Source organism: Brugia malayi (genome assembly GCF_000002995.4).
Source record: "Brugia malayi strain FR3 genome assembly, contig: Bm_v4_Chr1_scaffold_001, whole genome shotgun sequence".
In the NCBI taxonomy this organism is placed as follows: domain Eukaryota; kingdom Metazoa; phylum Nematoda; class Chromadorea; order Rhabditida; family Onchocercidae; genus Brugia; species Brugia malayi.
Window position 1 is genome coordinate 1,199,114 of NW_025062475.1, and position 60,321 is coordinate 1,259,434.

The 60,321-nt window shown below is 23.0% G+C and overlaps 5 protein-coding genes across 6 annotated transcripts; 1 reads left to right on the top strand and 4 right to left on the bottom strand.

The window, feature by feature from the left end:
- Positions 1–2,840: 2,840 nt before the first annotated feature.
- On the top strand, positions 2,841–12,565 carry Bm8690 (Uncharacterized protein; the record flags this gene model as incomplete). Its single annotated transcript, XM_043076175.1, has 6 exons — positions 2,841–2,903; positions 8,156–8,238; positions 10,707–10,916; positions 11,165–11,300; positions 11,822–11,986; positions 12,422–12,565. The coding sequence occupies 6 exons, from the start codon at positions 2,841–2,843 to the stop codon at positions 12,563–12,565; spliced, it is 801 nt and encodes a 266-aa protein (XP_042932109.1).
- A 1,122-nt stretch (positions 12,566–13,687) lies between these two features.
- Bma-mml-1 (uncharacterized protein) lies at positions 13,688–22,923 on the bottom strand (the record flags this gene model as incomplete). Its single annotated transcript, XM_043076176.1, has 15 exons — positions 13,688–13,915; positions 14,195–14,324; positions 14,685–14,885; positions 15,135–15,221; positions 15,851–16,047; positions 16,267–16,698; positions 16,805–17,037; positions 17,639–17,719; positions 18,138–18,312; positions 18,539–18,643; positions 18,864–18,952; positions 19,279–19,382; positions 20,906–21,012; positions 21,845–21,919; positions 22,822–22,923. 15 exons carry the CDS (start codon positions 22,921–22,923, stop codon positions 13,688–13,690), a joined length of 2,346 nt encoding a protein of 781 aa, XP_042932110.1.
- An 8,022-nt stretch (positions 22,924–30,945) lies between these two features.
- Positions 30,946–32,497, bottom strand: Bm13849 (the record flags this gene model as incomplete). 2 transcript variants are annotated; one of them, XM_043076177.1, is made up of 4 exons in its annotated part: positions 30,946–31,365; positions 31,838–32,047; positions 32,178–32,298; positions 32,484–32,497. In XM_043076177.1, the coding sequence occupies 4 exons, from the start codon at positions 32,495–32,497 to the stop codon at positions 30,946–30,948; spliced, it is 765 nt and encodes a 254-aa protein (XP_042932111.1). The 2 variants fall into 2 exon arrangements, with proteins under 2 accessions (XP_042932111.1, XP_001894019.1); XM_001893984.1 differs by lacking the exon at positions 32,484–32,497 and having other exon boundaries at positions 32,178–32,324.
- Positions 32,498–33,501: 1,004 nt separating this feature from the next.
- On the bottom strand, positions 33,502–34,751 carry Bm18193 (Uncharacterized protein; the record flags this gene model as incomplete). The annotated part of the gene is made up of 4 exons (XM_043076178.1): positions 33,502–33,741; positions 34,050–34,165; positions 34,335–34,450; positions 34,657–34,751. The coding sequence occupies 4 exons, from the start codon at positions 34,749–34,751 to the stop codon at positions 33,502–33,504; spliced, it is 567 nt and encodes a 188-aa protein (XP_042932112.1).
- Positions 34,752–36,064: 1,313 nt separating this feature from the next.
- On the bottom strand, positions 36,065–38,948 carry Bm18194 (Uncharacterized protein; the record flags this gene model as incomplete). The annotated part of the gene is made up of 9 exons (XM_001893985.2): positions 36,065–36,157; positions 36,698–36,857; positions 37,304–37,365; positions 37,468–37,579; positions 37,767–37,891; positions 38,023–38,127; positions 38,436–38,621; positions 38,695–38,793; positions 38,934–38,948. 9 exons carry the CDS (start codon positions 38,946–38,948, stop codon positions 36,065–36,067), a joined length of 957 nt encoding a protein of 318 aa, XP_001894020.2.
- Positions 38,949–60,321: the final 21,373 nt, after the last annotated feature.

Below are 60,321 nucleotides of genomic sequence, written 5' to 3' on the forward strand. Positions count from 1 at the left end.
TACAAGCATTTTTATGCCTAATTTATCTACCATCAATCAATAATTAGTTTTTATAAAATAAATTCTAATTATTACCATCAATGATTAGTTAATTCATTGCTATATTTATTCAAGCTTAAAAAATTATAGTCAAACTTTTTTCAAATTTAATTTAAAGTTAAAAACTGTTAAAAATCAGTTTCATCGAAACTCTACTCATTTTCAATTTTTATATATAACAATTTTTTGTTTTTTTTTTTTTTTTAATTTTATAGCGTTTTCAATTTTTGGAAGAATGATTAGGTTGAGAAAAAAAAAAAGAGAAATTTAAAATTTATATAAAAAATTACGCTTAATAGAAAATTAAATTGTGATCGTGGTAAATGCAATTAAATCTATTTACTTATATCTCTAGCGCAAACATCTTAGATATTTCAAGAATTTTAAATAATTTCAAGAAATGATATGCTAAATATTAACTTTATTATTTCAAAAAAATAAAAAATAAAATTTAACGAAGTCTTTTTTCCATTCTTTGATTTGTATTTTACTTAAATTACTTCCAGAAGTTGCTGATATTCTGTAAACTTTTTGGCTAAATTATTCATAAAGTTTTTATTACATTCTTAAGTAATTATTTGTGAAATGTAAATAAGTAATCATAGAAAGGGAGAGAGAGAGAGGGAGAGAGGGAAAGAGAGGGAAAAATAGAAAGAATAGAAAATACAAGCATATATCAAATATACTTTGTTCTTTTCTTTTATTATTATTATATGTTAAGAAATAAAAAAAAAAAATACTTCTACTTTTTTTCTCTTTCCCTTTCTCTCTCCCTTTTTTCCTTTTTTTTTTTTTTTTTTGAATTTCCCTAGGGTTAACAAAAAAGAAAAAAGAAAAGAAAAAAAAACGGAAACGGATATTTAGCTTGTTTATTAGAGTTTGCATTCAATTTTATTTATGTCTTTCTTATTGAAGTCCTACTTGATAAGCCTAAAGCCTAAGGCTAGTTTTGAACTATTTCATTTCAAGCATAGCAATACACTTTTTCTTTTCAAAATTTCTAAACGAGAAAAATAAGTTAGATGGAAGAGAGTGAAGCAAAAATTAGTAATATCTCTTTCTTTCTTTTTTTTTTTCCCATTCATTTTTAGAAAAAATTGAATATAAATATGCATAATAGTTGTAAAAGTATTTTCCATTTGCTATTATTTCCTTTTTTTTTTTTCTTTTTTTCTTTTTCCCTTTCTTTTATATATTTTTACTTAATAATTTATTTTATTATACTGATCATCATCGATTTAATTCTTTTCTTTTCAAAATGAAACAGTGCAATTATCATTTATGAAAAGAAATTATGATAGAATTTGAATGTGAAATAAGTAAACAATGGAAGGATATTATATAATCGTAAACACTTAATACTTTCTTCGTTTTCTTTTGTCTTTTTGTTTTGTTTAAAATTTAAATTTCATTTCTAATTTCTTTTACATTTAATGCTTTCTTCTTTTTTTTTGTTCTAATTTAAAATTTCATTTCTAATTTCTTTTACCAACATTTCATCAACTTTTCTATGATACTATTACTTATAGTTAATCATCTCTGCTAGGCTATTTACATACATAAATTTGTGTATGTATAGTAGATCAATCTTAAATTTGCTCAATTTTTATTGATTTTTATCAAATTTCTTTATCGATTGATTGATCAGTTCATTAATATAAATCATTTTAAATTATTCATTAAATAAAAATTATATATTTTTTCTATTAATTTTTAATTATTTCTATCGAAAAAATTCAAATGGATATGATAAAGAAAATAATAATTTAAAAGGAATAAATTTAAAAGAAAAAAAAGAAAACATTTATGAATGAATAAGAAATAGCGATGACAAATAAATGCTATTTATAATTTGAATTTATATTTTGTTGCAATTATATAATTATTATTTATAATTTATGAAACAGAAAAGGGAATGAAAGAAAGGTAAAAGTATTTAAAAAATAATTTTATTACTTTTTGTTTCAATAATTTTTGACTTCGTTTTATTAGTAATCATATTGTTTTCAGTAATTTTTTTATCTTTTTACTTTTTTTTTTTTGCATATTTATTTTAGAGAAAGTAAAAGTTATATTTTTAAATATTTATTAATGCTATATGAATAAATACATTACACACATTTATTAGTGAATGGTTTATGAAATGAAACGTAAAAAAGTGAAAAACGTGAACGAAATCGGATCATTCACCAGTTGGAGACACGTATGATTATTTGATTATTCCCATTTACTTACTATTACTATCACTGATAAATCTTATTACTACTACTATTACTATCACTGATAATCTTATTACTACTATTATTATTATCACTGATAATCTTATTACTACTACCATTACTATCACTAATAAACCTTCCATTGTTATATCACAATTATCATAATCAGTTCAGTGCACAATTATTGTTACAGAATAATTTCATAAAATCTAATTCAATTATCATGCTTTTCTCTCCTCGTACTTTTTATCATTTTTACCTTTTGATAAAGAAAGCATTGTTATCACTTTCCTTTCTAATTCCATTATCAGCACTATCTCTCTCTTTCTCTCTCTCTCTCTCTCCCTTAGAAATCATCCTATCATTAACAAACTTACCCACAACAAACTTTTTTCTCGCCTAACTCCGCCCTACTTCAAAGACACCAACCGACTTAAATTATTAGAAATAGTGGCCACACCTTCACGATAACCGCCCATATCAGTCGTATGAGTATACCTTGTCACCCATTGTTTATTTCATCACTCAATCAGTAACTTTAACACTATCAATACTTCAAGCTTATCATATCAGGATACTAGCATGAATAATCTATCAAATTTGGTTAAGGCCAAATCTTCCAGATCACAATCACAGCCACATCAGGTTGTCATTATTGCTTTATTTATGCATTTTTAATCCCTCTAATTATTCTTTTTTAATTCATAATTTATCATAAAAATTCATTTATAATCGTGCAAATTACTTTCTTTGAAAAAAAAATTTCTTTGTTTAAAAAATTAAAAAAAAAAAGTACTTTTATATTTCAAATTAACATTCAAATTAACGTTAAAAGAAGCAAATGGATAGGTAAAGAAGGAAAAAACTGTGAATTTATTTTCTTTTTTTCCCACTAATATAATTGAATAATAATATTTTATATCTAATAACTTAATTAATAATTTATTCTATTTTAATATTTGATAATGTATTTGGCTTTTTTATGCCAAATTTTACTCAAATAATTCTGTAAAATGCTTCTTCTAATTTGCATAATTATTTCCAGAAAATACTTAAAAGTAAGAGTAATTGGAGTAAATTCATTCATACTGTATTGTTGAGGTATATATAAAAGTTAATTTGATGAAATTCCGAATTAAAAAAAAAAAATTGAAACTTTTTATTTTCAAATTGTAAATCTTTTTTTTTTTGGTTTTTTTTAATATTTTAAATTTACCTTGCACATATTAAAACAAAAACAAGCAAAATGGAGTAAGAAAAAATTTTTTAAAAAAAGTTTTTTTTTTTTATTTATTCTATCTATTTCTCATAATAAAATGTTCAATTAAATATTATTAAACGAAGAATTTAAATGTTTTTAATCATTTTAAAACTTTTTTTTTTTACAATTTCCAGATAAGAATTACACAAAATAATCATTTTATTGTATTCTTAGTTAGTCATTTTTATAATTACTTTATTTTTTAATTTTTAAAAAGATTAATTTTTAATTTCTAACTAATTGCATTCATTGCAAAATAATTTATAAGTTGAAAAAAAAAGAAAAAAAAAAACAATTTTAGCATCAAAAATTTGATAGTATAAAAATATTTCATAAATATTTGGCAAATATCAAATGTGAAATAAATAAAATTTAAATATTAACCTAATAAGCTGTTTTTATTTTCAGCTATTTAAAGTAATTTAAAGATATTTGTTAGACTTTATTCAATATTCAGTTATGAATGTGTAATGCAAATGTATAAAACCTAAATTTTTTTATTTCTTGAAATATTATTAAATAAAAAGTAAATTTGAACTAATAATATAGATATTTCCTTTTAATCTTTTTAATCATGGTATTCTTATCATTATTTTATCACAATAATTCTATTAAATTACAATTTATTATTTTTAAAAATCAAAGTACAATTAACATTTTTATATGCATTTAATCCATTACGTTTCAATTAATTTAATTTCAATTCATTTTTGAAATTTCAATTGCATTTCATCCATTTTTTGATTAATTCGCATTTTACATTTTAGTCTGAGATAAACAATCAATATTGAAATTGTGAGTAATAAAAGTTATAAATTTTGTTGAAAAGTCTCGACAGTATTTATTTGTTGTTTATTTCTCGCAAAACAACTTTTAAATAAAAATCATATGGAAAATTTCCTAATTTTCATTCCTCATAACTACCAAACAAAATTTTGCAAAAAAAAAATATAATTACTATTTTATCAGTAATCATATAATATTAATTATTTCATTACTAATTATAATTTTTATTAGATTGCCAAATTAGTTAATTAATGATAATTAGTTTGTTGTAACTCTCAAAATTGTTTGTTTTTTTAATGGTACATTAAATGAAAAAAAAAGCAAACAATTATTTAGTAATTAATTTTTCCGATAAAAAATTTGTTACCTATTTTTTTTTTTTAAATTTAATATTATAGTATTTATTAATGCTTAGAAAAAAAAATTTTTTTCTTACTTTTTTTTTATTTTTTCTTTCTTCTAAAATTACATTCAGTGGGAATTTAAAATTCACAGTTAAAAATGAGGCATAAAAGAATTTATGATTTTGGTTTAATTTCTTCTTTAAAATAACAATGCAGGTTGTAAGTAAATAAATTTTTGTATGAATTTACTAATTGTAATTTAATCACTTTTTATTTACTTATTATCACGTAAGTATTTCACGTAAGTTAAATTCATTTTACAGTTCATTTCCACTAGTTATTTGACGAGAAAGACAAATGTGTGCAAAAATATGTCTAACTTCGTCACTTTTAAAAAAGTTTCAAGAATTGAGGAATTTGATTCCCTCTCTCTCTCTCTCTCCCTTCCTCCCTCTCTCTCTCTCTCTCTTTCTCTTCTCTTTTCTCTCTGAAAATTACGAGAAAGAAAATTCCCCAAAGATTTTTTTCCACATCATTAGATGAAATGATAATGTCAGTTAGTTAGTTAGTTAGTGCCATGAAAAATCAATAGTTTCATTTTTCATTTCATATTCAATTTCATTTTATCATTCCTTATTTGTTGATGAAAATACAAAATTGAAATAAATAAAATTTATGGTCAGAACTTTTAATTTTAATTGTAATTTTAATTAATATATCTCATTAATAAATTCACAAAAAAAAAAAATTACGAATGAAACTTAAATAAAGGTTAAAATTTATGTGAGATTTTAAAAAAAAGAAAGAAGAATTTAATAAAATGCTTTTTTCTTTTTTTTTTTTGAACAAACAATTAAAATTGAATAGCTAAAATTTATTCCATATCGTAATTCTGTCTTATAAAGATTTATTGGCTATTTATTTATATTGAAAAACTATTTTTACTTAATGATAGAATATTGATTTGACAGATAATATTTATATCAATGCTAAAATATTTCACAGAGAAAACTTTTGATCTTAAAAAAATTTTATTTTTACCTTTTTTTTTTTTTTTTTTTTTTTTTTTTTTTGTTGGTATGTAAGAATGATTGAATAATAATTTAATTAGTGACAAAAAAAAATTGTAATTGAATTTTACTTCTTTCAATTTTTTTTTTTTTTGATTTGAGGAAAAATGAAATAAAATAAAAATACAACAAAGAATTTTAAAAAATTTTTTCTTTTATTTATTTAACTTTAGACATTTACTATATAATATTAAGCGCAAATGTTTTAAGATAGAAAATGAAATTTTTGCTGTTGATTTTTTGAATGAAATTTTATTTCAGTTCAAATCAAAACAAACAAATATTTTCTTTTTGTTTATTATACTTGCAAATTAAATATGTAATCTGTACGAGAAATTGCAAAGTTTTTTGAAATTATTTGAAATTATTCTCGGAAGAGAATTAAATATTATTTGGATTTGTTGTTTTCTTCACTTATTTTTTTTTTTTGATAATTATTGAAAAAGAAAGCAATGTTATATTCTGCCACATAATTTTGTTTGAAAAAAAAAATGAATGTTTCGAGAAATAAGGTGAGATGAGAAATAAAACAAACCAAATGAAATTGACTGACTGATAATGATGGTAATGACTAGTAATAATAATAATAATAATAATAATAATAATAATAGCACATTAATAATGATAACAACAATAATAGTAATAATAATAATAACATAATAGAAATGATTAATAATAATGGTAATAATAATAATAATATAATAGCAATGAATAACAATAATAATAGCATATTAGCAATGATTAATAATGATAACAGTAATAATAGTAATAGTAATAATAATAACATAATAGCAATGATTAATAATGATAATAATAATAATGGCAATAATAAAAACTAATAATAATGGTAATAACAATAGCAATGACTAACAATAATAATAATAACATAATAGCAATGACTAATAATAATAGTAGTAAAATTAATAATAATAATAATAACAAATAAAAATGACTGAATAATATAAAATAATATAATAACGACTAATAATAGTGATAATAATGACAACAACAATGATAATAATAATAATAAGCATAAGCAAATTCCATTATAATTAGTTGTATAATTTAACAAATGCATAATTTGCACTTTGAATTTTGAAGTTTAATTACGAATATTATCTTTTTTAGCAGAAAAAAAATATTTTTTTTTTTGCTTTCAAATAAAAAATGATTAGTATAATTAATGTTTGATGGGTGAAAAATTTTTAACATAAAATGAAAATTGCATAGCTATGAAAAATTTTGCAAATCTTTTAAGTAAGGAAAGAAACAAAAGGAAGACCATATCAAAATATCGTGTAATGATGATGCATTTTAAAAAAAAGATGAAATTGTCGAAATAGAAAAGAGAAAAGATGAAAGAGAACGAGAAAGAAAGAGAAAAAGATAAAAAGTTTAGAAAAGAAAGTGGAACATTTTATTTTTTGATGTAGAATTAATTATTAACAAAACTTTAGAGCGAAACAAAATGGCAAATTTAATAAGCTTTAAAAATGCAACCATTGAAGCTATCAAATTGTTTGTTTAAGAAATGAAATTTTTGTTTTACTTTAAATTTGACTTCTAAAAGACAAAATTTAAAAATAAAATTTTAAGTGGAATCAATAAATGAATTATATGAGATAAAAAAAAGATATTTTAAAGTTTTACAAACAATCAAAAAATATTTTAAATGAAATTTTGATGCTAACATAAAAAAATATTCACATTACATTATAAATGCGCGCATCTTTTCGTCTTTTTTAGTTAATTTTTCATTAGTAAAATTTTATTTTAATTTTATTATATTATCAAAAATTAGCAAATGGAAGATTAATTGTATGTCAATGATAATTGAACAATTAAAAATTTAATAATTCATATTTGTTTAATGAAACATTCATGAATTAACAATTCATTTATCATATTCTTTTTAAATTTTTGAAAAATGTTCAAAATATATTTTCATTGAAAATGAATAATTCAAATGTTAAAATTAAATCGAAAAATTATGAATGAAAAAATGCTATGTTAATTATTAAACATAACAAATTTCCCAATTAAACCTTTTTTTTTTTTTTCAACATGTACAAATTAAATGATTTTAATAATATTTTATAGTTTAAATTTTTTTTTTCAACATACACAAATTAATTAAATTATAATAATGTTTAAATTTTATTTAATATTCAAAATTTCAAATTTTTTACCATTTTAATTTTTTTTTTTTTTTTTTTTTGCAAATAATATTTTGAACTTTTTTTTTTTTTGATTTATTGCATGGATAGTTCATTTTCTTCATTTCATGATTTATTATTTTAGATAGTTTTTCTTTTTTTTTTTTTTTTTTTCGATTCTTTGATTTATTACATGGATAGTCATTTTTGTTTGAATTTGAGTGCAATAGAATAAAAATGAGATTTATTTTATGCCATAGAGAGTTTCAAATATTTTCAGAATAACGATGAACGTGTACAAGTCAGACGTATATCATTGGCTGAATTTACGGGACTCGAAAGTTACGTTAGTGAAAAAAAAAAGTAAACAATATTTTCATTTTTTTGTTTTTTTTTTTTTTTTACCTTTAATTAATTTTTGAAAAGGTAAGCAAAATAATGAAAATTTTATGCAACACACCCACACACATACATGTGAGAATAATTTCTACAATTTTTTACAGTTTTTGAAATAATTTAAAATATTTGAATGATTTTTGAATACATTTTGTAAAATAAAATAGTAAAAAAATATATATATATACTGATACATTTTATTAAAAAAAAAAAACTTTTAGTACAGAAAGTATTGGTTAATTACTTACTTACTTATTTACTTTATTTGTTAAATGCTTTAAAAAAAAAAAAAAAAAAAAAAAAAAAAGGTTAAATAAATTTTTGAAAATGATGAAAATCAAATTTGTTACCAATCAAATTTCAAGTGTCTGAAGAAAAAAGGAAGAAATTTTAAATGATCAAAAGTAAGGAAATAATAAAATTGCAAACAATATGGACTAAAAAATAATAATTGTAACAATTGTGTCACTTTTAGTTATAATGAAAGATAAATTAAACTGAAATTATAATTTTAAACAAATTGAAAGAAATTAGTATTATTACTAAGTAATAAAAAAATTATAATAAATTTAAAAAATAATATTAAAGCATGCAAAAAAAGAAAAAAAAAAACAAGTAAAACTGAATTAGTGATTAATTATCAGTTTATTTTCTATAAGTTATCTTGTTAAAGTAAATTTTGATATGCAGATATATATACTTTTTAAATGATCGATTATTATCATTTATCAATTGATCAAATCATAAATAAACAAAATTGTTTACTAATGACTTATAATTTTAGTAACATTTTAACGAATTCGTTAATGAGTAAATGTATGCATGCATGCAAAGTGATGACTGCATTTTTGATTAACTTTTACTACTTTTCTTACTTTTTGTTTATCATTAATTATTAAGTTACTAATTGAACCTCAATTAGATAAATGATGAATTTACTCTGTAAAATTTTTAACATAATATCTGCATTGCATAATTCTTGAATTATTGTTAATTGATTCGATCTTTAATTTAAAATAAAAGATAAATTATAAAATTTTTTAAACAAAATTATAAAAAAAAAAAACGATTAACTTCTATTAGACAATCATATTATTATTTTATTACGATTATACAATTTATTTGATTACATTAATTATAATTTTCTTATTCCAAAATAAAATTTGGACTATTGATGGTTATCACTGTAAAATCATTTTCATCAAAAGAAATTTCTATTTTTTTTTTTAAAATTTCTTTTTTTTTTTCTTTATCGGAGTTTATCAGACTTATTTGATAATAAACAAAAGCTTCATATATTTATAGGAAAATGTTGAACTCAGTTGAACTGAAATAACAAAGTGTAAACATTCAGAACTTAATTGAACTGAAATAACAAAGAGTAAACATTCAGAACTTAATTGAACTGAAATAACAAAGAGTAAACATTCAGAACTTAATTGAACTGAAATAACAAAGAGAAAACAATCAGAACTAATTGGTTGTTATTATTGGAGATAATTTCATTTTTAATAGTTGGAGAATAATTATTTTTATTGATTTGTTATTTTTGCATTTTTGGTGTTTGGCTTTTTTATGATAGCTTATGAGTTTAACAATGATTGTTTACTTTGATGTATAAAACATTAACGTAAGTTCAAAAAATTATATGAGAATGACACTGAGACCATATGATAAAATTACTTGCAGCATATTTTTTAAATTATCTATGTAATATCAGTAAAATTTAAAAGAAAAAAATAAATATCTTAATTACTTTTAATTACGAAAAAAAGGTAACTGAGAATTAAAAATGATACTAAAATTTGCATTAAGCTGAAGAAATTAGCTTTTTAAAATTAATGTAAACAAGATGCATTTCATTTTTATGATTAAACGAAATTTATCCAACTTTTTTTCGGCATTTAGCTGAAATTTATTCGATTTTTTGATTATAATTGAAGTAGTATCATGAATAAATTAAGAACTGATAAATTAGACATTTCATATAATTTTCACATTATAGTAACATTCGCGTTATCATTTCACTATCAACTAGAATTGTATCATTATTATGTATTTTTGTTAATATAGCTAATTAGCATATTATTCAATGTTATTTATAATTATTGTAATATTATTTTAAATTTGTATTATTATCATTACAACAATTATCAATCCTTTATTGTTATTTAATTGTTTCCATGTTAGATTACATTAAAATTTCAATTATAGTTAGTTGTTTACCTTTTATCTTAAATTTACTTGCTAATAATTTATTACGAACAAACAGAATTTATAATTTACGCAGTATTTTTCCTCATTTACAAATCAGAATTATTGCTTACATTGCTTTTAAAATAATGTTTGCTTTCTTTTTTTTTCAACCTATTTTGTTTATTTATCGTTTTTTTCTTCTAAGTTTTAAAAGTTTTCAATATTAGAGTTACTTTCAGGCAACAAGATTCGATGTCACCGGAAACAAACATAGATTTTCAGAAAAATTGTCAATCATCAGTAAGTCTAATTGATACATACAGTAATCGACGTCGTCCAATTGTTAGTAATACTTTTGATGATATCAAATGCACCGAACTACGAAAAGTACCCGAAAATGAGTTAACAAATAAGCCAGAGCAGATCAATTTTCATGACATTAGTGAAAGGTTAGAAGTTATTTTTAAAAATACAATTGTTATAAGAATTTTTTAATTTGCTTTTTTTTTTTTTTTTTTTTTTTTGGTATTTCTACAGTTTAAAAATCAGAGAAAAAAAAAAGAAAAAACTGATTAAAGAAAATTTTGGAAAATTTTTAAAATAAAGCTTTTAAACAAATTTTACCAATAATTTAGCACATGTAATGCAAAATTGAAGATTTCAAATTTCAGAAAAAAAAGTGTTAAATATTTTTTAGAGTGGAAAATTTACGAAAACAACTTGAAAAAGCAATGAATGATTTGCCGAATCAATCACCAAGAAAATCGTTTGATTCCGAAAATGAAAAAACTGAACTATTAAAGGAAAGTCGAAAACTTGCTGGAGCTTGTAAAGTTTGTTTTGTTATTTTTAACAATTACGGATTTGGAGAAGAATAAAATAAAGGAATTAAATAAACTTTGTAAAATTTTTGACAAAAAAAAAAATTTTAGTCATTAAGATTTATCTTTTGAATTTTAACATCTAAAGTCTTCAATACCTTATCAATATCACGAAACTAAAACAATCCAAATTTTATCAGGTAAGAAGCATATCCTAGAGGTAATAAAGTTTATATAGTTTCTAATAGATAAAAGTTGGAGATGTTTAAGTATTTGTAATGTACTATGAAATCAAACTTGTTGAAAGCAATAGTACAGTTTCAGAAGATTATTCTATAGTGAGAAATCTTCACTGCAATTTTCTTCTTAATTTTATAGACTGAAGCTTAAACTGATGAAAATTTCTAGAATTAGCTTAAGTATACCGTTTCTTATTTCCATATAATCTACCGTATCATTACCATATGAACAAATGTATGCTGGGTTCACATACGGTATAAATACGGTAATGTAAATACAGTATACAATTTTAGACAATGCTGCTTGAAATAAACGATATGGGAAATGGAAAATATTGGTCACAAATTATTGATGAAGTATTGGAAGCAGCTGAAGCAGTAACACATATAACGGAACGAATGATTCAAAAATCAAATTCGATCTTTCAAGCACAATTAATGACCACAAAAACTGAACAGGTCAATAAGAGATGAATGATAAAAAATGCTCTTTTTAATTTTAGATTATTCTAGAATTAACCAATTACTAATCTGTAATTACTGTTAGGATGCAAGTATCTGTCAAAATTTTAGTCTGAAGAATTGCAAAAGATAGATGAAAAATATGCTATAATTCTCACTTTTTTTTCTCTCTCTCTTTATTATTGAATTAATTTGAATATCAACTCAAAAACTGCCACAATAAATATTATAATATCATTTATTATGTTACTATTACAAACATTTACGTGAAATAATTTTAATCATTTGTATAGTATTTAAATACTGCCCGTCCAATAATTTGATTAAAAATTGAGTTATTTTTGTTTTAGACGAAAATATGTCCAAGTTATTACATTAATTTCGATATAATCTTTTTTACAAAATTTATTTAGATGGAATAAATTGTTGCAGATGCTTAAATCACTTGTGGAGGTATTACAAAGTATCGAAAAGGCACAAGCAAAAGATGGTGACAGCATGAAATTGTTGACAGCACGAAGTACAACATTAACAGCAAACGTAAGACAATTGCTGTCAACTGTATCACATGTATAAATTACACATCCTGTGCATCTTGTTTATTCCTATAAAATTTGTAGATAGAAATAAAGTTTGTATTCATTGTAACACTGTAGCATTCGACCATTACTGTAATTCTGAAATGTTACGGTAGTGTCTACCAATATATTTGAGAAAGTGTTACGAATTTGCATTGAAAGGAATAACATTTACCAAAGCTATGCGAAAAATTGTTATTTCTTTCTTCTTTGAAGTGTGCATTTATAAAGATGACTGTGGAATATGTGATTGATATCAAATATTTGGGTGAGAATTGCAGGATCTTTTTTTTTTTTTTTTTTTTGTAAACTTCAAATGTTAATTGATAAGAAACTTGACTCAGGAATTCAGACGATAAATTTCATTTTGTATTGGAAATCTGTTTAAAAAAAATACATTAATATGAATCTAAAATGATTGACTGAACTGATGAGGTACAATAGAAGAAACAAAACTTTTGAAAAAAAAGAAAAGATTATGAATTCGACAATTTAGAATCCTTTTCAATATTTCTAAAAAAGGAAAGGAAAGAAACCCGTAATAATTTTGAAACAGAGAAAAACATAAGTGTAAATAGGCAAATGTTGTGAGCACACAATTAACTTTTTTTTTTTCATGATTTCTCACATCATATTTTACCTGGATCGATTAAAAATAGAAAATATACTCCAGTAAACAAAAAAAAAAAAAAAAAAAAAAGGCTAAGAATTAACAACAAACTTAAAGGTTCGCAAATTTTTTCGAAATACATCGGAATCAGAAGATCTTCTCTGCAAACTTCAAATCTGCCCATTCTTTCAATCTTTTGCTTCCATCGTCAAACAGCAAAAGTTTTAAAGACAAAGCAGTGCTGAAGCCTTTTGGAATTCTTTGGAAGATAAGAAAAACGAAAAGAACTACGAAAGATTTCACCACTTCCCCATCTCTTTTGTCTACTGTTAAGAAAACTGAAGGCCATTTAACTGCTAATACAATTAGACTAATGTTCAATCAATTTAGCTGTACTATTCAATCATCGCTTACCAAATTTGGATGAACTATTCCGAAATCAGTCAACATTATTTACTACTTGGATCAGCGATAATGTCAATCAGATCACACCTATTGCTTGTATTGTGCCTATTGCGACAATTCTCTTTGAATGCATTCCTGCAATGCATTCGGATCGTTCAACATACCGGCGTGTGTCGCCAAATATACTAACAGCGACGAAGCATTAGCTCTTACAGTGGACAATTGGAAATTTGTCTGCAACCAGTCACTTGTTTCAGCCAAGGCTCTATTCGACGGTAACTGACTAAGTCTTTCGATCAGTGTCTCCGTTAATGGTTGCATCATTTTGGCCATCTAAAAATTTTACATCAGAATCACAAGCATACATACATTAAATCATAAATATTTGTCTTAAACTGCCAACATCAAAAATCATTAGCACTAATATGTGACATAATTTACATACGTGATCTCAATCAGAAGGGAGAAGTCACGTACGTGATCTAAGTCAGAAGGGAAAAAAATTGTTCTCAAAAGAATCTTAGCACAAAATATCATCAAAATTTTCACTATTTTATTTCGAATTAAATTTTTCTACATCACACGTGGAAGTGAACTACTTGCAAAACTTACAACCCAAAAACGGTAATCTTGACGTGTTCTTTCTTTTGTATATCTTTCCAAAAACTGTTCCATCTCAGCTTTCTGACTGATCGTACTTACAGCAGTTCGTGATGATGACGGTAAAGAGGCTTGGAGTGATCTACAAAATAAAAGTGAATTTTGAAGTGATAATAGATTGAATTTTTTACTATTTCTTCGATCCATATTTTTAATCTTCAAAGTTAGACATGTTATAAGTTCACATATATTCATTTATCATACATAAACAAGCAAATAAATGAAAGAATATAAATGAAAGAAAATTATTCTAAACAATCGCTAAGTGTAACTCGAAATAAACAGAAACATCATCAAATGATTACATCCAGATATAATCTATCAGCATTTACAAATTAAATTGAAAATAAAATATCTAGTCTACGTCATCCTCTGTAAAGAATTTTCTGCACTAAATTTAATTTTCAATTCGAATGAAGCAAAAGCAACAGAAAATACTAACACAATTTTATCATTTAATCGTTGTATGCTCTGCTTCAGTTGTTTCGTTTTTTCTTCATTAAGCGCAATTTCAGCTTTCAGTTGTCGAATACGTTCAGCTGCGCGTGTTAAAACAATCGCATTTGTTGGTTTTGTACCACAACCATACAAATTTGGTAAGGAATTTAACAATTGTTCGAATCCATCTTTCAATGCACAACGTCTAAACGCGGAAATTTTTAGATAATTTGTATTTCTGGAAATAACAATTCAAGCTAATAAGCCTGGCCTGCCTAATATTAAAACTATTATAGTAAATTTAAATTCCAGCAATTTAAGTATAACAATAACTTAAGCAGCACAACACATAAATTATTATTTGCAATTAAAGTAGACAATTCATTGATATTAAAATGAAATTGCTCTAATTTATGCATATATCTATCATACGTTTATGAAATAAAAATTTAACCTATTTTGTTCAGCATTTAAATGCAATATACGTTTCCTTTCTACCGGTTCAATCGTACTATCTGCTGCAACACTCCTACAGCCACGCCTTAACAGAAAACTTCCATTGGTACTTGTTTGAAAGTTTTAAAAGTTTTTTCTAAACAAAATTTTTCTTTTCAAAACCAAAGTCAGAAATATTTAGTTGCATGTTTCTATTGTAAAGTAATATTTCACTTTTAAATTATTACAGTTTTACTTGTTCTTTTTGCATCGTATCCGCACAATTTCAACTGTTTTGCTTATATTTCAACTGTTTTGCTTATGCTCTAAATTCACATTATCATTTTAATCTCCTTACGACGCATATATTCCTGCACTAATGTAATCCTTCTTTCTTCACTTTTTCTAAATTATTACAGTTTTACTTGTTCTTTTTGCAATCGTATTCACTTTTTCTGATGGATAATGAATCTAATCGTCATAACATTCTCTGCTTTTGATTGATTTAATCTCAAATTCATTAAATTTCTTATGATCTCATATGCATTCTCAGTTATTTTTAAAATGATCGCTTCGCTAACACTTTCTCTCCTTTGTAATAGTAAAAAATTTCTCATACACTAACTTGTTCAAAACATATGGAAAGACTCAAGAATGCACTACTTTAATGTTAACTTATTCTAGTAATTTTAGTTTCAATTATTACCTTCTAATCATTAAAAAAGTATGTCATACTTTTGAACACGATGAATTCGCTCCTCTTTCTCATGTTCTTGTTTAATTGATGCTGTACTAGCAGAAAGAAGAGTACTTTGCTCATGTGATGATGATTCTGTCACTTTTGGTATTATTTGACTATTTTGTTGAGGATAAACAGGTTGTGGTATCAGAAGTGAATTTTGGCTAGCCGTATTTGCGGTTGATGGTAACTGCTGAAAACTCAATTTAATTATTTAAGTTGGAAAAAACAACTTTGGTAAACAGCAAAAAAATTTTGTAAATTGAGAATTTAAACGAAGAAAAGAAAAGGTTGTACAGAAAAAAAAAGCATGTCAATTCGTTCTGAAATTTCTTTTATGTCAAAATTTCGACACAAGAAATTTCTCAATTTTGAAAAAAAAAAAAAAAAAAAAGGAAGAATAAAAACTAACCTTCCAAGCTCCATGTTCTGTTGAGTCAGTTGTAATTTCACGTGATAAAGAGCTTAACACGGTATTATTCCATCTTTCGGTTTCAAGTTTCAATGTATCAGTTGGAGCAGGAAAAATTTTTATTGAATTTTTACTTGAAGTATTGATAAGATGTGTTTCAACAGTTGAAATAGTTGTTGGACTATTAACCGATAAAGATAATACTCCAGTAGTACTTGAGCTAGATGGACTAAGAACAATAGATGGAGTTGAAGGACTATTTAGCAAAGATGGAGTTGGAGTAGATGGAAAATTCATCCACCATGTCCTATTTGGTAGAACTGATGAAGGAAATTGCATTGTGGTTGTAAGAAATTGTGGTACATAATCCAAATTTGATGAATCAGTTGTATAAGGCATTGTAGCAATTAAAGGTGTATGATCATATGCTGCCTATAAAGAATATTTCTTTTAAATTTTGATTGAAATATTTAAAATAAAAATATAGTAAAATTGATGTCTAACTTTTTTATTGATTCTTTTCTAGTCAAAAAGCAACCTGTGAATATGTTGGCGCAGAAGAATTAGCAAGAAGAATTTGTGGCGATATACTAGATGACTGTCTTGTTGGTTGTTGCTGTTGCTGTTGTTGTTGTTGTTGTTGTTGCTGAGTTGGATTTGTAAAATTATTACTAAAAGTTGCTTCATATTCTTTTGGTGTACAAGGTGAAGTTGGTGAAACATTTGAAGCACCATAATTTCCAATTTCATCCAGCAATTGATCTGGTGGATCTGTAAAAAGGTTTTGTTAGAATTTAAAAAATGAAAGATAGTAGAGTTTAAATCATCATCTTGAAGTGTTTTTATTAAAATTAATAAAGTACTGCTGTCACTGTTTTAATTCAAATTCAGATATTACATTTTATTGTGAGAATTCAATATAAATTTTTCTTCTATCATTCATCTAATTAAAACACAATCACAATCATACATAATCATTTTCATTGCAACGATGATTAATCTTATATATATATATAGATAGATAGATAATTAGAAAATGATATTTTCAACATGATTTTTTAATTTAATCAGTATGCTATTTCCTGATTAAATTCCTCTTTTTTTTTTTTTTTGCCTTATTACTTTATTTACTAATCTTTCTTCTTATCATTTCATAAGTGTTTGTAAAGCAATACACAAAATACAATGATAAAATGTTATGATTGCAATGGCATTAAATGATATGTAATTTTCTTATACATTATTGTATACTTTATTCTAACTTTCTTCTCATACTATAATTGCAATTCCAATTCTTTTTGTTAGATGTTACCAGATAATTATATAGTAATAAATTATGTTTTAAAAAAAAAAAGAAAAAAATTTAGTTTACCAAGAGATGCCATTATTTCTTCGATACTTGGTTGTAATGATAGCAGTCCGGGTTGCATCACATCAGCATTACATCCTTGTGCTAAATAATAATTAAAAGTAAGTCTAACATCAGATGAATCAATGAAATCTTTTTTTTTTTTCTTATTTTTACTTCTAATGAGAAAATCTTGTCCACATAAAGAAAATTATCTTTTATCAAAGTGCATGAAACTATAAAAATGTTCGCTGCTTGTTGTTAATCATTGAAAATTATGAAAAATGTTAAAAGTCATCTCATATTCTAATATGATGTAATTTAAAAGAAATTCCGGTAAACAAAAAAAAAGAAAGAAAGAAAAAGAAATGAAATGAAAAGTCTCTCTCAGTGCCCTCCCATTTTCTGTATCTTTAACAATCAATAGCACATTAAACAGCAATGAATGTTGGTAAACGGTATAGAATCTAGAAAAAAAAAAAAAAAAACTGATAAAAATTTAACAAAATCTTAAAAGAGTTACTTATTTCTTTTGGATCTGGAAATGTATATGGTTGCATAAGGTTAGCAAAAAGTGTATCCGTAAATTCATTATCTAAATCATCCGTATCTGGTTGCTCAGCAGAAGAATTTTTTATCATTGAATTTTGTACAGCTAATTGTGGAACAGAACTGATCTCCTGATTCCAACTGATACCCTAAATTTTATTTCATTTTATCATACCATTATTATCATCTATTAATTTTCTATGTTTAAACAAATTTTTGACTTTCTCAACAACTCATTAAATCATTCATCTTCTTAATGATTAATTTGTAATATTTGAAGTCATTTGTTCATTTGAAATTGAAAAAAACAAAAACAAAAAAACAAAACAAAAATGCAAAAATGCACGTTAACGGAAAAATTGTGTAAACAAATACCCTTCGTCGTCCTCTTCTTCGTGTTCTCGAATGACGCCATCGTTTATACTGAGCTTTCAACGCATCCATACTTCTCTTCCAGTACATTCCTTCCACAACAGTACCCTGATATTGTTGATAAACTAGAATTTAAGTAAATAATGAAAGAGGGAAATTTCTTTTTGTTTTTTTTTAATCTTCTAAAAAATGAAATGAAATGAAATTTATCTAAGATAATCTTATCACTTAATCAATGCTAATAATAAGTTTCATCATTCAGAATTTCATTACCATTTAAATAAAAAACAAATAAATGGCCTAAATTTAATAAATACTAAAAATTTACCGTAAATTTAACATGTGTTGAATCATCATCTGGTACAGTAAAATAACAGTATGGTGTTCTTCTTGATTTATCCTTATCAGGTCGCCGAACTGTAACATTTCAGTGTAACTATCAATAAAAATCATCACATATTTTATAGTCATAAAATTTTCACAAAATTCCTTATCAGTTATCATTAACTGCATGAAAGTAGCTTAAATTTTAATTTTTCAAACAGTAAAATATCTAATAAAATTTGAACTTTTTGACAGTCTGAAGAAGTATATGTAACATCTTGATAATATTACTATAATCTTACTGTTTCACAAACGGATAAATGATATTTCAAATAGATACTTATTTATATAATTTGAAATATCTAATAAAATGATAATTAAGAAAAAACAAAAAACAAAAAAAAAAATGATAAACATACATTCCATATAGTATGCTCGCCAGATAACATTATTTAGACGTATTCGTTGTTTCCAATGTAATCGTAATCCTTTGAAATCTTTCCACTTTGGTGTCGTCATTTTACTGAAAATTAAATTATACAAAAATCAATTGATCATTTAATTATATATTATATACAGAAATGACTATAACTTTATTATGGTATCATTTCAAGGGAGAGAGAGAGAGAGAGGGAGAGGGAAAGGGAGAGAAGGAGAGAGAGACAAAAAGTTTTAGAAAACTAGTTTATCGAATTGCTCCATCCAAAAATTTACATCAATTCTTGAATCACTTATTCATCAAATTATTCCGTACAAAATTTACATCAATTCTTGAATCACTTATTCATCAAATTATTCCGTACAAAATTTACATCAATTCTTGAATCACTTATTCATCAAATTATTCCGTACAAAATTTACATCAATTCTTGAATCACCTCATCATATCCCATTCTAAATTACTCTCAACTTACTTGAAGCTATCTTCTTAGCTAGAAGTTTCAAACATTAACTCAATTGTTGTCAATCTCTCTTAGATTACATTTTTTTCTTTTTCTTCTTTTTTTTTTTTTTTAACAATAAATATATAAAATAAGAAGGATTAATTTTTAATACCATTTTCTTCTTCCATTTTTCACTCATTTTTCTTTCCTCATTAAAGAAAAACATAGAGAATTAAACTGAAAAGACAAAAAATCATCATAGAATCTAATTTCATTATATTTAAATTTAAATATAGAAGATTGTAGCTTAATTAATTGATTTATAAATTTTATAAATTACATGTAAAATATAATTGTGTATGCAGTAAAGACAGAAATAAAAGAATGAAGTAATGTCAATGATTGAATTCTATTCTTAAAGAATAGAAAGTTAATAAGAACAGTATAGCAACTAACTGTTTGTTTATTTTGCAAACAACAAAAAAGAAAAAATAAAAATGCAATTAAACTAGAATAATAAATAACAAAGCTTATTTTGGATGACAGAAAAAAAAAAAAGGCATTTCTGATTAATATTTTTCAAATCATAATGAATAGATACGATGGAAGTTTATTTGCTGTATAGTCTGATCGACTACCTGATCAAATGAAACATCAATTCGATGCACTGATCAATGACTAGCAACTTGAATGAGCTGATTGATAGCTAACAATTTAATGTGATGATTAATCACTAATATGATCATTAGTGTTCAATTTTTAAAAAATAAATGTTCGATTTAAAAAATTTTTAGTGCTATTGTTTTCATCTTTAAATGAATAAAATTTTTTTTTTTGAAATTTTCCACTTAAAAAATCTCAAATTTGCTAATGAGACAGAACATTTTATATATCCTGCTCACAATCACAAACAAATTTCTTATCAACTATTTTTAAAAGGAACTTTTTGCAAAATTATTTGAAAGAAAAAATAAGAAATAATATAAAAATGCAAAAACTAATCAAATAAATGTTTTCAGTATATGAATATGAATTAGGACATAATAATCATCATATCAATGCAGCATCTATCATATTTATCAGCATATCTCACATTTAAATCTTTCAGCCAAAAAAAGAAGAGAAAGAAATGATGGATGAATTAAAAAGCAAAAGAGCTAACTTATAAGCCACTTTGATGCATTTGTTCAATTTATTTAAAGATACATCAATTGCTATTGATTGCGTCCTTTTTGGGCCAAATTTGTAAAAAGTAACCGGCTTTTCATCCTAAAATTGATCAAAATGTTTTTGTCTTCTTTTTTTTTTTTTTTAAAAAAAAAAGGATGAAAATAAAAGAACTTAATAAATGAAATAATTATTTATGGTCATTTCGATTATAAATTACATTTAAATACATATCACAACCTTTATAATCTTTCGATTATCTGAAAACTTAATTGAAGACTAATTATGCTATATAAGAATGCAAAAAATTTTTCATCAATGCTTTAAATCAATCAAAATTGTTTCACGAACTATACATTTTTCATTCTTAATTATTAATTAACATAAACTAAAGTATTCTATTATCTAAGAAAAAAAAAGATTACATTTGTTAGAAATGAAAAATATATCTTCCAAATATCCTATTTGTAACTACGAATATAAAAAAAAAAAAAAAAAAAGGAACTATGGAAATATATTGTAAAATAGGAAATGAGGTAGAGACATTATTATTATTTTTTTTTTTGTTTGAAGCACTATTCTAGTCTACCAAAGAAATTGCATAGTGTCAATTATTTATAGAAACATCAAATAATAGTTTATAATATTAGTAAAACAAAACCACTTTACATTGGAAAAATCACTTAATAACAAGAAATTTCTATTTGATTTTTGGACAAAAATCAAAAGGAAAAGAAAAATTGATGAGAAAATATCTTTTCTAAAAATGGTTTCCAAGGTAACAAACACTATAGAAACCGTTAACAGAGAAAACTTTCTTCATAAATTTCGATGGTAACATTATCTGCCAAAAATTAAATTAATTACTTAAAAAGATAGAATGTTCAAACAAAATTCAACAAAGTAAAGATAGCATAAATATAAGAAAACTTACTTGAACATTCAAATCGCATAAATCTTGACCTTTTTGCTCGGCATCTTGCTCAACGACATCATCCTCAACTACAACCTTAAAGAAAAAAAAAAAGTTTAAATCATTAATTTTAAACAAAATACAATCCAAATGCATTGCTTATTGTCTACTATTTGTTGGCATAAACTTTAAATTATATAACAAAAAATAAAATAAAATAAAAAAAATGAATAAATAAATAAGTAGATAGATAATTTTTGAACTATTATATTATCATTTGCATTAATTCAATTACTTAATATTCATATAGTAATTAATCACATACAATTTAATGAAGTAAATTGAATAGAACAAGCATGATACACCTGATGAAATTATGCATTTAAAATTTACTTATTTCTTTCTTCTTTCGTTTAAAAAGTTACTTTTTTTTCTTTTCTGAGGATAAAATACTCATGAAAATAATGAAAAATAATGAAATTTCGCTAAAAAATTACCCAGAAATTTTAAGCCATATTTGCCATTATTTAACAAAATAAAAGAAAATTTAAAAAAAAAAAAAAACTCAATACGAAAGCTTACTTATCAATAATAACTTCATCAGTAATAGGTCCAAATAAAAATATATATATATAAGTACATATAAAAGTACATAAATCGAAAGAATTAATTAACCTAATATCTCAACCAGATATTATTTTAATTGATGATAAAATCGAAAATTATTTCCTTACCTAATACAGTTGTCAATCATTAATGTTACATGTAAAAACAATATGAAATTGCTAAAGTGATCTTAAAATAATAATAATAATCGTAAAAAGATTCTAAAGTTCTTGCAAAATTTAATTATTATCTTTATTGATATATCTTTACTTTTATTATCAATGAATATTTCGGTTGAGATAAAGTGATTAAACTAATATTAATATTAACTATAATCTGTTATCTTTTACATAATTATAAAACAATAAAAAAAAAAAAAGAAAATAACAAACTCCAACAACTTCCTCATCGGGTAACATTTCATCGCTATGTGGATTAGAAGTCATAAAATGACCACTATGGATTGGCTCATGTGATGGCGATTCTGATGACATTTTATTCGATGAATGATATGATATGATATTGTCGTTAGTGATAAGTCATCAAATTGATATACAAACTGAAATGAAATGAATGTTTCTTTCTGTGAAAAAAGAAAAAGCAAGAAAGATTGCTATTGTAAGCTCGATTATTTATACATTTAACAAAACATGAAATAACATTTCAAAAAAAAAAAAAAAAAAAAAAGCTAAATAGCTATAAATAACAATAAGGTAAACAAAAAAAAAAAAGAGTCAAAAAGTTGATGTATTTTTTCTCACAAAAATTTGGTTAAGCAAATTTCTTGAAATTTGATAGAATAAATAATTCTGATCACTTTCAATATCATACAAACATATGTTATTTTCATCAGCTCTTTAGTATAAAATCAAAACAATTTATAATTTAAATGAAAAAAAAAAAAATGGAAGTTATATTTTCATTTCAAAAATAATTGATGGAAATATTTTAAAATTAAAAATATAATTTATTCGTCTTACGCTAGAAAGCAGTAATAACACTTATAATCTTACTCCAAATACTAATCTCGTATTATATTCCGAACATTTTACAAGTAATGATAATTCAGTAATAACGATAAGTTAACTAGGAAAATGAAAATAACATTGAAAAGAACAAACAAAATAAAACAAAAATTTCATTTATATATATACTAAATAGATTTTGAAGGTAAAATTTCACATTAAAATTTCAATAAAGCATTCAATATAGCCATATGAAGCGATCAATGTATTTGCATGCTATTTTATGATAGATGATGACTAATATAAAATTATAAACACTTGAATAATATAAATACTTTTAACAATGAAATCAACTCAAACTGATATTGCACATAACAAATGGATTATTTTTATAAGAATAAAATTTAAAAAATATTGTTTTTTAAAATTTTCATCAAAAAAAAAATTAGGTTAAAGGAAGTAAAAAAAAAAAAAAAAAGATTTTTTTTTAGAAGTGTTTGTTTTTTTTCTTTTTTTTTTTTAGAAATTGAAAATAAAATAAATGAAAGAATGGAAAAAAGAAACTAATGGAAGAATAAGAAATTTAATGAAAATTATTGGTGAAATAAGAAACATTTGTGTGTGTGTGTGTGTGTGTGTGTGTGTGTGTGATGACGATGGCAATCATTAATTAATGAGAGCAATGGTAAAAAAAAAAATGTAATGAAATGATAAGATGAAACTAAGAGTGAAAGAAAGAATTTGTAATAAAGGAAATATATACGATTGAAAAGAAATATCGTGATAAGGCGGGGAAATAAAACAAAACAAAACAAGACAGAAAAAAAAAAGTAAAGATATTACTTAAAGTAATCAGGAAATTTTTTTTTTTTTTTTTTTTCTAAACATTTCTAATTTTCATCATTATTATTTGGCAATTTTTTTTTTTTTTTTTTTGTTATTATCATTTCTAGATATCATCTGTTACTTCAATTACATTTTGCATGAATCACTTTAAATGGAAAATTTCATAACATATATTTTACAAAGTTCTATTGAATTAAAATTTTCAATATTTCTTTTTAATATTTAGTTAATTAATTTAGTACCATTTCCTAGTTCTATATTTTATATTCTAGCATGAGTTAATAAACATAGATGTATAAAAATATGATAAACAAAATTTAAGGTTAAAAAATTACTGACGAATTTTTTTTTTTTTTTTCATATGATGCTGTACATTCTCTCATAATAATATCATTGTATCCTCCCCTCTGTCAAATGATCAATTTGTTGTCACATGTAGATGTGTAAACAAGAACAAATTCATATATATATATATATTTTTTTTTCCAGAAATTATTGATATATATTAATTTGAGTATTAAAATAATAATTTCACCAATTACCAAAAAATAATAATAATAATAACAACTTATGAATTTAATTATCAATGCAAAAAAAAAACTTTACTTTAACTTCTCATTTTTAACCCTCAAAAAAAAAAAAAAAAAAAAAAACAAAAAAAGCGAACATTCTCTGATTCAAACACTAATCTCAACAAACAAACCTTTACAATGTTTTTTTTTTTTTTTTTTTTTTTTCGTTTTTCTTCCGAATTGAGCCGGAAGTAAAATATATTCATGACACCTGTTATGAAAGCAGCTGTAAAATCACAGAAATCATTTTTTGTTTACGTTCAACATTTCTCTACACTAAATTTCATCCAGTTATTTATTTTTTTCAACTCATCCTTACTACCAGTTAATATAAAAAAAAAAAAAAAAAAAAAAAAACAAGAAAGTAACTTTTCACATTTTGAAAATAAGACAGACAATTTATTTAATAGCATAAAAATTGCAACTTTTTTTTTTCTTTCATAAATCTATTTCATTATTTTAAAAAATAATTAAATTTAGTATGAGAATAAAAAAAGAAAAAATGCTTTTTTTTTTTTTTGTGACGAATTTATCAATGAATTTATTCGCTATTATCAAAAAACAAAAAAAAAAAAATGAAAATTTATGCATATATAATTTATAAATCGAAAATTAATCAATCATTAATTTTGCAACACAAATTTATACCATTAGTTTTTTTTTTTTAAAAAAAAGTGAAAATTTTCATTGACTAAACTATCATCTATCTATCTAGCAAGAAATTATCGGAGTAGAAACATGGAAAAGTAAATTATAACTTGCATTCATCATGATTACAGGAATGAAAAACAATAAGTACCTATAAAAAAAAGATGAAAAAAAAAAAAAAACATAATTCTTACTTTGCATAAAAATTTACAATTCTTTTTTTTTTTTTTTTAAGGAAGTATAAATTATCTTTTATATAATATATCCATCCATGCATTCGTCACTATTTACTTTCTGTTATGCAATAAAAATTACAGTAGATTTTTTAATGTTTGATGAATCATAAGAATAAAATCACGCAAACCTATCCATCTATCTGTCAACTATTATTTCCTACAATAATTACTTTTTAAAAAGTTTGATTGCTGAATTCAAATGTAATCAATCTTTCATCTTCAATCAATTCATACCATCTTTTAGAAAAAACAAAACAAACAAAAGAAAAGAAAAGAAAAAAAAAAAAAAAGAGGTTGATTATTTGTAATCTTAGCAAATAACAATCTAAAGTATACATACAAATATACATATATGGCTGTATTGATGATGAATGAACTTTAATCTTTGAAGAAAAGAATATTACAACTAATATTCCTATGATATATGATAGGTATAAATGATAAATTTGTAAGCAATTTTAAAAACTTTGAAATAACACAACAAAAGTTCACTACTGACAACAGATATTTTACAATGCAATATGTTTGAATGTGAATGATCAAAGAATAAATAAAATACATCAACAATCAAAAGATTATTTTCTCTATTCTCACTTTTTCCTCATTCATTTTAATTTTATTTGATCATATTTAAAAGAATTAATTCATTTTAATTAACATTTAAACTAAGAGCAATCATTTTCTCTCTTACATTTACATGAAAAAGAAATTTTTTCATACCATAAAATGCTTCTTTACTTGTGCTATTTGATGATAAAATTACTCTGTTAAAAGTAGGAGATATCATCTAGTGATAACAAAATAATTTAATAATTCTTCTATTTTTTTTTTTTTTATATCAAATCATTATCATTCTACAAAAATTACAAATATGTAAATAAAAGCATATATTAACAAGTAAATATACATATGTTGACATATACTTCAATACATTACTAAGAAATACTAAATTTTTGTGTTCAATTTAAAAAGAAAAAAAAAGTGTTACTATCAAAATAATAAATTTTTCGTTTCTTTTTTTTTCAAAAAAAAAAAAAGAACCAAATACCTAAAAAATAGAGAGAGAGAGAGAGAGAAAGAGAGAAAGAGAAAAAAAAAGAGCTCAAAATGAAAAGAGAAAAATTAGTGCTCATTTGTCGCATACAGTGTAAGCATTTTACATTTTCCACTATCAAATATTACACGAAAAGATCAATCACATTTCTCAACAAAAAAAAACATTCCGTATCTTTTCATTCTATTTTTATGTTCGAAAAAAAAAAAGGAAAGAGGAATAAGTGCTATTATTAAAGAAAAATTTATGAGATTTAGAAATGATGAAATATAATTAAATTTTATCAAAAATTGCAAAAGTTACATGATAATGTAAGTAATAATTGTAATTTAATCACTAGCAATTTTCAATTAATTGTATCACAATTTTATTATCATAATTTTTGAATATAACATAAGTAGATGAATATAAGATGAATTTATTCAAATTATCTCATTTTCATTGAAATATCTACAAAACAAATTATGATGGAAAAAAATATACATATATATATATATATTTATATCAAAATTGTTGTTTCACAAGATGGAAAAGAAATTAAACTTTTCAAGGTAATTCATACATTATTTCAAACTACTTTCAACATGAATTCTTGTTTTTTTCACTTCCTTAACTGAAAAAAAAAAAAAAAAAAACAACTCATAAAAATCAATACACTTTAATTAAAATATTTACTATGAAATTATATTGGAAAAGTAGAATTTCAATTAATAATTACAAAGAAATATTTGGGAAATTTTTGATGTTTATAAGTAAATCCATGAAAATATTCCGTAAATTTTCGTATTTACATTTAATGTACACATAAACATTTTACGTCAAATTGTGATAAAGTACACATTGAGATTGAGCATTTTAAGGTATCTATAATGATCGGTGAAATTATAGGACTTTAAAATTATGTTGAAATGAAAGATGAGAGAAAGGAACAGATAAGACAGGAAAGAGAGCGGAAAAAAGAGATTGCGGAACAAAGTGTTCCAAATTAGATTTAATTTTTTTTTTTTTTTTCTTCTAGCCAAAATAAAACTATTCAATGAAGTGCACTGTTAGAGAGAAGAATATGAAAAGAAAATTAATTGGTTAATGCTACTTTAGAAAAATATTTTCGGGTTATTTCCTTTTGAAATGTAAAAAAATAAATTCTTTCATTAATTTCAATATATTAACTGCTTAAATTTTAACTAAATAAATGTAGCACTATTTTAATTCAAAATTTTCATATTAACTTTATATTTCTTGTGACAACAATTTTACAATATGCATACTGTTAAACTTCCCAATCTCTCTTCTTTTTTTTTTTAAAACATACTTTTCTTTGTTTAATCTCTCCATAATATCTTAACTGAATTTCTTAAATAATCCATTTCCTACATATCAAATTTAATTAATGCAACACATATCTCATAATTAATTCATTTCTCATATCAATTACCATTACAGTGATCAATTTTTAGCGTCGTCCAATAATTATCTATCGAATACCTATGCTAACTATAATTTAAACTAAATTTCATCAGATGGACTAATTTGAAGCTTTCAGCTGATTAGCTTTCCTAACATTACTTTATCGATTAAATTCAAGTTTGGAAAACTTAGTAAATGGCGTTACATTTCTTTCATATAATTAAAGGATTATAGCTAACGAGTAAAGAGACTTGATATTTTACTTGGTATAACTTGCTATTTGACGCATAAGTTGATGTATAAGTGCTATACCATGCAGATATTCCTTACTAGGTCTAGCATGTTGAAATCTTCTTCTGACTAATCCTTAAGTATTTATGATTTATAAATTGTTGGTGAGCTAATGCAATAATCAAAATAACCGCATTTTATCTAACGAACGAAATCTTTACACCATTTACAACAGATTTGAACTTTTTTTTTTTTTTTTAAATACGATATTTGAACTTTTTTCTAAGTTTTAATTTTTTCTTAAGTTTTCTAAGCTTCTTAAGCTTTAACTATTATTACTTTTATTGTTGTTTACTATTACTATTTATTTATTCATGCCCAATTATTTATTTGTTTAATTATCTATCCATTTAACTATTGACTCATTTTATTATTTAATAATTTATCTGATTGCTTATTCAATTAATTATCCAGTTTAATTATTAATGTTATTATTATTATTGTTTTTGATTATCACCAATATTTATTACTATTATGACTATTATTAATTATTATTGCTATTATTATTATTGTTGTCACTATCATTGTTATTATTGTTATATCACTACTGTCACTATTATCATTAACACTACTATTATTACTACTATAATTACCTTTATTATTGAGTGTAATTTGGTGTTAGGTAACACATGCTATGAGTTTTATCATATATCACATCGTACAAATATCATATCGCGTATATCGTTACATTGATACGTCACACAATTTATAACAAATCTTGTAACACGTAATACAAAAATGACTAATACGTAATGCAATTAAAAAATTTTATAACACGTCATGCAATTAATTCATAAAATGCACTGGTAATATTTGACTTATTACATAAACATGCATAAAATACACCGATAATATGCTTTGGGGAGACATAAAAAATATATGGAAAAAGAGGAAAATGTGACATTTTTGTATTGAAAGTTATTTGCGAATCTTACGCATACTACTTTAGACTTATATATATATATATATATATATATATATACGTTTAATTGGTAAATATAATCATTATTTCCTATCTAATCAAATCGATAATAATGATGAAAATCCACTGTTGCCTAAAGGAATGAAATAATAACCGGAACCGCTTATTCCGGAAATCAGAGAATAACAATAAACAACGCATCTTGTAGTCATGCAACATGTATGAAATAATCACATCCCATCAGGGAATGGTTTGTTCTTTCATTTCGAGAATGACTTAGAGATTTGTGTGACAGAAACAAACTAAAATTGTTGGTGAGGACATGAGTTAGTCTAGAAAAAAGAAAAGCAAAATTGTCGAAAAATTAAACTCCTGAAATCTTGCATAGGAAATCATTTTTAGAGTTGAATAATAGAGAATTTGAGAAATTACTTGCTTTCGAAGATTGATCTAAAAAATTTGAGAAAAGTTGCAAGTTGAATATATGATATGATAATGATTAAATGAATGTATTTGTACATAAGATAAGAAAGTAACCAAGTATTTATTATGCGAAACGAGTATTAATACTTAACACAATGAAATAATCAAGCAGCGAAGAGGAATATTTGCGGGAAACTCAAACTCAAAAAATTTCTTGAAATAATGATAAAAATGATTAAAGATTAAGGGAGTTTTTTCTTTCTTTTTGATTGAAAATTTATTGATGAAAGATAAATGGGATCAATAATGCAGTGAAAATATGCTATGCCATTATTTATAATGTATGAAAATGTTAACAAATATTAGGTATGATGTGAGATATTGAACTGATATTATGATACATGGAGGTATTAATAAGTAACAGATTAAAAACAAAAAACAGAAAGTATAAGAAAATATCGAAATCAACATTATTTTGTTATTTACATTCATCAAATTCGATTTATTTAGTTCCATAATTAAAAAAAAAGAAAAAAAAATAATAAAATGATTACCCATAATGATAAATGCATGAGACTGAAACAACAATTGCTTTAAGGAAGTACCGGTTTCAAGAGAAATTAAAACACCAGCGGTTTAAGAAAAACAAAAAAAAAAAAAAAAGATTTGATAAATGAAGGCAATATTTGAAATGGTTGTACAGATTTTAAGTTATCAAAAGACGATTAAAATATATTTGGATAGTTCATAACAATCGAATGGATGAAGACAAATATTTTACATAGCTCAATAAGTTTAAAAATACTCCAGACCAATTATAGGGCAATTTCCAAGGGAAATCCAAAAAATTTCAAACTAGATCGAGAAAAAAATTGAAATTAAGAAATGACTTAAGAAACTTATCTCTGCTTCTATTACCGCAAATCAATGATTTGAAATTCAAAGGAAAAAAAAACCGAAAATTTTGTAATTTAATTGAAAATTTGAAATTCGAAATAATTAAAAATTTGAGAATTTAAGAAACTGTTTACAACCCTCACTAACTAATAATTTTATTCCGGAAATGGTTATTCAATTTTTAACTGTAATGAACTTATATAGAAATCTAAATGACACACATATATTTACAGATTTTTATCAAGATAGAATTATTTACAGATTAAATAATAATTGAAAACCATATCCCAAACCAGCTTCAGTTAGTATCTTTTTCAGTTCTGTTAAATATCTCGCATGTGGAAATTGAATTTCACGAAATTTTCCAAGACGAAAAAATGAAGGATCAGTTTGCTCTTCACAATACCGTAACACAATACGTTGCCAATTTAGGACACGAATTTGTTCCCAAAATTTATTACAATCAGCTCGAAAACCTTCTAAAATAATAACACCCGGTTTACCAGAACAGAAAAATCCATCTAACTGATATAATGATGCTGTATCCTTGATCATACGTCTCTTTATTTTGCTGTGAATATGATGTGAATAGATCCAAAATCGTGCATAAACAGTAGTACTGTTTGTTGTTTTCATATCATTTACCAATTGTATGGTTTTATTTCCGATTATCTCCTATAAATATTGCTTATTATGATGAAATGGAAAAGATGAATTCACATAGTACAAAGTGATTTTTAATTGGAAAATATTATTTAACAATAACAATTGAACTATTTTCGAAACTTTTCAACTTTCAATCTTAAGAAATTAGTGAAAAAACTTTCCTAAAAAACTCAGAAGAGAAAATTCCTTGAAATGTTCGATGGATTTTTTCAAAAGAAAAAAGTTATTCCTAAAAAAGAAAAAGTGCAAAATCGAAAATCACTATTACGATTTATGTATTTAATGAAGCTTTAAAAAAAGCTCACTGCAAACTCATAGGAAAGTAGAAGTATGTGATAAGCTATAGAAAATTCAACATAGAGAAGACGATTTGGGTTGTGACAAAGTATGAAAACGACATATATTCAATAATTGGTCATAATATCTAATTATGCGCTTAAAAAAATAAGTGAAAAACAAGTCAGTTCGCTTGAAATATAACCTTAAAACGACTGATATTATCGCTGATCCATTGCATAATTGTTAATGTAAGAGGTATACCAAGAGTTTCCTGATCAATGAAATATCGAAGTTCTTGATTGAGCAAATCACAATTGATCAATGAACAACGAACAAACGCAGACGGTTTCAAAATAATAGGATATTCACTACTCAAATGTATCACAACCTCGTAACTGATGTTATCAATTTGCTAAAATATAAATTTGCATCAAATTTAAATTTCACTGTAAGGAAAAATTCATTTCAATCCATAATTAAGAAATAAAAAAGAATAATTGATTCATTTTTTTTTACCCTCAAAAAAATCATATATTTTCTACCTGATGCAAAGTTAACTGTGTAATTTGGCCATTTTGTGTTGGATTTTGAGGCTCGTTTATTTCTAATTCGTCCACCGTATACATTGCTTTCAGGAAGTCCAATTCATCTAACAGCAATTGTCTGCATGTTTCATTTTGGTCATCCATCTACGACAAAAGAAAACAAAAAGAAAACTAAACCAGAACCGACCATTTGTAACAATTTCGAAAACCTTGCTGAGTTTTTAATATCTTCAATTGATATTTACATGTAGTCTCTAAGATGGGACATTTCTATAACTTTATTTTTTATAATGTTCACATTACCTATGGTATTTCATTGAATCTTCTCCACAATTAAACAGCTTCTCGAGAAACTGAAAGTAATCCAGGTCGTGGTTATTTAAACATTGAAAACTAATCAAAAGTTTAAGGGAAATAAAGGGGAATTAAATTCCAATTCCACTTTCAAATTTTACTAAACTTCCAATTTTATCCTCGAATTTTACTAACATTACGTTTGATGTATTGGAAATGGGCGAAAACACATAGAATATATATTGGAAACAGATTAAATTAGGATATTTTATTAGAAATAATTATATTAGAATTAAATTAGGAAATGGAATCTATTATACTGCAGTGCTGCAAACCAAATAATAATGATGAATATGCTGGACTATCAGTTTACTGAAAGGATTAAACTGTCAATCTGAAATGTTCATAACTTGAAATAGATTATAGTAATGGAATAAAAGTATGGAATGATAACTGAGGAGTTCACTAAAAATCAAGAAAACAATTACAATGCTAAGTAACAACAATGAAATTGCAAGACAGAAGAGACAAAAAAAAAAAAGGATAAAATAGGCAATTTAAAATTAAAAACAAATATTAAACAACACTTCTGGTTGGCTGCAACTTCCAAATCGATTGATTAAAATCAAAAAAGAACAAAAATAACCCAAATGAAAAAAAAAATAGGCACAGATTTCATAAGGATTGTACTAAGGAAATGTTTAGAATAGAATGAATACATAAAAACTTCCCAGAATGTTATAGTTTATACCTTTTTTGTTTCACTGAATTCAATCATTACGAAACAAAAACTATTTCAATTTATCATGAATATGTACATTTCACTTACGATTTTCAAGGGATATAAACTACAACACTTGAAAGAAATTTTTCTAAACCAAAAACTGAAGAAGCAAAAACAAGAACAAAAACTCTCATCTCATCTACTATGAAATCCTAGACTTCTACGGAAGACAATTAAAATCGTATAGTTGAAAGAAAGAAAACTTTCTTGTCAAGTAAATAAATTAGTCATAAAAGAGGTATTTTATCGTCTTACCAATTGTTCTGGAACATCAGACCTAATAAGTGATACGATAAATGGAATAATGGTAATTACAAGTAGTAAATTTAAAACCATCGAAGCAATGAATACATTACGCCATATGTCGTAACGATACTCACAAGGTAACGGACAAGTGAAACGTGGTATTTTCTCTTCTTTTTCTTCCACCATTTCAGTTCCTTTCTCTACAGTGTCTATTAGAACATCAATTACAGTAGCAATCTGCAATAGTTTCAATATGCATCAAAAAAAACGTTGAAATATTATGATTAATTTCAATATGCTTTTTTAATTACCTTTAATATTCGTATCATAAATTGCTTGTTGCAAACAAAAAAAAAATTGCAGAATCTAAATGTCGTTAATGTTTTAGGATACGTGAAATTGCTATATTAAAAATATGAAAAAAAAAGTTCAGGTATTGGAGTTATCAAAAATTTTTATAACATAACATATTTATACTACGAAAACATTACCAAAAAAAAAAAAAAAAAAAAGAAAAAAGTGCAAAGGAAAATAAATACACTTACTGTCCCTTCATCGACTACATCTTCCGGTTCCAAATATGTGGAAAGTTTTGTGATTATTTCCTTCTTTATTTCCGTATAATTACGATGCCCGTGTTTATGCCATTTGTACCACTGATCTGCAGCAATAATCATTTAGTTTTACTACACAATAACGCCTTGTAATTAAATAAGTCTTATTCAGGACTTTTTCATCTCGCATATGTACTCCACCTGGTTTCCTTATGCCACTCTTTATCATCAGAGAGTATTTCTTAGAAATGTTACAAAAAATTTGAAAATTATAACCAATGTGCATTTGAACTGCAACAAAATGTTTCATTTGTGCCAACAGAAGACGTTCATAAAACTCCAATGATCCATTTAAGCATGTTAGATTACCGTCGTGAAAAGAACAATGACTCCTAAACAACACTTATATAAAAATTAAGATAAACGGACAAGAACACTTCTCATACATATTGTTTTTAATTAATTTAATAATAATTTCAATACATTCCGAATTCCCTTCTTCAGATACACAAACGATAAATTGTTGAAACGTGAAACTGGGAAGCAATCATAGTGGATGTTAATAAATTACAGAAATAAATAAATAAAACAAACTTACGAGCAACCCTTGACAGTTGAATTATCACCTGTCTCATAATTTTGAACTTTTGCATAAGTTGAGTGTAACATGAGCAAAATAGCTGCCTTCAGCATCGATTTTGATGTAGTCTACGCGGTATTAAAAATGAAAAAAAAAAGAAAAAAAACTTTAGTTCCCTGAAATAAGAAAAATATGAATTTAAGATGTTAATAATTTGAGCATACAAATAGATCGAGTCCACAACTTAAGGATGAAACCAAATTCAATTCATAAAGCTCCTTTTCTAACCCTCATAAGGTTGGCACAAATAAAAGTTGTTTCCTCTCCAGGTAGATAATTTCGTACCAAGAATCTCACAAGGAAAATACTCAGTGGTATGGCAATTTTGAAAAAAAATCCTATTGTTGAACACCTTTTAGAAATATAAAAGTGATCATTTAAAAAAAAAATTGAAAGGTAAAAAAAATGCTAAAAATATTGAAATACAATGCTTGAAAGGAACTTCACACTTCTGATAATCGAATTCTCTAGCCCAAAAATCTAGATGAGTAAACATCGATTTTTTCTGATAAATTTCAGACTAAATATTGATGAGTGACAAATTTCAGATTAAATATCGATTATGAGATAAAAAATTTATAACTTTGGAAAACCGAAAACCCACCACTCCACTGGCCATTTTCGATAATTTTATTTTTTTCTCGTTTTTCTTTTTTTCAATTAAAAAGTCACAAATATTTGCAACATAATGCTCAGAAAACATTCACAGTTCGTGGTAGGACGAATGTATTACCGATCATCACTGGAACAATTTTCTTCATTGCATTCATCACCATATATCAAACTTTTTTTTTTCGAGCAGAGAAATTTCATACCACTGTAATATTCCAGAAATGATTACACTTAAAAAGACAGAAAAGAAAACAAAAATAAATAAAATATATAAATAAAATAAATTGGAGAAATGATTCCATTGCGAAATGAGTTTACTTAATAAAAAAAATGAAGTAATCAAAACAAAGTATATTTAACGAATCAATTAAATCCAGAAAAAATATTAGTAGCATATATGTTTATAATTACTATGAAAATGCATAAAATGCATTTCCTTCTTTAGAATTGAGAAGCTTAAAATTATTTCTTAATCAATCAATTGTCAAATATTATCTACTCTACCCTATAAATAATATGAAAAAGCGATTAAACACATAATTTAATCGTAATCCTTAGAATACATTGTGCAAAACATAAGTTAATACAAATCCCTAAAGTATAATGACAATGCAATAATTAAAAGCATATTTGATATAAATGAAAAGATTGACTAGAAGTGTTGAAAGATAACACTTAATTCTTTCGTTCCAACAACCTTCATCTTTCAGGAACAGCGTCAATGGTAGGACATCAGCAGAAGTGTTTGTCAAATTTACATAGGAACATGTGAGAAAAGATAAGACACTGATTCGCCGTTATGAGTACGTCGAATTGCTTCAGCCAGAATCATCGAAATGTCAATACACTGAAAGAACAATGATTATTACTCTGACGGTAAACTAATCATAACATGACACTAAAAGTGATCAATTATAACTAAATAAGAATGGTCAGCAAGTATCTTAACGATCAATCTTATTTTTTAAGTGTTAACAGATATGGTTAGAGATATTTCTAGCAAAGTAGGATGAATCTGATTGGTATAATAACTATCCATAACTTACTGTTACTCAAATAAGGACCAAACATCAAATATTGCTACCCAAATAAGAATCCAATATATTTATGTGTTTATTCTCGTTAACTCAGTCATACTAATCATTTGTAACTTTAGATACTTGACTAACTGTTAAGTATGTTATCAGGTCTGTAAATTCACAAAAGTTATCACTGGAATCATTCCAGCAAAAAATGTTTAATACATTATGATTATAACGGAGACATTGAAATATGAAACGGAGCTACATACCTACTATTTTTAATATAGAACACTGTATTGTATGTTGAATGCTAAAGTTTTGGAAAATCTTAACATTAGGAATAAAATTGCTTAAAGTTGAAACACCTGAATTTTAGGACATTTTTTCATATTCTGTTCCTGTGGTATTGTATTTGTGACAACCACCGCCTCAAACACTGAATTGTTCAGCCTTTGTATTGCAGGCCCTGAGAAAATGCCATGCACACAAAACCCATACACTGCACTTGCTCCTGCTTCAACCAACCTAAAGCCAACAACCAACTGATCAATTAGAAATCATATGCAAATTCCGTTTTTACAATAAAGTCAGTATTTAGTAAAAAAAGAACTAGCGAATAGGCAGAAAAATTTTTACTTCTATTAAATGGTTATCAACCAAACAATCGTAAAGCATTAAGTAAGATAATTCTCAGCAGGACAAAATGAAAACCATAGCAGTCAAGTAAGCCTTTTTATGCAGCTTCAGTTAGCGTCATTTCTCAAAGAAGTCGATTCAGATGTTCTATCCGGGAAACGAGTGGAAGGGACTAAAGAATATCGGAATATTGATATATTCTCCGTAAACAGTGAATAAACAATGCTTTCCACCTGATAATTACGGTAAAACGAGGGCAATCGTTGTACAATATCTAGTGGTGATCGAAAGAATTATATTAAATAACTGAATTAAACCAAACTGTCTATACTTACTTTTCAGCAGCAAGACAGATCGTTCCGCATGTATCAGCCATATCATCGACCAATAAAGCAACCTGAAAAGTACCAAAGAAAAGTTGCAGCAAAATTGAATATCCATATCTATTACCATTACTTCTTTTTTAAATTTAAATATCAGCTAACTACATAAAGCATACTTTGTCACGAACGTTACCAACAAGTGTCATTTTTTCCACTTCATTAGCTCTTTTACGTTCCTTGTGAATCAGTGCAAAATCGACATTTAAGCGATCAGCAATTGAAGTTACTCTGCAATTGCACAGAAACAGCACTGGATATAGCTTAAATTTGAAGGCAAAATATAAGGAAATAGCTATATATTTATTTTTCTATATATTTTCTTATTCGAATATTATTCCTTCGTACGACAATATTACGAATATATGAAGGAATTCTGTATCTTTAATTATTTAACTAATCAAATCCAACCACATACCGTTTTGCGCCACCAGCATCTGGTGATACAATAACTGCTTCCTGCCAATTTGGTATCGATTCTTTAATATATTTTAAGATTGCCGGTTCCGCATACAAATTATCTACAGGAATATCAAAGAAGCCCTGAAAAACTTTATAAAATTCATTATTCGGTTGAACTTGTTTTTCAAAAGAGTTCATCTTTATTTTTTCATAAATTTCAATTTTATTATTTGCTCTATAAATAATGTATATAAGAATACATGAGAAAAAACCTGTATTTGAGAAGCATGTAAGTCCATCGTAATAATATGATCGGCTCCTGCTACGGAAAGCATATTTGCAACAAGTTTCGCACTAATTGGAGCTCGAGATTTATCCTGAATGAAAACGTTTAAAGCATTATGGAAAATAAGTGTGCATGTGGAAAAATGAGTTATTTGAAACTATTCAGAACCAATCAGAGGAGCCCTTGATTAAGAAATGCTGCCTAATGAACATTTACTATAATTATTAGATTACTCAGTATCCCGTTTCAACAGTAATTTTTGGAATTATATTCAGGGAGAATTGTAACGCATATAATGTGAAGAAAAAATTACATAAGCCTAGTCAATTAATTAGAAAGAATATATGCTAAAATTGTGAATTTAAAAATAATATCTACAATTGACAACTTAATACTCACCTTTTTATCTTGACGAGCGTAAGGAAAACAAGGAATAACAGCAGCTACGCGAGATGATGAAGCAATTTTACAGGCATTTATCATTATTAGCAGTTCCATCAAATGATCATTTATTTCACCACATGCACTTTGAATTATATAAACGTCTTCCCCACGTACACTTTCGCCTATTTCAACATTCGTCTCCTAAATAATTTCTCATTGATTCCTCTGGCTAAAAAGTAGTCCTTAGCAAGAAAATATATATTTCGAAAATTACCTTATTACTAAATTTTTTAAGTGATGCTTTTGCAACATCCAACTGTAATCGTTCGCAAATTCTCTCCGATAAGTCTCGATGTGATGAACCGGAAAACACCTGAAATTTGTCGATTATAAGGATTTATCAGAATACATTTGTAAATTAATAGATATATGCATCAGCGTGCAAGCATAATATGAATAAGTGTATCTCAGGATGATAAAAGTAAGAACATATATGAATAGTACGAATAATACTTTGATATTTGGCATTCTTCTTGCCTTTGGTGGCTGTGGCCGCAGCTGTTGGTCAGTTGAAAAATTATCGCTGTTCTTTTCAATGGTTGCGGAACTATGCTGAAATGTAATTTTTGGTAAATTTTTCGATTTTTCGAGCACATGAAAGAGAAATTCTGAATAACAAAAATTATAGACTTCTATCAAGTAATTCCAACAAGTTCATTACTATTTGATTAAGTCACTTGTATATTTGAGTGCTGGAATTGGAACAATTTGCAAATATAATTAACGATTACAATTTTGAAAACATCCCTGATTAAAAATTATTCAACACATAGTAAAATTACCCTAAAAAAAAAATTATGTTCTCAACTTCGGATTTTTTTTTTACTCAAAATATCAAAATGAGTAATTAGTTCAATGCAGAAGAAATATTATTTCAGTAAATAGTTTACAATCATTGAGAATGCATGTAGAAATCGATGTGAAAACTAGAAATGATTATCACATATTACAAACAAAAATTTTCCTCAATAAATGTAATGTTTCTGAAATTTTGAATTGATCAAACTAACTGAAAATTATTGAAATTCTTGAAATTTCTCAAATTTTCCTTCATTATCTCTTTTTCAACATTATTCATAAATTTGAGAGGAAATAAACACACACAATAATGGTTAATAAGCATCGAAAAGTACACAAAATAACAAAAATATAGCGCTGTTTCGTTAGACGGTGGTTGTAGCATTGTAATGCGAAGTTAGCAGAATTAGGCGGTAAAGTTATCGATCGATTTTATCAATTTCACATTTCTCTTTTTCATTGGAAAAAATAATTTGGATGAGAAAGGTTTATTTTTCTAATTAATTTCAGATTTTTCCAGAAACAAAAAAGAAAAAAAAGTGAATTACAACATTGATTGAAATGTATTGAAGAAGAAGAAGAATGAAAAAAGGACAAATCAAGTTATTAATTTCAGTACAACTGTAATTATTAAATAAATCGAGTTATTAATTCCAGTAATATTGTAATTATTAAATAAATCAAGTTATTAATTTCAATATAACTAGAATCATTAAATAAATCAGGTTATTAATTTCAATACTAGAATCATTAAATAAATTAAGTTATTAATTCCAGTAATATTGTAATTATTAAATAAATCGAGTTATTAATTCCAGTAATATTGTAATTATTAAATCGAGTTATTAATTCCAGTAATATTGTAATTATTAAGTAAATCAAGTTATTAATTTCAATACAACTAAAATCATTAAATAAATCAAGTTATTAATTTCAATACAACTAAAATCATTAAATAAATCGAGTTATTAATTCCAGTAATATTGTAATTATTAAGTAAATCAAGTTATTAATTTCAATATAACTAGAATCATTAAATAAATCAGGTTATTAATTTCAATACTAGAATCATTAAATAAATTAAGTTATTAATTCCAGTAATATTGTAATTATTAAATAAATCGAGTTATTAATTCCAGTAATATTGTAATTATTAAATCGAGTTATTAATTCCAGTAATATTGTAATTATTAAGTAAATCAAGTTATTAATTTCAATACAACTAAAATCATTAAATAAATCAAGTTATTAATTTCAATACAACTAAAATCATTAAATAAATCGAGTTATTAATTCCAGTAATATTGTAATTATTAAGTAAATCAAGTTATTAATTTCAATACAACTAAAATCATTAAATAAATCAAGTTATTAATTCCAGTAATATTGTAATTATTAAATAAATCGAGTTATTAATTTCAGTACAACTAAAATCATTAAATAAATCAAGTTATTAATTCCAGTAATATTGTAATTATTAAATAAATCGAGTTATTAATTTCAGTACAACTGTAAGTATTAAATAAATCGAGTTAATAATTTCAGTATAACTGTAATTATTAAATAAATCGAGTTATTAATTTCAGTATAACTGTAATTATTAAATAAATCGAGTTATTAATTTCAGTATAACTGTAATTATTAAATAAATCGAGTTATTAATTTCAGTATAACTGTAATTATTAAATAAATCGAGTTATTAATTTCAGTATAACTGTAATTATTAAATAAATCGAGTTATTAATTTCAGTATAACTGTAATTATTAAATAAATCGAGTTATTAATTTCAGTATAACTGTAATTATTAAATAAATCGAGTTATTAATTCCAATACTATTGTAATTATTACAAGTAATTCTGTATTTATGGAAATATTTAATTGATAAAATGAAATAGGAAAAAAAGAAAATTCTTTATTATTTCTTACCATAAGTATCAGTTTGATGCGAAATATTGCCAGTGGATTGATTTCTTTGGAAGATATTTCTTCCCTTCTCTCGCTCTCTCTCTCTCTCCCTCTCCCTCTGTCCTCCTTTTCCTCCCTCCCTCTGTCTTTTCCCTCTCTCTCTCTCTCTCGCTCTCTCTGTCCATCAAAATGTACATTTTAAAAGAAAAAAAAAAAGTTTGAAAAGGGCATTTATAAATTATAAAAGAGAAATTGAAGTATAATTTGTTAAGGTAATTACTGCTATTTACCCATCCATTTTATTATAAAAAAATCCTTCCACATTAATTATCAATGAAATAAAATTTAATTTAAAAAAAAAAAAAAATTATTATTTTTTTAAATATTTATTTCAACATTTTATCAAATATGAAATTAATTGCGTGGAAAATATTTTTTCAGAATTATCCAATTTCTTTTTTTTTTTTTTTTTTTTTGCTACACTGAATTTATACTGGAATGTATGTTCTTTTTTTCTTTTTTCAATTAGTATTTTATGAATAAATTAAAAATTTCAGATTATAATTAGTAAAAAGATTTTTCATTTAACAATCTTACTTAAATTTGGATTATGTTTTTTTTTTTTTCTATAACCGGAAATCTAATCCGGTAGAATGCAATAAATGGAATGACACAATGTCATATTCAAATAATATAATTGTTTTCGGATAATGTAATTAAAGAAAATAGAACGGACGGAAATTCTTTCTTTCTTTTTTTTCATTTTTTTATTTCTGCTAATAAAAAAATTGAAATGGTTTAATTTCAAAAATGAAACAAAGAAATTATTAAAAAATTTTGAAATGCCTTTTTTTTTTTTTTTTTTTTTTTTTTAAAAATGTGTCTTTCAGTGAATTTTGAAATGTTTGCAATATATATATTTGTGTTTATATATTATAATCATATTTCTATTTCAATTTTTGCATAACGAATAATTATAGATCAAATTATAGACAAGAAATTCAATGATTAATCATAGAATTAAAATTTTATTACAAATACGAATTTGAATTTTAATTAATAAAAAGATTGTCAACAGATTGATTGATTGACTTTTTAACGATATTATGAAAGTTAATAAGAAAATTATAGAAATTATGAAGAAAATATTGAAACCAATAATAGCAATTCTAATTGATCAATTTAAAAAAAAAAAAAAAACGATTGATTGACTGATCGATTGATTGATTAAGTAATAAAAAAAAAAAAGAGAAAATGCCGACATTTGCAATTTGTTTATGCAAAATTTGAAAATCAATTTAGTTCATAGGAATTTTTAACTTTAAGCGAATGTTAGCTTTCTATTGCCTTGCGACAGAGTTGCGACAAAGACGCAAATCTTTATTTATGATACCTTTTTCTCACCTATTTTTCAACATTCACATCAATCAAATTTTAGATTTTCGTGTCAAAAAAAAAGAAATTTTTTTTTGCGTCAAATTTCATCATAAATACAAAAAAATTTTTTTCATTCTTTCCGTAAAATAATTTAAAATTTTTGAAATTTCTTGCAGAATAAATCAAATATATCTATCACTGTTTTTAGTTTTTTTATGCTAATATTAATCACAGACCAATCAATCAATAATTTTATAAGTGATCTTTTATTTATTTATTTTTTTTTTTTCATCTTCTAAATTTAAGCTCATTATATTTTCCAATGTCATTTGCATATGTTTGATATCTACCGCTTTGACAGCTTATTTACAAGCTGTGATCACATTAGCTAATGTCACTTTGACCTTTTTTTATGGAATTGCTAATCTCTATTATAAATCTTATTAGCATCAATTATTCAAAAAATTTTTTTTTGTTCTCTCAAATTGACCTACTTCTGCTTTAAATTGAAAAAATTTGATCCAATGCTTAGATTGCCATTTATGATTTCAAGAGTTATCTTTTATTCAATGCATAAACAATCTCAAGAGTATTTCCATCTAGAAAGCACTTACTTTTTTCAAATACTTTTACTTTACATAAAATGTAATTATTTTCTGCTTCATTAAAAATTCCATCTAACTAAACTTTATTTTATCATTTTACATACTTTTTGTATTGTGGTAGTATTTTTTTTAATTTATTTGAAAATATAATAATTATTAGTTAGTAGATTAGAAAAAAAGAAAAAATTTAAGAAAAAAAAAAAAAAAGAGATAGAATTTAATATTATTTTTCCTTTTTAATTATTCATTTATTTATTTATTATTTTTTTTTTTTTTTTTAATTATTGATATTATTGAATGAGTTAATTTAAACTGAAATTAAGCGAATTTGAAAAAATTGATTGTAAGATTTATTATTGATAAACAACCAAATTGATGCATTATAGTAGGAACTATTAAAATAAATTTTTAAAGAAGTTTTAAAAACAAACACACAAACAGACACATACACGCACACACACATACACACACACACACACACAAACGCATACAATATACATACATACATACATGCATGCACACACACATACAACATACAAATTTCTATTTTTAAAAACGATCTGATTAAGTATTTTGGTTTTTTTGCTTCCTTTCAAATGCAAAATTTTGATGAAATATTTCAGTTGAATAAATTCTTTTCAATCTTTTGCTACCAATGACATTCACTCAATTATTTATTTAAATTTGATTAATAAATAAAATTATAATTTAATAAAATTAAAATTATAATTCGAGTTAATATTTATTACTAAATTATGCTATATATACAATCTCATTAAATTATACTTAAAATTTGATTGTTTTTTCGTGAAAAAATAATCATTGCTTCATCTACAAATCAAAATTTATTGAAGTTATATTTATTTTATCTATTATTACTTGTAATTTTTTAATCCACTTTTATTTACAAAAAAAAAAAAAAAAAAAAAAAAATATAGATATATATTCTTTAAAAAAGCATAATTTGATAATTAGAGCAAAAAAAGAAAAAAAAAAAAAAAAACTGACATTTTTATTGGAAACGGAATTTATTTTTCAATTAAGCAATCATATAAGAATATTTTAAAAAATTGTTTATAACTAATTGAATATTTTCAATTATTCAAATTATTTGATCTGATCATAATAAATTTTTTGCAAAAAAAAAATACAAATATCACATGAAATGATTGATATGATTAAAACAAATATTTTTTTTTCTTCAATTTTATTCTTTCAAAAAAAAAATAATAATAAAATAAAGAAAAAAAAAAAAAAGGAAAGGATGAAATGAAATGAAGCAAAATGATTATTTCGTTTCAAAAAAAAAAAAAAAAATGATACAAAGAGAAAATCGAATAAAAATTGAATAATAATAAAACTTTCACATAACTTACTGAAAAATATGCAAATTGCAAAATGCTTGCAAACATAGCTGTCAATCCTTTATTTTGATGTCACGCTAGTGTCATTGAATAATACTAATATCTAACACTACTAGTTAGTATAAGCATAATTGAGTGTCACAACGAGATGTCAACCTATTTAGCTAACTTTGACAAGTGATACCTTATGCAGAAGAAAAGTGGTGATTTATTTACATTTATATAAATATGCGTGCATCTGGCTAGAATTATATGCCTCAGTTATTTCAATCAAATTTTTTGTCAAATTTATTTTTAAATTTAATTGTTAAATTTTTTTTTTTTTTATTCTTAAATTTGCTATTAGCAACAAATGTTTTAATATAATGTTATTAATTCAATAAATTATTTTTTTGTAGAAAAATTAAACAAAAAAATTGAATTTTTTTTTTTTTTTTGTTCAAACTATTTTTATTAGCATATTGTTTGGTGGTTTACACAATGATTTAGACAAAAATTTTTTTAATTTAAAATTGAATTTTTTTTTTTTTTTCAAAGTTGAAAGCAAGAAATATTCTATTTAAGTATAAAGTATCATATAATTTAAGTTAGATTAATTTATTACTATGTTTTTTGTTTTATTCAAATTATTCAGATTTTTAATATTATAACAATTAAATTTGTCAATAATAGATTTTTTAAATACTGCAACACTGATACTTGTTATGTGTTAATTAAGCTAAAGTTAATAATGAAACTAGCTAATGTTGTTTACTTAATGCAAGAATGAATAATAATGTGCACAAATATAATTAATGCACTCATCATTATCGCTATCATTATCATTATCACTAATGCTATCATTAGTATTATCAATATCATTATCATTATCACTATTAAATAATCACTGCATGCTAATCACTTTCATAACTATATGCCATAATAGCGTTATCTAAGCATAGAAAAAATCAATTTTGCTTTCATTTCATCAATTTAATTCTTTATCTCTGATCATTGATCACTGATGTTAATAAAGTAATTAATCATTGATATCAATTAATCACTGATATCGCTTCTATTCTTATTTTTCGCCTAATTTATATCCCTATCCATCAGTATTCCATTAAAATAAGTTCGAAAAATTTATTTAAAAAAAATTTATAATGGAATTCAAAAAGAAAGAAAAATTACAAAATATAAGAAATCAAAAATTGAAATTAAAATTTTTATAATTCAAAATTGTTAGATAGCAACAATTTTGCTTACAAAATATGTAATTTAATTATCTTTGAATTAGATGTTACTGAAAGTGAAATAATAATTTTTGATTATTTCTTGATGAAATTCTAAAATAATTTATTATTTGAAAAGGCTAAAATTATTTTGTTTATAATATTTTTCGAAAAATTTATTTTTTTTTTTTTTGCTGAAAGTTACCACAGTAATTAATGATTTGATAAAATGTTTAGCAAAAGCGAATTTGATAATTAATTATTAGAAAAAAGTAAAATATATTTCCTTTCTTATAGATTTTTAAATTCACTCCACAACAATTTTCAAATAATCAAAATCAGTTTATCATTTTGAAATGTTAGTTATAATCAGAAATTTTTATCAGTAATATTAATTAATGGAAATTTATAATTACTAATACAATAATTTCTTTTCAGATATTTCAAAAAAAAAAAAAGTTTATTTGTTATATTTATTTTAGCTAAATTCTGGAAAATATTATCTTTGAAAAAAAAAATTTTTATTTTTTTACATTTATTTTATTTAATTTTATTAACATAAACAAAGTTTTATTTATGCTAATTAAAAATATAAAGTTGCATGGATATATGTATTTATTCCATCTAATATTTATATTTTAATTTAATTTAAGTTTTAGATATAATCTGATTTTACTAAAATATTAACGATTTAAATTCTTTATTTTGTAAAAAAAACAAACAAAACTTGTAATATAAATTTTTATAGGACTTTGTAACATTCATTTTTGATAACTAATTTTTACTGATTTATCTTCCATGCAAATTTCTTTCTTACTTTTTCTATTTTAATTTTTTTATTTTCATACTTTAAACTAATTTCCTACTTTCATTTTCAAAAACTTAAAAAAAGACAAAAAAAAAATGTTTAAACAACTTTTTAAATTCAAAAAAAAAAAAAAATTCTATTATTTGCGAATAAAATACATTGAAATGTATATTTTATTAGTTTCAAAAAATTTTTTCCTTTTTTTTTTTTTTTTTTTTTTTTTTGTCTTCAATTAATTGCTGTTGCAAAATATTTTAAATACTAATTTTTTTTTTCAAATTTTAAATACTTTTTCATATTTTTTTGATTTTATCATTTTTCTAAATTAGAAAATTTTTCAGAAAAAAAAAAATTTTTTTTTTCAATTTTATTTATTTATTTTCTTTCAATCACTCAGAATGTTTTGCGTGTGACACATCAATAAACAAACTTATCTGCGCTAAAAAAAGAGGAAATAAAGAGGAATTAATTTAAATGAATTATTGCAAATTAATTTGATATATCATTTCCCTTTTTTTATTATTTATTTATTTATTTGTTTATTTGTTTATTTATTTGCTATAATTAAATGGAAGTTTCTTTTTTTATTATTTGTAAAAGAATTTAATACCTTATTAGTAATCAAATTTAATAATAATTTTTTTTTTTTGTGCATTCAAAAAAATTTCATAGCTTTTTCCTTTTTTCCATTTTTTTAAAAATTGAAAATTATTAAAAATTTTAAGAAATTCATACTTTTTTTTTATATTCCGAGTTTTCTCTTTTTTTTTTTTTTTAAAGTATACAATAGTAAACAGTTAGATAAAGTAATAAAGTTTTGTGTTATTTACTTTATTGTTATCAAAGTGTCATAAAAATTTCGTTTTTATGCAATAAATTCTCGAAAATATGTCGAGAATTTAATTTTTCTTTCCAATTCTTTTAAGCTAATTAAATTTGTCAATTAATGAAATTGTGCAGAAGAAATCTTTGATCGGATTGTAAATGATAAGATGAATATGAATAAAATGCATATTCGTAAGAATGGATATACTATCGGTTAATAATACTTAAAATATTTTCCTTTATTCTACTAATATCAGCTTCACTGATATTATCACTTATCATTATCAGCTTAGAATGTTTCATCTGCATATTAGCACTATAAATATTTAAACTATAATTGATAAAAATAATTTCTACATTTTGTAAATTTATCATGAGTAAAAATGCTTATAACAATTGTAGTAATAAAATTTATCGGCGCAATTATCAATTATCGAAGAAAAAATTTAATTTGAATGAAAAATTAAAAAGTTGTATAATTTCAAAAAAGAAAATGGCTTTAAATGTTACCATAGTTTTTCACTTTTTGCTATTTTCTTTCGAAAATATTTGTAATTAAATTTAATAATTGTAATTAAATTTCATACAATTAAAATTTTTAGATTTAAATTATATAGCTGACAGATGACAAAAATTAAAATTTTCTTTTTTTTTCTAAATAGACTGTGCAATATTTTTTTTTTCTTTTCATTTCAGTGTTCATTAATTAATTATAACAAAAAAGAAGAAAAATGAAGGAAAAATTTGATAAGATTGAAACCAAAATGATTGAAAATATTGTCAGTATTAAATTACTCAATCATTTCTCTTTATTTTAAGTAAATTTTTTCTTATTTTCTTTTATTTCTCGTTGATATTAATAAAAATTCAAATAATTTACCTTTTATATTCGTTTTTTCTTTTTTTTCTTCAATATATTCTAATAGCATTTTTCATTTTTTTTTTTTTTTTGAAACTTTTTATTTTTATTCGTTCATTCCAGTTAACATAAACACTTTACAATGAATTTACAATGAATTTGCCATGAAGAAAATTAATTTAATAATATGCGGTTGAATAGTTTCTGCAAAAATATCATTAAATCTCATAGTGACCAGATGACCACCGCTTACTCTCATAGTGACCAGGTGACCATCGCTAACTTTGATAGTGACAGATGACCGCTGTTTACTCTGATAATGACCAGATGACTGCTGTTTACTTTGATAGTAACTAAATGACCACTGTTTACTTTAACAGTGATCAGCTGACCATCATAAACTTCGATAATGATCAGATGACCATGCGCAAATGGTCACTGTGTTAATTTTATGGAATAAATTTGACGATGAAAATAACAAAGTTTTTTTTTTTTTTGATGAAAACTTGCATTTGTTAGATTTTATATTTGAAATTAGTAAATTTATAGAAAAAAAAAGAGATCAAAAGAAAGAAATGAAATAAGAAAAAGAAAACGGAAGGAATTAGTAAGTGAGCAAATTCTAAATTTCAACCTTACCTTTTTTTTGTTCTTTTTAATTTTATTTCAGAAAGATGAATAAAAATTACTTTTTCAATTCAATTTCTTCCATTTTGCAACTTTTTTTCCGTTTTTTTTTTTTTTCTCAAAAAATAAATTACTATTTGAGCAAAATGAAGTGATATTTGTAATTAATTATCAAATTAAGTTTTAATTTACTTTTTACTTTCTTTAAATGATTTATTAATTCATATAAAAAGTAGCAAAAATTTGTCTAAATTTTACCTATAAATATGCTATATATTTATGAAATAGCTCAAATAATTTGTTGTAATAATTTATAACTATAATTTAAACTTAAGTAAAATAATTGTTACATGCAAAAATTTCAAAATTTCATGACAGATAACAGCATAGCTTATTGTTCAAGCATTTTACACATTATACGTTATTTACCAATTACAAAGTTATTTGATTGTCGCATAAAGTAAGTTTAACTTACTTTATTGATGATTATTTACTTACATACAGCTTTCTTTAGTAATCATTTAGCAGTAAAGATAAATTTAACATTTGATATAAATGATTTTAATGTTTTCGATAATTTAATTATAATAATTATTACTTTTGTATTATTTCCATTAATGTTAACTAATATCATTTGTTAGAATTTTAGATTATTTATAATGCTTTTTATATTTTGTGATTTAATTTTTGTTTGTTTATGATTTAATCTTTTTTTTTTTTTTGTTTATAATTTGTTTTTCCATGAGTTTATGATAATGTTTATGTATTAATGCTAATTAATTTTACTGTCTAAAAAAAAAAAAAAAAAAAAAAAAAAAAAAAAAAAAAACGTTATCATGACAAATGACAGAGGATATTATCAATAGCAACATTTATTGATAACATAATTATCAATGATAAAAATTATTTTTAATTTGATCTATGTGATTGTCATTATAATCAATCAATAATCAATGTTAATTATAATCAAACAATCTTGTTATCATTTTATTATAAGCAAATTTTCATTCATTATAAATAATTATTTAAATAATAAATAAATTTCATTCCTTTTTTTTTTTTTTTGAAAAACAAAAATTGCTTATTATTGATTGATAGAATGAGAAATTGATGGTAACGTAAAAATGAAATACATAAAATTGCCAATGGTAGTTGACAACAATGGTGACAAATAGCTCGAGAAATGATGAGTGATGATGATAGGGCAGAAGGTTTGGTGAAATTATTCACTTTTCAAAAAAAAATTTTTTTCTTTTCATCCTATTATTTCATTTGTTGTTTACTTTTTTTTTTTTCTTTTTTCTGCACACATCGAAACTGGTACTGATGAATGATCATATTTAATATGGTATTTTCCAAATTTCTTCTTCTACCTATCTCTCTCTCTCTCTCTCTTTTTTTTTTTGAAAAAATCCATTATAACAAAAAAGGTTAATAATTGATTATCGATTATTGATTAGCAGTTATTGATTATTTGTATAGATGCATAGACATACATATATATATATGTAAATATATTGAATACAAATCAATATATCTAGAATTTTTTCCATTTTTTTTTTTTTTTTTTTTAAAGTTTATTTTTATTGGTTTTAAATTGTACTTTAAGTAACAGTTTGCTGTTTATTATTAAAATAAAAAGTAAATTTTGCTGCAAATTTCATTTTATTATTTACATTTTTTTTTTTCTTTTTCACTTCTTGCACACATATTATTTCTCTTTGAGCACTTTGACATAAAAATATTTCCATTTTCATTTAATTAATTAATTAATTGGTTTGTCTTTTTTTAAGAAAAAAAAAAAAAAAAACCAACTTTAAAATTAAAAATTGATTATTTTTATTGTTATTTTCTAATATTTCTTTTTCTTAACTTTTTCGGGGAAAAAAAAAAGGAAACATTTTATAATTTAAATTTGTTAAAAAATGAGAAAAAAAAAATTTTTTTTTTTTATTTCATTTTATTTTGAGTGCATTTACAATTTAATATAAAAATTTTAAATTTTAAAAATAAATATTTTAACATTTTAAATATATTATTGAATAATACTTTAAATTAAACAAAAAAAAAAAGTTTTTTTTTTTGTTTATTCATTTCTTTATTGAGAGAAATAGCTTATAAGGAAGGAATGGAAAAATAATTTAAGAAAATGAAGAAAAAAGGAAAAAAACAATAAAGAATTTTTAATGAATGCTCTTTTTTTCTTCCCTTTTTTTTTTTTTTTTTTTTTTTTTGCTTTTTTCATTTTCTTCAAAAAATCAATTTTATTTCTTTAGTTAGAATTTTTCACATTTCATTAATTGTTAATTAGGCAAAGAATCTTCTAATCTTATTTTTCTTTTTATCAAATATTAAATTTTTTAAGACAAATAATAGTATTTTATTTTATCTTATCTTATCTCTTATCTTATCTTATCATAGCTTAGCTTAGCCTCATATCAACCACATATTTCTATTATTTTTATTATTTACAATTTTTCACTTCAAGAAAGTGAAAATTGACTTAAAATATAACAAAATAAAAATGAAAGATTTAATTTTTATATGAATTTTAATATAATATTGATTGAATATGAAAAGAATGCAAATTTCTAGTTTCTGTTGCATTCATTCATCAAAAAAAAAAAAAACTAATTAATTAATTCTTAATTCATCAGAAAAAATTAATTAATTAATTCTTAAAATTAATTAATTTTTAATTCTTCAAATAAAATTTATAATATAATAAATATTGATGGCTCATAGCATTTGTAGTTTTGTATCAAAAAAAAAAAAAATCATTTGGATTTAATTAAAAAAAAACATTTTTTTTAAAAAAAAAAAAATTTATGCATTCATATGAATAAATTTTTCTCATTGATTTTTTGTTTTTAATTCTATTTTTAAGTGCTAATTAATAAAAAAGATAATAATATATCAAGTAATAATTTTAAATTCATTAATTTTAAAAGACTACCTAATCAATTAAGTCGATTCTATGCAAAATGTTTGTTTAATAATGTTTGCAAAAGAAATTTTTATGCATTCTTTTGTAAAATTAAATTTTATCCAGTAATTTCATTTTTTTTTTAATTAGATGTAAGCAGTTTAAGTAATTAATTTCTGATTTTAAATAAATGGTTTAGTTGCTATAAACATTAACGTAATAAATTCATTTTAATTTTTTAAAATCTGTATTGCATTTCTTTTTTTCTTAATTTACTTTTTAAATTTTACAAAGTTAAACCAGTAACATAAGTTAAAAGTTATTAAATAATCACTAATTACAGAAATAATTTTAATTAAGAAGTAAAAGAAAATTATTTCTCTATAAGAGAATGAAATAAAATGATTAATTAATAATTATAAAAGAGATTTGCGTCATTCAGATTCATTTATTTGCTTGCTTCATCGTTTTCGAAATTTAATTGATGAATAAATTAAGCTCATAAAGTTTTTTTTTTTTTTAAAAAAAAAAAATAATTATTAGAAGGGAAAATGATTAATTAGCAATTTTACCATTTATTTTATAACTATATTATAGTTATTTCATTTCTCAATAAAATTACAAAGATCATTTTAAATTATTTAAAAACTTTTTTTTTTTCTTTTCGCCTTATCATTTTAAATTTTATTTTGCATTTTACTTTGAAATAATTAATCACACATAAGTATATCAGTATCATTAATGCTAGCTAACCTGATTTTAATTATTTTTAATTTTAGATATTTTTTAGCAATATTTCAAAATAATTTTTGGCATATTTAAATGTGTCAAAAAAATAAATAAATAAATAAATAATTATAAAAATTTTTGACTTGATAAACAAACAAACAAACAAACAAACAATACATTTTATTGTAAAATGTTAATTAATGATCATAAAATTTTACAAATAAATACGATAAGCGAATGATTTTGCATTTTTTCTTTTTTTTTTTTTTTTTGCATTAGCATAAAATGGCATTTTATTTTGCAGAAAATGCAATATTTAAAAAAAAAAAAAAAACACAAATTTTTCAAAAATTTAAAATTGTTGAAATTTTTGCATTATCAATAATTGATATCAATACTATATTACTTATAGGAGACGAATTAGTAATTTATGAATTTTTCATTATTTTTCACCATAATCTAAAAGTATTCTTATGAATTTTAATTTTAGCTCTTAGTTTGCAATTCTTTCTTCCTTTTTTTTTTTTTTTTTTTTTTTTTTTTGAAAAAATAAGTATTTTAAAGCCTAAAATTTCTTTTTTTAAATCATTTTTTGAACCCAAAAATTTTTTTAGTAAATATTTTTTAAGTATTTTAAAGCCTGAAATCAATTTGTTTATTTTTACTAATTATCTAGTATAAGAGTAAAATATTAGTATCAAAATATTAGTATCATATTAGTATTAATGAGTATCAGTTCATATTACAAAATATTTTTTTTATCTAGTTTTACTTACTACTTTTCATTCATCAAATTGCTAATTATTTGTTGGACTTTATGATCGATTAAATTTTAAATTATTCTAATCAATTATATGTGATATATTAAATTAATTTTTACCAAATCACAATTTAAATCTTAATTTCACTGTTGAAATTTTCACTTCAATTTTTGCATCATATCTCTTTTCCTAATTTTATCAATTTTGTTTTATTTTATAGTCAATAAGTTAATCATAAATTTCAAGAATTTAAAACTTATTGTATTATTGATTTAATTCTTACATTCATTTAATTTTAATTTTAATTTTAATTTTTGCTATGTTATGACAATTTGCAGGATAAGTCTTCCACTCAACAAAATTCAATAATATTTAGTTTAAAGAAATGAATCAAATCTGTAATCAATTTTTCTTGCTGAAATTTTCTGTTTGCATAATAACAAAATGAATAAATTAATAAACAGTGTATTGTTAAATTATATTATTAATTATTAATTAATAATCATTGTTATTGTTGTTTTAATTTTAATTCGTTTCTTTGAATTAAATATTATTGAATTTATTACTTTCATTTATTTTCACAGATAATTTCACGTTGCTAATAATTTTATTTATTGATTTATCAAATTTAAATTTTGTAATATTTATCAAATAAATCTTTTCTTCTGCAAATATTAATAATATTCACTTAATTTATTCCTTTTTTTATTTATTTTTTTAAACAATTAAATAAAATTAGTTCATTTCATACATAGCAAATTTTATATTAAATTGATAATGGTAGCATAAATATTTTATTTTATAGCAATTTAAATTAAATTAAAATATTAGCTGAAACTGTATATTTAATGAAAAAAAATTTTAATTATAATAATTATTTTTCCTTTTTCTCCTGTTTTTTTTTTTTTTGCTAAACTTTTTACTTATTTACTTAATTTATTTTTTGCATAATTATCTTCTACTTTCTTTTAATTATCTTATAGCTTTGTTTCTTCTTTTTTAGATGATTTAAATTCAAATTGATGAAAATATTTCCTGTATTCATTTCCGATTAATTTTGTTTCGTAAACAATTGCTTTGCAGTTTTTCTTTTTTTTTTTCCACATTTTTTTTTTAATTTTTCTATTCAAATTAAAAAAAATTAAAAAATTAAAATTAAAAAATTAAAAAAAAAAAATTAAAAAGTAAATTGATAAAATTACTATCAAATTATCATCCTATCATGCTACTAGTAATTTAAAAACTTTCAAATTATAATCCTATCAAAACTTAATTTTATGCTTCTTCAGAAAAATACAAATTAATTTTCAAATTTTACATAATTATTTATTTTTCTCTCTCTTACTCATACTTTAACTTTAATTATTTATCTTATCCACTCCACATTTTTTCTTTTTTCGCTTTAATCAAATGATTACTTATTGTTTTCCATGTAACTTTTTAACATTACTTTTTCAATAATTACTTATCATAACTTCAATCATTTATCATTTACCTTTTACAATCTTTTTTTCTTTTTTTTTTTTTTTTCAATCGTCTTTTTAAATTCTATTTTATAGTTCTTTTAAATTTTTTCAAGTGCTATAATTTCAACTTGCATTGTGATATGTAATAGATACCATTTTTTTTTTCTCTTATTCAAAATTTTACTATTTTGATAATTTCTTAGGCTGTTAGCTGTTTGCTAAGATTAAATTTGAGGCTAAAATTAAGGTTAAAGCTTAAGGCAAAGCCAAGAAATAAGCTGAACAAAAAAAAAAAAAAAAAAGAAATAAAATTGACAAATTATTTGTTTACTAGCTACAATTACAACTATTACTTCTTCATTTCGAGTAATTTTTTCATTTGCTTTCTTTTACAATTATTTCACTTACTTACTTACTTACTCTCTGCTAAACTATTCCCTCCCCTTTTTTTCCCTCTCCCCTCTCTCTCTCTCTCTCTCTCTTTGTTTCCTTTTTGTTGAAGTAAATATCTCCTTTTGTGATGTCATTTTTGGATGATCTATTCAAGTAGTTTCTCACAACGATGCTCTTTTTAATTTCAATTTTTTTTTCTTTCAGCTATATTCATTGTTCATTTTTCAATTCAGGAAAATAACATTTTCGGTTCCGATTTCTTGAAAATGAAATCCGGAATAATGCTATATGACATAATTTTAAATAATTTAAATGTTAAAAAAAAAAAAAAAATTCGCAAAAATTCATAATATTAGGTTGTTTTAAATAATTTAAATCACAAAAAAAAAAAAAAAAAAAGAGAAATCTCTAAGAAATCTCAATTTTTTTTTTTTTCGTAATTAAATTTTGAGGGTAAAAAATAATGGATATTTCATGATGAAAGTAAAATGAATTTAATTTTTTATGTCTGTTAGAGTTTATTATGAACAAAGTATGAAGATTTATGCTTAATAATTAAGAAGAAAAAAAGAAAAAAAAGTTTTTTTTTTAATTAGCTAATAAAAAGATAATTTGCATTCAATTCTTTCTTTCTTCTCAATAAAATTAAATTCATTTTATATTTTCCTCCTCAAATATTCGTTCTTTTGCATTCTTAAAATTTATAAAATAAAATTTAGAGGAAAAAAAAAACAAAAATTTTATTTTTTGCACAAGTTTTTTTTTTTATTTATTTGCTTATTTCTTGTTTTGTAGTATTATTATAGCAATGTTTATTATTTATCGTTTATATTTTTCTTATTTTATGATAGCATAAATTTCATTTTTAAATTTGTTTTTTTTTTTTTTTTAAATATATTTATTTTGAACAAAAGATATAGGATAAAAGGATGCGTAGTTTTAAAATTATCAGCTTTATGCTATTATTATTAGCCGAAGATAATATTCCAAAAAAAAAAAAAAAAAGAAATATAAATAAATTAATAAATAAATTTCAGAGTAAATTTTTCTTTTTTTTCTTTTTTAGTCTAAAAATTTGTCATAGAATTTATAAATGATAATGCATTAGTGAGAATTTTGCATTTAAAAATTAAAAATATTTTATTTATTCATTTTTTTTTTTTTGCATATCTTTTATATACTAAAATTTAAAAAAAAAAAATTTGCTATCATTCAAAATAATATTTTATTCGTTTAATTAATTAATAATTAATTTAATAAAATATATGAAAATAATAATTCTTTGTTAATTTTTGATTACAATAAAGTAATTTAATCGCTATTTTTTCTTTTTTTTTGTTGATAAAATATTATTATTATCATATCTTTACTTTGCAATTGATACTGATAATAATAATAATAATAATAATAATAATAATAATAATAAACAACGATTATTTTCTATTTTTTTGTAAAATATTTTTTTAAATGTATGTTACAGAGAAAAAAAAAAGTTAGAAAAGAAAATAAAAGAAATAATTTCTTTACTATTATAATAAATTTAAAAAAGGAATTAAAAAAAAATGAAATATACCTAACTTTTAAGCATTATTAATCAATCAAATTTCTATTATTCAATGATATCTTTCAAAAAAAAAAAAAAGAAAAAGGAAAAGAAAAAGGAAAAGAAAAGGAAAGAAAAATCGAATTGAAAGGAAAAAAAAAAGAAACTAGGAGAGAGGGAGAGAGAGAGAGAGAGAGAGAAAGGTACAAAAAGGAAATTTAATGTTATCATTTTCAAATGATATTAAAAAAGATGAAAAGTGCGACATTTTGAGTGGAAAAAGAAGATAGGTAACATATTATTGTTCAATTTTTATTTTAATTATTTTTAAAAGACAACGATGTAAATTTTATATTTTTAAAAGTTTGAAAATTGAAATTTTTCTTTGTTTTTGTTTTTGTTTTTTTTTTTTGTCATTCATACCGAAATGTATTTGAATTCATTTATTTTATACAGTAAAGTAGTATATTTGTGATAATTCTAAGTAATATCTCAAATGCAAACATGAAAAAGTTTATTTTCTTATCTAATATTATCATTGAAAAAATTTTTCTCTCTCAAAAGAATATAAAAAAATAATAGTAATTATTAATTAACAAAGTTTTAATTAAATTTAATTTATCTCTGATATTACTTATAATCGATAATCTCTACTCTTCTAATGTTCGATAAAATATTAGACAGCATGCATGAAAGTATGCATGTCATTTTGCATGACAGCATGCATGCCATTTTGCAAGAAAGCATGCATTGTAGACTATTTTTATATGCAAAAAAAAAAAAAAGAAAAAAAAGTTAATTAATATTGTTTGTTTTCAAAATTGTTTTCACAATTGATCTATTTATGACCTAATTTTGATCCAAAAAAACTTATCTCTTTCATAAATTTTGAATGAATGCATAAAATATTTCTTATTAATTAGTTATTTTCAAATAAAAATTCTTTACGTATGAATTTTATTGTTGTTTGGTGATAAAGTAATAAACTGGAATAGTTGATGGAAACAAGAAAAAAGATGAAATTAGGGAATGAGATTACTTATCTTGCTAGAGTAAGTAACTCTAGCAACTTATTGCTTATGCCTACTTACTTACCTTGTTAGAGTTACTTATCTTGCTGCAGTTATTTACCTTGCTAGATTTATTTACCTTGTTACAGTTACTCACCTTGCTAGAGTTATTTATCTTGCTAGATTTATTTACCTTGCTACAGTTACTGACCTTGCTAGAGTAAGTAACTCTAGCAACTTATTACTTATACTCACTTACTTACTTTGTTAGTGTTGCTCACCTTGCTAGAGTTACTCACCTTGCTAGAATTATTTATCTTGCTAGAGTTACTCACCTTGCTAGAATTATTTATCTTGCTAGAGTTACTTACTTTGCTAAAATTAGCTATTATATTCATTTGTTGTTCTAAACAAAAATCATTATAAATTGACGAATTATATTAAAGAATAGTTTGCATATGAAATTATGAGAACAAAGATGAAACTTTCTAATAAATTAGATTAAATTTCATGCAGAGAATAAAAAGAAAACATATGAAAATGATATAAATTGAGCGCAAAATAAAATTTAATTAAAAGTGATAAGTGATAAAAGAGCAGAAATAGCATATCATTTCAATTTATCTAATTAGATTACCAAGTTTTTTTTATTGATTATGCAGTTCACTCCTATTTTTTTGATTAAATTTTATAATTTAAACAATTAGGAGATGAGTTACTTAATAATAATAAGGCTTGAGTTACTTGATAATAATAATATCACTTACTGATTAGTGTGAATGAAATTTTATAGGTGATAAAAAATAACTGTTTAATTATCAGTTATTAATTTCTCACTTGTACGTTATCATTCTTTTGATTTATTATGCAATTATTAATTTGCATGTTATCATTTTGTTTTATTCTATCAATTTAAACTGCTTAAGATTTTACTAAATATCAGTATCATAAAAACTTCTTTATTAATAATTAAAATAATATTGATAATCTTTAATAAATAAATAACTAATCAATTAATTGTTAAATTAATCAATCTTATCAATTGATAAACATAATCACTATTGTATAATTTAAAGTATATCTCAGATCTGTAATAATTCGGAAGCAAAAAAAAAAAAAACCTTCAAGGCAGAATTTTTTTTTTCCGGAAAACAATTTTCTCAATGATTTTCTTGAAAGGTTAGTTAAAACGGAAAAATGTTATTTATCATAACAATAAGAGGAAATAATTGATTAGAGGGAATTCTAAATATTACCTGAGAAGTATATTTTGAATTCAAGTACTCAATTTTAATACCATTTTAGTTCCAATTCTAGCAGATGCTGATGTATTTTATTTTTAATTACTAACATATATGATAGCTTTAATTTAGTTTATAAATATAAATGACTGAAATAAAATTGATTAAACTAGAAATTAATTGAATTTGTGTGCTTTTTTTTCTATTTTTTTTTTTAATACAACAAAATTTAATCGCAAAAAAATTTTTTTTTAATTGGAAAAACTATTATTTCATAGCATATGAATTATCAGGAAAACTTTGCTTTATGTTAGTCTCATATCCTGTTCAATATTTCCGGAAGTTTATGCAAAGATGTGAACCATCTGATAACATTTATTATTAATTAATTAAATTCCAACATTCCATTCCATTCCATTTTATTTCATTCCTTTTCTATTATTACTCCCTTTAACAAATAAAACTATTTATTTACTAAATAATATTTTCATATTTCTTTTCATTCCAATTTGCATTTAATAGTAACAGATTATTAATTACAGAAATTTATATTAATGCATTCGTTATTAATAATTTTTTATTAATATCATTGAAAGTTTAGCTTTTTCTTTTCATCATCCCTTCTTGTTTATTTATTTGTTTATTGTTAGCAGCCAAAGTTTTAGTTGTTTACTTTTTTTTCTATCACTTTATGAAATAATATTTTTCTAGCTTTTTCTTTCCTTCATCTGTTTTTTTGTTTAGTTGCTTTGTAATTTGTTTGTTTATTGTTAGCAGCCAAAGTTTTAGTTGTTTACTCTTTTTTTTCTATCATTTCATGAATTTTTTTTTGTCAAAAATTTTTTCAAAATAAAATTTTAGAAATGTTTGTGTCATCAATACACTTCTGAGTGCATCTATTTGTGATAATTGAAATTTCAATCACATTTTTTCTATTATTAAATGTCAAGTTTAATTAATAAACAAGTAGTGGACAATGGCTAATTATACTCGAAGTTTGCTATGTGATATTTGCATTTTTCCCTTCCTTTTTCTATCCATAATATTTTGTGGAATGAAATTTTTAAATCATTTAAAATTTTCGCTGTATTTGTGGTATAACACAAATAGCAGTGTAAATTTTGATGAAAACTATTTAAATTTAAAAATTAATTTACATTGTGCAATAAAATACAGAATTTATTTGATGTAAACATTAAATTCATTTTATAATTAAATATATTTATTGATTTGTATTATCAAAAGAAAATTGAAATTGGTGAGAAATAAAGGAATTAAAGAGGAAAATAAATTTGCAAATTTATTAAGGACAGTGAAAAAAATTCGATTTTTCATCTTATTTGATTCAAATAGTTTTATTCCATATGAAATTCTATTTTAATGTTTATATT